The 62,458-nt window shown below is 40.5% G+C and overlaps 2 protein-coding genes and 1 long non-coding RNA gene across 8 annotated transcripts in view; 2 read left to right on the plus strand and 1 right to left on the minus strand.

Annotated features, from left to right (window-relative positions):
* LOC131728554 (uncharacterized) overlaps window positions 1-8,761 on the minus strand; it is a 9,087-nt gene extending 326 nt beyond the window's left edge. The window contains exons 1-3 of the mRNA XM_059019567.1: window positions 8,741-8,761; window positions 1,379-1,457; window positions 1-457 (exon numbers count right to left, since the gene is read on the minus strand). The exon at window positions 1-457 is cut by the window's left edge and continues 326 nt beyond it. Of these exons, the coding sequence (XP_058875550.1) occupies window positions 1-457; window positions 1,379-1,457; window positions 8,741-8,761 (557 nt within the window). The remainder of the gene's footprint in view (window positions 458-1,378; window positions 1,458-8,740) is intronic.
* Window positions 8,762-31,171: 22,410 nt separating this feature from the next.
* Window positions 31,172-40,041, plus strand: LOC131728553 (uncharacterized). The gene is made up of 2 exons (XR_009322722.1): window positions 31,172-31,563; window positions 39,654-40,041. It is a non-coding gene; the product is annotated as an uncharacterized LOC131728553 (long non-coding RNA).
* Window positions 40,042-40,926: 885 nt separating this feature from the next.
* LOC131728555 (hypoxia-inducible factor 1-alpha-like) lies at window positions 40,927-57,048 on the plus strand. Of its 6 annotated transcripts, none has more exons than XM_059019573.1 (4): window positions 40,927-41,073; window positions 54,120-54,310; window positions 55,056-55,239; window positions 56,514-57,048. In XM_059019573.1, exons 1-4 carry the CDS (start codon window positions 41,042-41,044, stop codon window positions 56,545-56,547), a joined length of 441 nt encoding a protein of 146 aa, XP_058875556.1. In that variant the 5' UTR covers window positions 40,927-41,041; the 3' UTR covers window positions 56,548-57,048. The 6 variants fall into 6 exon arrangements, 5 of the variants coding, with proteins under 5 accessions (XP_058875556.1, XP_058875555.1, XP_058875552.1 ...); XR_009322723.1 differs by lacking the exon at window positions 40,927-41,073 and adding an exon at window positions 55,756-55,864 and having other exon boundaries at window positions 53,257-54,310; XM_059019572.1 differs by lacking the exon at window positions 40,927-41,073 and having other exon boundaries at window positions 53,257-54,310; window positions 55,056-55,274.
* Window positions 57,049-62,458: the final 5,410 nt, after the last annotated feature.

Below are 62,458 nucleotides of genomic sequence, written 5' to 3' on the forward strand. Positions count from 1 at the left end.
ATAATGTGCCGTATTTCAGCGGCAGAGGGTTTGTATTGACGCACAAGACGGGTCATCTGCTCGCTGAACTGAACTGCATCCTTAGTTGGGTCGGGCAAGTCTTTAGCAATGTCTTTAATCTCATCTTGTCTCCAGGTGCGCTGAATCAGGACCTCTGGCAGCCAGTACGCTGTCAGGGGGGCCATGATAATGGCGTTGTTCAGATTGCCTTTTGGTCCCAACCGTGTAGTGAGCGTGCTGGAAGATCCTGATGTCTCAGGGGATTCTGGCGATGATAAGAAGCTCAGTCCAGGGGGCGACCAAGGGGACCAAGTCCACCGGGAACCGCCTTGGAAACCTGTCGGGTTGCTTGGGGTGGATATCAGAGGCGGAAGTGCGGGCAGCGGACTCTCTGCTGTGGGCGGAGGCTGTTGATGGACCTGGACGGGCCGGTCGGGCCGAGGAGCAGGAGCAGGGGCTGTGGAAACAGGAACACAATACGGGGGGGGGGGGGGGGCAGTCCCTTTCCTCATCGTAATCTCTGTTTCTCTGTCTTTTTTTTCTTTTTTTCACTTCCTCAGTACTATCTTTCTGACTTGCTTTTACCGTTATGCTTTTAGCCTGCAATGCTGTTTGTCTTTCTGCTTCTCGTTCCCATTTCCTATAACCATCCCAGTCTTTTTCTCTTTCTTTGTCTTCTCAAACTCGAACTTTTCTCTACATTCTTGTAACTTCCTTTCACTCTGGGTTGCTTTTAGTGGAAAATCAGCTATTTTATGCCACAGAACAACCTGGTCTACAACACCGCGACCCCATTTATCAGCCATCGTTCGTCCCGGTCCAACCAGTGTGTCCGGGAGACAGACCTCCTTTTTACTATTACTTGACCTCATTGTAATCAAACCCACACGCGCACACACACACAATTATCAGATAACACTCATTCACTCACTCATTCACATGGTTATCTGTCGTCCACACTATATCACTGCCTATTTTTATTTGCACCACCTGCACAGAAAAATAACTTTTCTTAATTGACCATCCAACAGTGCGCTTGGTATATTGATCAACTACACTAGTAGTATGACTTTTTTTTTTTTTAAACTGTGCATTTAATTTTTTCAATTATTATTTTTAGTTCAATATTTGGTATTTCATACGATATCTTTTTAACTAGTTTCATTTGTAATTACTTATTAGTATTATTCATAGATCAGTCGAATCACTTAATTTACCTGTTTCCGGATCAGGAACCACGTGGTCTCTTTTTTTTTGTCCTCTAGACAATAGAGTTCCCAGAACTCTTTCTGCGCAGCCCGTTCCCAGAACGGGTTTTATCAGGTTCCCAGAACCTTACCAATTGGTCTATTTTATGTATGAGGAAAACCAGTCTCACCCTTTGTCTTTGTTCGGTACGGCGTATCCGTCCACCGATGCTCCCAGCCGGGTTCAAGGCGGGTCCTTCTCCTCCGAAACTATTTCAGAGTGTGGTTCCCTGAGCCACTCCTAAGCAGCCCCCGTGCACGGTTAACCTCAAAGTCCCCGGGAACAATCGGAAAACGGAGCTAGCCGTCCCACCTGGGTCGCCAAGAATTGTCGTGGAAATTCTAATAAAGGAAGAGAGACTGCGAGTTCCAAACACACAGGCCTTTATTTATTAAGTTTACAAACTGAGAACACTCTCAGCACACAGGGTGCTAGATAATCATCGAGCAGTGTTCCAACATACAGAGTTAGATCTGTTTCTTATATACCTTAAAATTGTCAGCAAGGCAGAGGGTTAGCCAATGATGATTCAGGTATTAGCATATAAGAGAAAACTTATAACTATGCATACTTGGCATAAAACTAAGCAAGCAGATAAAAAGGATGGGTGGTTTGGGTATACGTGCAAAAAGACACGTCTGGCTCATCCTTTTTTCTCACAGCCGCAGCTGCAGTGTAGGCATCTTGCGGTTCCTTATCTTTAGCAAAGCATACAAGGTTATGTGAGCAAGGTTATGGGAGAACAAAATGCCAGTACATTATGTCGAGTCAGTCCTATTTTTCGAGTCAGTCCTATTTTCTGTAACATTTCTATAACACTAGTTGAGCATACCGCAGTTTCTTCCTGTCATACGCCTCATCTACAGCATCCTCCCATGGCACTGTTAACTCTACCAGATGAACAAGGCGTGCTGATCCAGACCACAAGACAATATCTGGTCAAAGGTTAGTGGTGGCAATCTCAGGTAGAAGAATAAGTCGTTGACCAACATCTGCCAGCATTTTCCAGTCTCTAGCAGCTTCCAGTTGTCCTGAGCGAGGATTGGTTTTAACACCTTTTCTTGGTGGTTGCTCTCCTGGGCGGAGGAATATTGTCTTTTGTGTGTAATGTTTTGATGGAACAGGTGGCAACTTATTGGTCATGTTACGCTTGTCTTCCAATGCTAAGGCCAAACATCGCAGCACCTGGTCATGGCGCCAAGTAAACCGTCCTTGGCTAAGAGCCACCTTACATCCTGTCAAAATGTGCCTTAATGTTGCAGGTGATGAACACAAAGGACATGAGGGATCCTCTCCTACCCAGAGGTTTAGGTTCTGTGGTGATGGGAGAACATCATATGTTGACCTGATGAGGAAACTGATCCTGCTCTGTTCCATTGACCATAGGTCTTGCCAGCCAATCTTGCGTTGTTCCACACTCTCCCATCTCATCCATTCTCCCTGCTTGGCCTGGGAAATGGCCTTTATACAACTCAACCTCTCCTCCTGCTTTTGCACCTTGTTGACTACCATCTTCCTCCATTGAGCTGGGGCTGCCTTGTGCCGTGTAGGAGGAGCTGAACTGAGACCAAGACCCCCTCTTCCATGCTGAACTTGCCCCATGATATCACCAATTCGAAGGGCAGCCTTTGCATCCTCCACAGCTTTCTTTGCCACCCACTTTCTTCCAGTTTTCAGCACATTATTCCTGCCATTATTCCAACTTCTAGGCATTGCCATGTAGTGCTGAATTCTGAAGTTGATAAACTAAATTGCAAATCTCCAAAGTAGGCTTTCACTAAATTTGTTATTGTCTTTGGTACACTGAAAAAATCAAATGCTGCCCAAAGAAGTTCATGTGGCACTGAACCATATGCATTAGCCAAAACCAGGAATGTCACATGGAGCTCCTTCCTCTCCTTTTTAGCTGATTGAATTTGTTGCCAGATCACATTGATGTGTTCTAAGCATCCTGTGAAACATGGAATGCCTGCTTTTTCTGCCAATGAAGCAGTTCTTTAATAGGTAAGTTGACAATCTCTGAGCAATAATGCTGAAGAAAATCTTGCCTTCTACGTTTAATAGGGAAATAGGGTGAAACTGGTGGTGATGAAGCCCTTGCTTTTTTCACAGCTTGCTCTACTTCTTTCCACTTAGGTGCACAGTCCTCCATTTGGTATTCTGGTGGAATGATAGGTGGGATGTCTGAAGGAATTGACATAGGCTCCTGCCTTTTTGAATCTGTATGGGTTTCCTCCAAATATCTCTCCAGCTCAACCTTAGATGCTTTTAGTGTGCCATTCTTCTCACTGGTGAATAACTTTACAAATTTGAATGGGTCTTTATAAAAGTTAGTTCTCATACGCTCCTTCTTTTTGTAGCGTTTCCGTAGGCGCTCAGCTCTGCGCAATGTTGCAAGCTTATCTTTTATGACCCTTTGTAAGAGATTGAGTCCCTCCTTCTGACTTTGTTCTGCTCTTCTCCATTGCTTCCTCAGCTGTCTCCTTTCTCTAAGTGTTCAATCTCCTGCTGCCGTCTAGACTTTCCAGGAATAGTTTGTAATTTTTCCTTCCTTTTTTCAACTCCAAACCTCTCGCTTCCATATGCGTAGATGATGTCCCCAAATTTATCCAGCTTCTTTTCAACTGTTCCACTTAACCTTTCCAATGCAAAGCAGAGATCTGTGTTTACTGTGTCTGTAGCAGGGTGATTGCCCTGCACGTGTGTTTAGTGTTGGTATAATTTCTATGGGGAAATGGGTTTATTGTGTGTTTTGGAGTTGATTTGTTTTATTACATTTATTGTTTACAGACGGGCGCTCGATTTAGACTTGCTGCCTGCTAGGCTTGGTTGAGGGGAAGTGCAGCAAGTGATTGGCTGTGCTGGACCTCAATCAGCAGGTGGGCAGGTCTTGACCGAGTGCCCGTCAGTGTAAAAACATCCGCGGGAGATGGTTCGAAGCGACTGTAACACCATGCCAGAGGGGAGCGGCGTATACTCGGGAGGAGAGGGTCCGCTCTGCAGGAACAACAGCTACGCAACCTTGAGACTGCAAGCGGTGCTTGTGAAGGCAATTCCCAGCCAAGGCCGTATGAAGCAGCAGGAGTCATTGTATGAATACCGGCTCATGAGTAGGTTAGTTAGGGGATTGTGATCAGGGTTTCCCCTGGGTTTCACTAGTGACTAATACTTTCTAAAAACATTAGTCACTCCAGATATTCAGTAGTCACTACTGGCGCACAGCTCAAGTCTTCAAGGGTGTTATGAATCCTGTTTTTATTTTATACCTTAAATCACTGTATTGACCAAAACAATTATTTAATTAAACCATTTTAATAATGCTCTACAGTTTAAATACATTGGTAATTTACAGTTGTAAAGTTTTAGAACATTAAAACTCAAGAACCAGATTTATTTGCCCTGAAAAGCTACATACAGACACAGAATGCATTATGAATTACTTATAACATGTATGTCTTTTTACAATAAAAAGAAAAAAAAAACATTGTTAGAATACTATATACAACCCATGGAAACAGAGTTTTGCAATAAGGCTGAAACTTTGCTGCTTGTTTTCTTTTTCTTTTATCTGACGCTTGTGAGCTTTGTTTGTTCTTTTTTTTCTGGTGTTCCAAATTCAAGTCTTCATTTTCTACAACTTGTTGTTCTGTTTGTTCTATTTCACTCTTGCTGAAAAAACGAGTGGATTTTCTTCTGCGACATTTTACAGTATTGGCTAACAGTTTTGTTTTTTAATTCGCGCGCACAAGTTTACTGCGATCATGTATTTATATTGATGATAAAGTTATAGAAAAGAAGGCAAAGAAAAGTTCACTATCCACGCATCTCTACAGCTCACCTCAATATGAAAACATATTACTGCACTGTAAACCCGAATAGTTAAACTCATTGAATAAATTAAGCATTGGAAACACAAAAGGTATAAAATAGTAGTACTGACACAAACGTTTTGGGTTCCCTTAACTTGCAACTCAGTTTTGATTTTGTAGCAATTATGTTTTTGATTCAAATTAACTATATGTGGGATTTTATGTAAAGAGAACTTCTGATATTAGATTTGCTGACACACAAATCTTTTCAGTTTGAGTTTATTAACGTGTGACGTCACAAACGTCATCGACGTTGGCACGGTCGAGAAAAATCATCTAAAACATGGCGGCTCTTCCTGGAGTGACTAATATTGTAGGTTAACTAAACATTTAATCTCTTCTGTCTGCGGCGGTGGAGAAATTGTATACGGTAAACTTTCGAATTACGATCAAGTCTGTATCGTTTGTTATAATTTTACGAATTTAACAGTTCATTTCTGCTCAGCTGTCAGCCCGCTAAATCAGCTTACTAGCCAGAAAGCTAGCTAGCTATCACAGTTGAGTTGAGAATGAATTGAATAAGTACCAGGATAGTTGTGTTGTGATGCAGATGCTAAAAATCTAAAATATTTCTGTTTTTATTTTAAACTAATCTATGTTTGAAATTTACGAAAGGCAATTTTCAAATGCAGGCTAGCCAATTGGGTGTATTTTTTGCATGACGTTGGACAAACGCGTCGGTGCGATTGGCTGGTTTGCCTGTTTGTCTCACTGCAATCCTGGACACTTGTTTTCCACACTTGACGAGCAGTGTACCCGCGGATAAGGTCTCGGGGAGTACGAATGTCGATTGCATTCGCTTCTCAACCGACTAATGATTCAATGATGTAAGCACTGTTTACATATATTTGCTATGTTTTAGACGCCTTCAGCTTTGTCAAGAGCTTTATTATTATTATTATTATTATTATTATTTGTTTATTTAGCAGACGCCTTTATCCAAAGCGACTTACAGAGACTAGGGTGTGTGAACTATGCATCAGCTGCAGAGTCACTTACAATTATGTCTCACCCAAAAGACGGAGCACAAGGAGGTTAAGTGACTTGCTCAGGGTCACACAATGAGTCAGTGGCTGAGGTGGGATTTGAACCGGGGACCTCCTGGTTATTATTATTATTATTATTATTATTATTATTATTTATTTCTTAGCAGACGCCCTTATCCAGGGCGACTTACAATCGCAAGCAAATACAAATACATTCAAGTGTTACAATACAAGTAATACAATAAGAGCAAGAAATACAATAACTTTTGTTCAAGTGTGACAAACCACAATTCAATAATACAGCAGATAATAGTGATAGTTACATCAGGATATGATTAAATAGTGATAGTTACATCAGGATATGATTAAATACAAAGTACTACAGGTTAAACACTTGGCAGATTACAATATTCTGAAGTACAGTATTAAATGCAGTAAAATAGGGGGCAGATAAGAGCAAAATAAAGCACATTTAAATGAAGGGTGATAGTGTCCCAGGATACAACAGAGGAGTTCTACAGGTGCTGTTTGAAGAGGTGAGTCTTAAGGAGGCGCCGGAATGTGGTCAGGGACTGGGCAGTCCTGACATCTGTAGGAAGGTCGTTCCACCACTGCGGAGCAAGGGTGGAGAAGGAGCGGGCTCGGGAGGCAGGGGAGCGTAGCGGAGGTAGAGCCAGTCTTCTAGTGCAGGCAGAGCGGAGAGGTCGAGTGGGGGTGTAGGGAGAGATGAGGGTCTGGAGGTAGCTGGGTGCAGTCTGATCAAGGCATCTGTAGGCTAGTACAAGAGTCTTGAACTGGATGCGAGCGGTGATCGGGAGCCAGTGGAGCGAGCAGAGTAGTGGAGTAGCGTGGGCGAAGCGAGGTAGAGAGAACACCAGGCGAGCAGCAGAGTTCTGGATGAGCTGGAGCGGACGGGTGGCGGATGCAGGGAGGCCAGCCAGGAGGGAGTTGCAGTAGTCTAGGCGGGAGAGTACCAGGGCCTGGACCAGGAGCTGGGTAGCATAGTTGGTGAGGAAGGGTCGGATTCTTCGGATGTTGCTCAGGAAGAATCTGCAAGTGCGTGCCAGAGTGGAGATGTGCTGGGAATAAGAGAGGCAGGGGTCCAGGGTGACTCCAAGGTTCTTAGCGGAGGAAGAGGGAGAGAGTGTGGTAGATTCCAGAGGAACAGAGATAGAGAGATCAGAGGAGGGGGAGGAGGAGGGAAAGAAAAGGAGGTCAGATTTAGAGAGGTTGAGTTTGAGGTGATGCGAGTGCATCCAGGAGGAAACAGCAGACAGACAGGTAGAGATACGGGAGGAGATGGTGGAGTCAGAGGTGGGGAAGGAGAGGAAAATCTGAGCATCATCAGCATAGAAATGGTATGAGAAACCATAGGATGCGATGAGGGGGCCCAGGGAGCGGGTGTAGAGAGAGAACAGGAGAGGACCCAAGACTGACCCTTGGGGGACTCCAGTTAAGAGAGGGTGAGGTGTGGAGGTTGCTCCACGCCAGGTTACCTGGTAAGTGCGGTTGGAGAGGTAGGAGGAGAACCAGGCCAGAGCAGTGCCAGAGATCCCCAGGTCAGCAAGAGATGATAGTAGAATAGAGTGATCAACAGTGTCAAAGGCAGCAGAGAGGTCGAGGAGAATTAGGACAGAGGAGAGAGAGGCAGCTCGGGCACACTTAAGTGAGTTGGTGACAGACAGGAGGGCGGTTTCAGTGGAGTGAGCAGAGCGGAAGCCAGATTGGAGAGGGTCAAGCAAAGAGTGGTTGGACAGGAAAGCAGAGAGCTGGCGGTGTACAGTCCGCTCGAGGGTTTTGGAGAGGAAGGGTAGGAGGGAGACAGGACGGTAGCTCTGGAGGGAGGTGGGGTCGAGGGTAGGTTTTTTGAGGAGGGGAGTGATAGAGGCTTTTTTGAAGGCAGAGGGAAAGATGCCAGAAAGTAGAGAGGTGTTGAGGATTGAGGAGATGAAGGGGAGTAGAGCAGGAGCAGCAGCTTGAAAGAGGTGAGTGGGGAGGGGGTCCAAGGCACACGTGGTGGGTTTGTGACCCTGGAGCAGGGAGGAGAGGTCAGAGTCTGAGAGGGGCAAGAATTCTGTGCAAACCTATGCTAACACGTTAAATGGCTAGCTATCTAACGCAACTAACTGGCAGCTTTCTAACATGTCTTCAGCTTTGGACTATGTAACGTTTACCAGGCCCACCGAGAGGACGGGAAAGATGGGGAAATTTCCCCGGGGCCCAACGCCCCGAAGGGGGGTCTGATGAAGGGAGAACTTATATATATATATATATATATATATATATATACACACACACACCACAGTATGAATTATTCTATTATTAAGATCTATAATTTCCTCAAAACAACGTGGTGCAGCAGTTTGTTAGAAAAATGGTGTCGTATAAAATAAATAAAGTACTTTCTTCAGCTGGTGGTAAACACAATTAGAGAATAATCGGTATCGCTTAAAATACAAATATATTCACCAATACAGGCTATTAGTTAAGAGCAGAGATGAGTGGTTTATTTTTGGCACAGGATAAATAAAAGTGTATAGCAACACCATTAATGTAGTTTATGCTAAAAACGTATGTTATTTGATGTTAAGTAAGCTTCAGATTAATGACTATTATACACGCGGTAGCGAGACATACCAGTCCTTCCCCGGGGCCCATGACGGCTCTCGGCGGCCCTGTCGTTTACTTATCAACCTGGGTAGCTAGCAAAATAATTCAAGCTTCCATTCGTTTCAAATAGGTTGCATGTAGCTATGGAAGCCATTCCTGCTAGCCTGTTAACTTTAGTAGCTAGCTAGCCTGCAAAAAGCCAGAAGAAACTTGTAATGTTGGATGGCCGTGCACGTTTTTGATGAAATCGCATGGTGGCGCCAGGTGCACAAAATGGTGGGTTAGAGTAGACCAGGTGGCTATGACAAGATAGGTCTAACGTTAGCAGCCTTTAACATGGTGTAGCTGAGTATTTTGCTCCATGATAGTTATCAAGTAAAGGTATTTTATTTTTTGTTTTGAAACTGTTAGGGAGGGACAGAGGTAAGCCCTCCCTGAGTCTGTTGATGACCTGAAAAGCATTTTGAAGGACAAGCTCAAGTTGGATGCAGACTTTAGCTTGCAGTACGAAGACCCTGATTTTGATGGAGAACTTATCTCCCTAGTGGACATTGACGAGTTGCCACAGAAAGCTACACTGAAACTTTTCATGGCAGAGGTGGAAACAGTTCTATTTCAACTACAGACACAGAGTTGCTGTCAGATGTGTCCTCTCCAGAGCGACTTAGTAGATGGCTGCCAGGTATTTTTCCCATGCCCACTTTTGCTTATGAGGTAGAATTGAAGCTCAGAGAAGGAAACACTGTCTTTGAAAGAAACGGAAAGTGTCTTCAGTTATCTAGAGATCAAAAGCATGACATCCTAGTGAAACTTGCAGCTACTATTTACAGTTTCAAAGCAGCTGAAGCACTTGTTTCCAAACACCCCTGCCTGAAAGAGCTTGGATCTGAGACTGGCTGGTATGGACGGAAGAACAGCATAAAATACAAATTGGGTAACTACAGAACCAAGTTGAGGAGACCAGGATGTCAAGAGGTCAGTATAAACGCAGGAAAATGAAGCAGAAGTAATCCAGAGATTGAACCATCGCACTCAAACATAAAGAGACCCAAGTGTCCTGAAGTGAACTTTTTGCCTGACTTCCCCAAAGGACAGGACATGGCAAGTCTTGAAAGACAGAGGCTGGAGATAATCCAAGAAGTTCAGAAGACTGAGAAAACCCTACCCCTCATCGATAGGATGATGCAGACGACATTTGTCCTGCGGCGGCAGGAGGTAGTCACCAACAGACCACCTGTGAGATATCCTTGAGCGATAGCCGGCTCTACATTTGGAGTCGCAGGTAAAATTGCACAGCTTTGTTTTTTCAGCAATATTTTGTTTTTCCATATAATTTTAATTAAATAACTTGTCTTGAATACTGTCACTTGTCTGTCGTTTCTGTGTGTAGGTGTATGCCGAGTTCCAACGGATCACAAACCAGAACTTGCCGAACATCTTTTATGAAGAGCTTGACCGCCACACTCTTCGCTTGATGACCTTATACCGACAGAGGGCAAAGACAGGAAAGACATCTGATGCTTTGGCTGACATTCTGAGGATTCATGATCTACAGGTAAGATGGTCAATGCATATGTCATTAGGTCACTGCATATCTAAAGATGGGAATCAGACCTGGTTCAAAGTAAATCAAGCATAATCTATTTGACTCGGGTCTGGTTGGAATACTTGTACATTGTTATCACTTTAGTGATCTGAGGGTTCATGTACTGGTGCTTGTGTGATGCATGATGTATCCATTCTAACTATTCACAAGATTTGTGTGCCAGGTAGACAAGTATGATCCAATATGAAGGTCAACCCTAAGCCCTCCTGCCCTGTGCACTTTGGAGATCTGAAAAGATATGACAGGTGTAGGCAATATGCTAGCAGCTCCACATAGACCTCTGATAGGCTAGTTGGAATGTATGGCATATTGCTGTCACCTGCCAAATCTTGTCAGATCTCCAGAGTGCATAGGGCGTGAAGGCTTGGGCTTGATGTTGAGATCAGATCTATGTCTCAAAATGGACTTGGGATTATTGTCTCTTCAGGACCAACATGATGTCCACACAAGGCGTACCACTGTGCTCCGTGCCCTTCCTGTGTTGCTGCGCAAGAAGGTCTCAGGATTTTAAGACATGCACGGTTAGTTTTTTGCCCCTCTGGTGTGTGTGTGTTGATTGTGCGCATTTCAAATTCAACATTATATCAATCTGTGGTTGTTATACAGTAAGTTTTTAAAGCTATTTCAGTCACTGAAGTCTTAACCTTGGTCTTCTAAATGCTACTTTTCCTGTCATTTGTGCATTTCAGGTGGAGGATTCTGATGAGCCAGATGTTGGTGATGCACCAGTCGCCATCCTTACAGTCGTCAGTGATGACGCTGAAAAGCCGATCCACTTCAACCAAATCAAGATTTCCATTGTCCTGGAGAGTGAAGTTATGGTGACCAACCTACCCAGACTGGCTGACGCTTTCCTGGTAATGTTCGGTCTGATCTATGCTCTACATCTGAGTTATCCAAAAGAACTGGCCAACACGTTTGAGTTCGTTCAGAAAATCCTGCTGGGCCTAGAAGATGGGAAACTTAAGCCAAGACTACAGGCTTTCAAGAATGACTTGCTGATACATGTGTAGTGATTGACCAAAGACACGATCTGCCTGGGTTCTGGTGGATGCATTATTTTTATACTGTGGAAGACATTTTGAGTTTGCAGCCAGTGTATGAGTTTCATTTCTCTTATTTTCTTGTGATCTTAGTTAGGGCACTGAAAGACCTGTTATGGTAGCTGGAATACAGAACAAATCCTGAGTTTTTGTTTTCTAACAGGGAAAGCAAACTTTACAGGCCACAGAAGTGTTTTACTTTAGTCATATGGCCTAAGGCAGGTGAGTGGAAGGTGAAGGTGACGTAACAGAATTGTTGTAATACAGTTGTGGGCAGCACCTATGAGCCCAGCTTTAGTTTGTTGATAATCATTTGATGCAGTTGATTCTACTTAACATTAATTTTTAGGTTGCTCACATACTCTGCCAACATGCTTCTGGTGAGCTTTCTCTAGAGAATTTCTATTGTTGAAAAGCACTAAGCTCATGGTAAATGTTTTTTTTATTTTTTCTCAGAGACTATCAACATCTGGAAGCAGAGGCTCCCTCAAAATGGTCATAGTCATTTTCTGAATCCCAAATAGACCCCTAGCTCCTATGAGTAACAACCCCACCCTGACTTCTGACAGGCTGGATGGATTTTTTTTTTTATTTTACCATGTTTACTCTTCTCCTAGCATCTCAATGGGAGTATCTAGTAGGGGCTTGGCGATGATTTGGGATTCAGAGAGACAGGATCATTTAACCTCTTTTCACACTACAAAGCAAAGTTGCACTGTGTAAAGTAACAGACCTCTCAAATACTTTATGTGGTAATGACACCATTATTGCACCTTTTGTTAAACACAATTTTCAAATTGTTATCGTTACGATAAAACATTCTTCATGTTTTAATTATGCATTTGAACATGTTTTTTTTATTTGGGTTAACTTTATATATTGCACGTATTATTTAGTTTGAGTTAGTGCTACTCAATTAACCTCAGGTAATCAGTTGCCTAAAAAAAATTGATTAACCGTACAATTGCCTTTTGAGTTCCACTAAGTTATATTTTTTAATTTACATTGAAGTTACCACAACTTAAAAATGTTAAGTAAAGAAAATAAGAATAAGTGTAAGAAAATAAATCAGTAAGCAGAACACAAACACATTAAGTTATGGCGACATAATATGTATACATTAAGTGCACTTCAAATGGGAAGTTGTTGTTAATTCAATGTATTGAGTTTTAATTAGCAAAATAACTGAGTTCATCATCATACTATTTTAAAGTATAGTTTAATTAAACTTGAAAATTATATTAACTAAGAATAGTAAGTACTGTATACATTTTCATTTTAAGTTTCATTACTCAAAAAATCAAAGGCAATCAGTTGCCTCAATTTTTTTGAGTTAGCAGAACTTATCGGGGTTTACAGTGTGGCATTTTTAAATTATTGGTGACTAAAACCTACAGCACTGATGCTAATTAAAAAATAATAAAACGCTTACCAAGTATCAGTGTGATGGATGTCCCTGCTTGTTACCACGCAAATCACTGATGATGGCAGGGAAATTGGAGAGAGCTTCAGTCACAAGACATTTTTGGCGTTTTTAATCTTTGATGGTATTTCGTCTTGATTGCCCTTTGCTAGTAATGTACTTGTAATGAGCAAACAACCCACATTTTTTCACTGAATTGAAAGCTAAAAACTCTTGCTACTCTCACACCAGAAGTAACGGCTTGGCAATACTAGACCGCATGGCAATACTGCGGTTTCTGACTGGCCATACATTCTGTATTTTGAAATGAACCAATAGTACTTAAGTTACAATAAACTTTAATCGGGTCATTGAAACAAATAAATATCGACTTGCAGGCATGAACGCACGCAGGAAATAAAACGAGTTAAAGACTAGGCTTTTAGTTTTTTAAAATGTCTTTTTTTGTATCCCAGACAGACTGCAGTAACCGCCCAACTGTTTATATTACATTTAAACAGGGCTTATTTAATGTACATATTTAATATGTAAATTAGTTGTGTGTGCGCTGAACGCTCTGTCACAGCACATCAGTCTGGTGTTAGCAATTAAATGTTGATTACATGACAAAAGTTTGCAATAGATAGGCAAGTGGTACTGAATAAAATGCGTTGTCTGCCAGTTCAGAATTTTTCACGAGTACCCCAGTTTGAAAACCGCTAGAAGAAACCACATTACCAACAGATACAGTTTAATAGTAGTATTTAAAAGCCGTTGTCCTGACTGGTAAATTCTTCTAGCTTCCCCTTTTATTTTGACAATTTCCATATAATAATGGCATTTTTATCTTGACATTTTTCATTCTTAGCCACCAAGTAAATATTTGGACAGTTTTCAAAACAATTGTTGCTTTATTTTTACAACACACGTTGGTGTTGTTGATAATATGATAAACGCGTATATCTGCTTCAGCTTAAACGATGGCCCGTGTTACACAGAACACTACAAATAAAATGTCAAATATACACTGTGTATTTCGTTGGTTTTGTGGATTTGCTATGTTTTTAACTTATTTTAATACTGCACATAATTATATAGTTTAGAAAATGCTACTTACCAAAACCATGCTGCACGTGAACTGTATTACATAATAATTTCCTTTATTCCGATTCCAGTGGTGTTTTCTCAATGCAAGATGTATTGTAGGCATATATACAGTGCTGTATAAAACCACATACACTGTCTGTATATAATTTTATCATGCTCGTTATAGGCCTACTGGCAAAATGGTCAAGAGTCAGTTGGTGCTTAACACATACTGAATCATTTTTGCTGTGAATTTTAGCATTTTTGGTCATAGAAAAGACACATTTCACATATTTTATAACGTTACCGTAGGCTACTTTTTTTTTTTTTTTTTTTTTTAGCTAATGATGCGTTTTCGTTTCACAAATCTTCTGCACACAGTATTTTTAGGCACACCTATAAAAACCTATATTTCAACAGTTACTGTCGAAGCTTATTACTTATTCTTCCAGAAGTAATGGTCGGGTGTAACAGGGATACGAGGTTATATTTGCGCTGGGCCATGTTGTTAACAAGCCTGATGTTGTCGTCCAGGCTTTACTGTGAAATTGACTGTAACCAGGGAGGGTGTGAGCGCATCTTAATGGACATGTCATTGTAATACAAAATGCATTAATATACTGCGTATTGGTATTGCGTCTGGTCTGGGAAGAGGGACACACGAGTGCGTTAAGAGAATTTCAGCAGGCCTTTTTTATTTCAGGGGGGCCTTGGCGCAATGGCGCGGCATAGCGCGAACACTGCAGATGAGGTATGACACAGGCCCGGTTTTTGGGATGGAACCGCATAACAGTCTCGCGTTTTGATTGGTCCATGTCAGTCACATGAATATGTCGTCACACGAGTGGAAAAGCTTGCAGGCATTTTTAACATTGTGATGAGAGAGAGAGTGATCTGCTTTCCACAACCTTACCATTAAAATATAACGTGGTATTACGCTGTACTGATATAACAAACTATGGGTAATTACTTTATATGAATTATCATGTTATGCACGTATGTAAGAATTGGCTTTCTGTGGTGGTGTACTTTTTTCTTTCAAGTAGCATATATCTATAATTGTTTTTGCGATATATTTTAATATAAAATGTATACACTATTGCAGTTTTGTTAGAGGATACATTAGTTTATCTCTAATGTAATCACAGTTGTACATATAGACTGCCCCTGTTTTCATTTACGTCGCAAATTCTGAGCCGCTTTGGTTTTTAGATAACGTGCCAAATTCTGGGCCGCTTTGGTTTTTAGATAACGTCCCAAATTCTGGGCCGCTTTGCATTTTCGAATTCAGCCCACTTTTGGGGACTCAGCTGACGAGTTTCTAAGTCATCCATGCACAGTTTACCATAAACTGGATTGTGAATTCATTAGAGAGTAACCCTTAGTACATGAATCAAAGTTAATGTATTTTTTACTCTCCCCAGAAATCTTTTTTTTATTTTTTATGAAAAACAGAAATAAAATGTAAATGTTAAAAAAACGTATTTCTTATTACGTGAAAAAACTACATTGCACTGAAATAGATACATGAAAATTAATTAAAGCAGTCGTTTGCCTTTATTAAAGGCTAATATTAAAAGACATTTTTGGGAAGGAACATGGTATTCCGAAAAAAGAACATCTCATTTTCTTATGTAAAGTCCATCAATATATTGTAGTGTTTCAGGTTCTTTTTGGACAGAAATGAGACTGCAACTGTGAGTAGATGAAGGACGTTTATTTTGACAATAATTAAATAATCACAAAATAAAATCATAAAGTGAGGGAAAGGAGACTGGGAGTCGAAAGTGAAAATAAATGATTGTAGTAATTTTTCTTTTACGCAAAACCTGCACTCCAATTCCCCTCCACACACGTGTACCACCATGCAACTCTGGCACGCACACACCACCATGCAATCCCTGCACGCATACTCCCACCATGCAACCCCTGCACGCACACACCACCATAAGACCCCTGCACACACACACCACCATGCAACCCCTACATGCACACACCAATATGCAACCCCTGCATGTACACACCAATATGCAACCCCTGCATGTACACACCAATATGCAACCCCTGCATGCACACCCCACCATGCAACCCCTGCACGCACACACCACCATGCAACCCCTACATGCACACACCACCATGCAACCCCCGCACGTACACACCACCATGCAACCCCTGCACGCACACACCACCATGCGACCCCTGCACGCATACACCCACCGTAGCAATTCTTTGCAAAATATATTTTTGGGTATTCAGCCCCATTCATGTCTATGGCAGTGTTAAAAAACACATTTTCAGTCATATCTCTCGAACCAGAGCATCTATAACCACCGTTCGAAGGGTTCTAGACCAGCCTGAATGTAATATGCTCAGTTTCGTAGCAATTCTTTGCAAAAAATATTTTCAGGGCGTTCAGGGTGTTCAGCCTCATTCATGTCTATAGCAGGGTTGAAAAACACATTTCAGGCATATCTCTCAAACCCGAGCACATAGAACCACCATTCAAAGTGATATAGACTCAGGGGAGCACCCCAAACCACAAAACGGTGTGATGGTTCACCCAAAAACTCATGTCATGATGAAAAAATTAACTTTGCCAAGCCGTCCTGGCATCTGAACCATGAAAATGGTGACTCATTGTGTGGGGCCCCATGGGGCCCCGCCGCAAAAAAAAAATCAAGTTCCTAACCCCCACAGAACCCGAGATACGCCCTGTCAAAAATGTCCAAAAACTACCCTTTTTGGGGTCATATCTCCATGACCCTGGGGACTAGAAACCGGGTTGAACTTCCTAGGGTCATGTATGGGGGCCCTCTTTCACAGGGAGCTACCCGTTTTCAAATGGTACATTTTCAGCATGATGGCATGTCAAGGTTGCATTTCCAATAGCTTTTGAGCTCCAGTTTGGCAAAAAAAGTCTAAACTGGTGTCCTTTCTAGCTGGGGACACTTCACTTGGAGGGATCGACAGGGGCCCCAAGGTGGACCTCCGTACCGATTTACAAGTCTCGTGGACCCCCGGAACCCGAGATATAGCACCCTGAAAAATGTCTATGGGAAATCCCATTATAAAACCCCTTTGGGGCAACGGCCACCATCTGGCGGTGGGGTGGCGTATGAACCCGTAGCCCGTGTCTTTCTTTAGCTAAGACTCTTCTGCACGCAAAGAGTGCCCTTCTGAGTTCGTTGGCCATGGGGTCGTGGAGATACTGGTACAATAAGAGACCACCCCCTTCCCTATGGCAAATCCCATTATAAAAACACCATCGGGGTAAGGCTCGGCCAATGGCGGTCGTGGGTCGTACGAACTCGAAGAAGCCAATTTTCTTTAGCTAAGACTGTTGTGCATCTAAAGAGAGTACTAGCGAGTTTGTTGGCCCAGGATTTGTGGACTCATGGGGTACGACAGGAGGACCCCCGCCCCCCCCCGACCGCGATTTCCTATAGCAAAATACATACAAAAAATGTCTATTATATATAAGACCTGAAATGTGCACATTTTGTAGTGTATTTATGCAACAGAAGCACCAATTTAAGTCCAAGTGTTTTGTGATCACAGTATCAGCTTGAGTGTTTTGGAGCATAGTTTTGCACCAAAAGCGAGCAGAGGCGAAAAAAAGCACTATATACCCTATTCTTTAAAATATCACTTTGCAGTGCAAATTTGAGGAACGCAACCACTTAGCAACTTGCAAATTGGTACTGCAATTTAAAGGCCTGTAGTGTCAGACTGGTAGTCCATAACTGATTCAAGTGTTTTTGGAATGATTCCTGCGAAGACTGATTTATAAGAAAAAAGAGAGATTGACAAACAGCATTTTGCTTTATATGCAGAAACGGGCAACTACAAGAGGGTGTCAAACAAGCTGTGAATGTGTCCCAGGAGGCTACAGAGTACCTCTGGGTATGAATCCAGATGCTCGCAGTACCTGTTCTTAGATGGCCGAAACCACTGTATCGCTGTATAACTGTATACCCTATAAATATCACTTTTTATTGTGTATTTGAGGAACACAACCAATTACAAACTTCATTTGAATTGCTGTGCTATCAGAATATCAGTGTATAACTTTGCTGGGTATTGCAGTGTATGCTGGGTATCAAAAGGCCTTCACTTTTACAAAAGGCTGTCAGAATTTAAAAAAGGCCGTCAAAGTTACAAACAAATAGCTGTGCTCCTAACCCAATACTTGTCTTTTTAATTCTGTGCATCCAAATACTTCTAGTTAAAAGTTTTAAGAATTAAGCCTACTGTTTGTTGTTCTGTCCTAAACCAGCAGTTTGTCACCCAAATTTATTAAATAAACAGGGGGGGGGGGGGTTCATCAGATTAGTCTCCATTTTATTGTAACTGAGGTACCATTCAGTTGAGCGAAAATTGTAAAGGGGTACTTGAGCTGAAACCTCCAGATAGAAGGGGTACAGTTTCAAAAAAAGGTTGAAAACCCCTGACCTACAGTATAAACTATCAGGAATAGATAAGGGAAATGTTGACTAATACAATACAATAGGATTTATTTGAAGTTGTTGAAGGGCACTGGTCTCTTAAACCCAGAAGTTCTGATAAACCCCTACGCCTCACTATATATTGATGGACATTACATAAGCAAATGAGATGTACTTTTTTTTTTTTTTGGTATACCATGTTCCTAAATGTTTTCTGGGAGATTAAAAAATACATTAACTTTGATTCATGTACTAAGGGTTACTCTTAAATGAATTAACGGTCCAGTTTATGGTAAACTGTGCATGCATGACTTAGAAACTGGGCTGTCAGCTGAGCAGAATATCTCAAAAACTGGCCTGAATTCGAAAATGCAGAAAAGTACACCACCACAGAAAGCCAATTCTTACATTCGTGCATAACATGATCATTCATATAAAGTAATTACCCATAGTTTGTTATATCAGTACAGCGTAATACCACATTATATTTTAATGGTAAGGTTGTGGAAAGCAGATGACACACTCTCTCTCTCTCTCTTCTTCTTCTGGTTAATATATAGGGCACATTCCATCTATTATTTTAGATGATTAGCGCCCTCTATCTGTAGTCCTTTGTCTGTCTGTTTTACTTTATCTTTCTGTCATCTTTATTTATTATAACTTCTCTTCTTTTCCTGTTTCCTTTATATATTTCGTCAGTATCCTTTCTCTATTCAGTCTCCCTTCCTCTTTCCCTTTTCCCAGCAAGTTCTTTATATTGACTTCATATACCTCCATTTCCCTTCTCTGCTCCTCATATTTCTCACACTTTAACAAATAATGTTCTACTGTTTCTACTACTTTACATTTTTCACACTTTCCATCTTCATGCTTCCCCAGTCTTAAAAGATGTTCATTTAAAGAACTATGCCCAATCCTTAACCTATCCAATGCTTTTTCCTCTTTCCTTCCCAACTGTATTTACCCAACTGTTGTTCACCTCTTTCTGGATATTATAATAAAACCTTCCTTTTATGCTTTCATCCCATCTCTCCTGCCATTCTTTTACTATCATTTTTTTTCACAAAATCTACCATTTCCTGTGATCCCAAAGGAATCACCACATCAATTTCCTCTCTTCTTAACCAATTTTTTGCTGCCAGATCTACCATCACGTTGCCCAGAATGCCAGAGTGACCAGGAATCCAAACTAAAATCACTTCGATCCCCATAATTGTGCATTCCTTATATTGTTGCATTATTTCAACCATGATATCTCTTCTATCACTAAACTCCCCTTTTAATACAATAAGACCACTTAATGAATCTGAAAATATGACCGCTTTTTTAGGCTTTATTTCAGCTATTTTAACTATTGCAAATAGTATAGCTACCATTTCTGCAACAAATACCGATAAATGGTCAGATATCATCGCTATTTTACAGACATCTAATTCTGGGATATAATATGCTATTGCCACTCTTCCTGTTTTTGGATCCTTGGATCCATCTGTATATACAGTGCCTTGCGAAAGTATTCGGCCCCCTTGAACTTTGCGACCTTTTGCCACATTTCAGGCTTCAAACATAAAGATATGAAACTGTAATTTTTTGTGAAGAATCAACAACAAGTGGGACACAATCATGAAGTGGAACGAAATTTATTGGATATTTCAAACTTTTTTAACAAATAAAAAACTGAAAAATTGGGCGTGCAAAATTATTCAGCCCCTTTACTTTCAGTGCAGCAAACTCTCTCCAGAAGTTCAGTGAGGATCTCTGAATGATCCAATGTTGACCTAAATGACTAATGATGATAAATAGAATCCACCTGTGTGTAATCAAGTCTCCGTATAAATGCACCTGCACTGTGATAGTCTCAGAGGTCCGTTTAAAGCGCAGAGAGCATCATGAAGAACAAGGAACACACCAGGCAGGGCCGAGATACTGTTGTGGAGAAGTTTAAAGCCGGATTTGGATACAAAAAGATTTCCCAAGCTTTAAACATCCCAAGGAGCACTGTGCAAGCGATAATATTGAAATGGAAGGAGTATCAGACCACTGCAAATCTACCAAGACCTGGCCGTCCCTCTAAACTTTCAGCTCATACAAGGAGAAGACTGATCAGAGATGCAGCCAAGAGGCCCATGATCACTCTGGATGAACTGCAGAGATCTACAGCTGAGGTGGGAGACTCTGTCCATAGGACAACAATCAGTCGTATACTGCACAAATCTGGCCTTTATGGAAGAGTGGCAAGAAGAAAGCCATTTCTTAAAGATATCCATAAAAAGTGTCGTTTACAGTTTGCCACAAGCCACCTGGGAGACACACCAAACATGTGGAAGAAGGTGCTCTGGTCAGATGAAACCAAAATCGAACTTTTTGGCAACAATGCAAAACATTATGTTTGGCGTAAAAGCAACACAGCTCATCACCCTGAACACACCATCCCCACTGTCAAACATGGTGGTGGCAGCATCATGGTTTGGGCCTGCTTTTCTTCAGCAGGGACAGGGAAGATGGTTAAAATTGATGGGAAGATGGATGGAGCCAAATACAGGACCATTCTGGAAGAAAACCTGATGGAGTCTGCAAAAGACCTGAGACTGGGACGGAGATTTGTCTTCCAACAAGACAATGATCCAAAACATAAAGCAAAATCTACAATGGAATGGTTCACAAATAAACATATCCAGGTGTTAGAATGGCCAAGTCAAAGTCCAGACCTGAATCCAATCGAGAATCTGTGGAAAGAACTGAAAACTGCTGTTCACAAATGCTCTCCATCCAACCTCACTGAGCTCGAGCTGTTTTGCAAGGAGGAATGGGCAAAAATTTCAGTCTCTCGATGTGCAAAACTGATAGAGACATACCCCAAGCGACTTACAGCTGTAATCGCAGCAAAAGGTGGCGCTACAAAGTATTAACTTAAGGGGGCTGAATAATTTTGCACGCCCAATTTTTCAGTTTTTTATTTGTTAAAAAAGTTTGAAATATCCAATAAATTTCGTTCCACTTCATGATTGTGTCCCACTTGTTGTTGATTCTTCACAAAAAATTACAGTTTCATATCTTTATGTTTGAAGCCTGAAATGTGGCAAAAGGTCGCAAAGTTCAAGGGGGCCGAATACTTTCGCAAGGCACTGTATACATAATGCCTCCACACTCTTCTCCTCTACAAAAGCTTGACTTTCTTTTCAGTTCCATTTTTTCTCCTCCTTTCTTCACTTGCTCACTCAATTTTATACAACAGTTTGGTTTTTCCATCATCCATTCCGGAAACACATTTATATTAACATTCTATCCATTTTTGCATCCAATACCCCAACGTGCCTCCATTTGTTTCCCACCTCTCCTTTTTATATCTTCCATGCTTTTTTGAGGAGGAAATTCTGGATGCATAGAGTTAGCCTTTATCCAATATTTTATACTTAACCATTTCCTCCTTAGTTCCAATGGCATCTCATTTACTAAAACCTGCATAGCATTTATTGGAGCAGATTTCACAGCTCCTATACATACCATTATTGCTTTAGCTTGCAAATTATCCAATTTTTCCATCTTACTTTTACAAGTTCCCACTAGAATCTGACTTCCATAATCTATTACACTCCTAATTAACCCTCTGTATATCATCATTATACAAGTTTTATTTGCTCCCCAACTCGTCCCTGAAATACTTCTTAGAATATTCATCCTTCCTTTACATTTATCTATTATAGAATTTATTTGTTTTCCCCAAGTTAATTTTTTTATCAAACCACACTCCCAAGTATTTAAATTCCTCCACCTCTTTAAGAATCTTATCTTGGTATAATAAATTTAACTTCCCCTGCTCTCTTCTTCGTGAAAATAATAGCACCTCTGTTTTTGTTACTGATATTTTAAAGCCCCATTTATTTGACCATTTTTCCAGATTATTCAATGCCTCCTGCAATTCCCTCCTAACTGTTTCAATATGTTTATTCCTTTTATAAATAACCCCATCATCAGCAAACAGACCTACAGCTACTTTTGATCCTACTAAAATATCATCAGCTAGATCATTTATCATTATATTAAATAGCAAAGGGCTAATAACACTTCCTTGAGGAGCTCCATTTTGCATCTCAAATCTTTCAGAGAACTTCCCCTTAATTTTAACTTTGAATCCTCTTTCCTTCAAAAACTCTCTGATCCACCATAAAGTCCTCCCTTTTATCCCCAATGATGCTATTTTGTATATTAAACCTTCTTTCCAGACCATATCATACGCTTTTTTTTTCTATGTCAATAAAAACTGCCCCAACCACCTCATTCTCACTTAATGCCTCCTTGACTTCAGTAGACAATCTAACCAACTGATCAGTCGTCAGCCTATTTTTATGAAAGCCACTTTGATAATCACTCAATAATTTTTTAGATTCCAGAAAATACCACATTCTCTCACACACCATCCTTTCCATAATTTTACATATAGTAGCCGTCAATGCTATTGGTCGATAAGATCCCACTTCACCCGGGTCCTTTCCTGTCTTACTTATAGGAATGATGACAGCATTCTTCCATTCTAAAGGGTAACACCCCCAACTCCCACACTTTATTATAAAGTTTTAATAATATTTCTAAACTTCTATCTGGTAACATTTTATACATAATATTAGAAATCTTATCTTCACCTGGTGAGGTATTCTTGCCTTTTTCAATCGCTGCTTTCACTTCACCTATTGAAAATGGAACATTTATTTTTGTTTTGACATCTTCCCTATCTTCCAATATTACTGAATTATTTATACAAAATGGTCCCCTCTTTTCTAAAAATTCTTTATTATAATTCTCATCTTGCCCCACCTTAGCAAATGCTAACCCCAGCATAGAGGCTTTCTTCTCATCATCCGTTATAATTATTCCATCCTGCTTTAACGGAAATAATTGCCATTGCCTTAATTTTATTCCACACATCTTTTATACTAGAATCATAACTTATTTTAGTGCAATAATCCTGCCAATATTCTTTTTTCCTATTCCTAATAACCCTTTGAGCCATTGCTTTTGATTTTTTAAACTTAATTAAGTCATCAGCTAACATAGTTTTTTTTTCTCAGACAAGCTTTCCTTTCTTTAATCAATCTGGAACACTCTTCATTCCACCAAGGTACCGCTGGTTTAGCCCCCTTCTTAGTTTTCCTCATTGGAATAGCTCCCTTTGCTGCTTGCATAATAGCCTTTACTATCCCCTCATTAAAAATATTTACATCATCATGTATTATATTTCCCTCTATATTATTATTACATATGTTTTGAAATTTTTCCCAGTTTGCTTTTTTATAGTCCCATCTCTCTTCTTGCACCTGCTCGTCAATCTTAGTCTTCCCATCTATCGTAAGAATTATAGGGAAATGATTAATTCCCATTTCTTCATCCACTAACATCTTCCAATCCACTCTTACTCCCAACTGCGCTGATACAATAGATAAATCTAGAGCTGAGCTTTTCCCAGTATTTACATCATACCTTGTTCCTTCCCCAGAATTTAAAACCACCAAATTTAAATCTTCTATTATTTCTTCAATCACCATTCCATTTCTATCATTTATCTTACTTCCCCATAATGTATTATGGCTATGAAAATCTCCACAAATAATCTTCCCACCCCTCATATGTTCAGTAATATTAACTATTTCTTCCTTATCTAATTCCTTACGAGGGTTATACATATTCATAACGCTTATCACACCATCCTCCACATTAATTTGTACCCCCACTATCTCCAACTCGGAAACAATAATAATTTCAGAAAACACAATATTCTCCTTTATTCCTATGCATACTCCTCCACCTCTACCTTCCTTTTGATCTTTCCTTATAATTATATATCCTGGTACTTTAAAATTTAGTTTTGGAATCAACCACGTCTCTTGAATACAGAAAATATCTGTTAGCTTAAAATCAACTATACATTTTTTAAATTCTTGCCCATTTGCTATTAAACTTCGCGCATTCCATTGAAAAATTCTTATCCCCATTATCTATTCACTTCCGACTGCCCCCCCTTTCCAGTAATTCATTTATCTGTTCAACAGACATTACCTCTATTCCCAAGTATCTTTCTCCAGCTTTACTCACAATTTGCATCTTCTCTGTCCTACTCTTAGTTTGCACAGTACAGTTGATCACCTCAATAATAAACAGCAAGAATTGTTTTTTATTCACCAATAACGTTTCTTCGGTTACCTTCTCATTCACATTAGTATTACTTTTGATTGCCTTTTCCTGCCTTGAATTCATCTGTATCTTTTCTCTTTGTATTTTTTTTTCCATTTGTTCTTTATATCTCTTTACTGCACTTACATAAGAAGTTTTTTCCTCAAATTTAATTCTTTGAATCTCCCTGGCTTTTATCTGTTCCACACATCCTTTAAATGCTGTACTATGCTCCCCACCACAGTTACACTTACCCTGTCCTTTTACATCACAATCCCTGAACTCATGATCCTTACCACATTTAGCATCTTCTTCTTTTACCCCTGCAGGAGCCTGCCATATGACCAAATAGTTGACACTTATAACATAGTATAGGCGATGGCCTATACTCATTCACTCTAAATCTTTGAAATCCTATAATAACTTGCTCTGGCATATTCTCTAGCTCAAACGTTAATACTACTGTTGTAGATTGAACCTCCCCCTTTTCATCCCTTTTCCCAATACGCCTTACCTCTACCACCTGATCCTTTTCCAGCTCCTCCTCTAACTCCTCTACAGTAATATCCATCATCACCCATATATCACTCCTTTACATATTTTCTTTTCCTGCCTCATGTAACTCTCAATCGGGATTTGGCCTAGCTCCTCTAACCCCAGCATTTTTTTCCTCTGAGTCTTACTCATACACTCAATTAATAAACCTCCACCATTTACTCTTTTCACAGCCTTTACTCTCCCTACAGCCACCTGAATCCATTCAGCTATTTTTAACGGGTTAACATTGCTAAAATTTTTCTCTTTTATTTTTGATTTTATAATCACCCCTAACTCTTCTTTGTTGTCTTCACCTTCCTTACTTTCCCTTTTGTTTATCTTTCCTGACTCATGCCAACCTTCTTCCCTTTCACCACCTAAAGCATTTTTTCTTTTACTTCCCATATTTATACTTTCCATTTCTTCCTCTCCTTTACTCCTTTTCTCCGTCATTTTTCTTAATCCAAAGTCAACCCCCTCCCCTCCTAACCTGTCCCTCCTCGATTTTCTTCCGCAAACACTCCTTTTCCTTTCTTAATCCATCCAAAGTCCTCTCAGTCCCATGCCGTCCATGTTTACTTTGCATCTGTATCGTTTCACCAAAACGCCACCACTCACAAACCTTGCAGCCGCCATCTCACGCAGACTTCCGTCATAGGTCAGAAAAGAACCCTCTCTCTCTCTCTCTCTGATCACAATGTTAAAAATGTCTGCAAGCTTTTCCACTCGTGTGACAACATATTCATGTGACAGACATGGACCAATCAAAACGCGAGACTGTTATGCGGTTCCATCCCAAAAACCGGGCCTGTGTCATACCTCCTGCGGATGCAAAGGTTTGAGCAGAGCTTTCTGTAGTCGTGAAAGCGCAGCAGCAGAAGCTGTCAGGTTGCAAAGAATGATGTGAGGCTGAACAATACAGCAGCACCGAGTACAGCCTCACAAAGCGGTCTGGGTTACCATTGTAACTGACACGCAACATGAAACTGAGGCGCTGAATGGCTGACTGCATTTACATCATCTACCACGGGATGAGAACGTTGCAGAGTAAATGGGTGCGTTCACGAGAGGCAGACTTTACTAAGTCTGCGCAGATTCTGCAAAGATTCTGAAAATTCATTGGCTACTTGCTCCGATTCTGTGCAGATTCTGCGCAGAATGACGAAAGTCTGTGTGTCATGAACGCACCCAATCAATCGATGAGGCTGAGGCGCTGCTCTGATCAGCAGCAGTGACTCTATGGTTTAGAGATCCCTTCTTTTGAAGAACGAGACGTTGTGTGTGACTTTAACAAAAGGGATTTTTCTTTTTGTACAAACACAAACGATCGTCACTAGTGACAATTCCACTTTTTTTTTGTCGTCACTTTAAAAAAACATTTCAAATTACGAGAGTGACGAGCGACAGCGAAACCCCTGATTGTGATCCCATGTGATGTATAGCGAGGGTTACATAGTGTAGCTGGTTCCTGGAGCGGGACGCCTCGTTTTAAGGATAGCGCTCGCCCTCTGGGGCACCTTTTATTTGTAGTTTTTGTACTGTGTTTAATTTTGCCTTTTGTACAGCTTGCTGTATATGTCCTTTGTGCGTTACCATCGCTGGTAACGTCACATGACCACCTTTACTTTCTTTTCTGTTTGTGTTAATAAATCCTGCGCGTCTGTGCCGGCACTTCAGGCGTCCCAGCATCACCCCCCTCCGTCCCCCACTCAACTCAGCCCAGCTTACTTACCTGTCCCCAGCCAGAATCTTTCCGTCTCAACCACAGCCAGTTGCTGCTCCTCTCTGCTGCTTCAGATAAGTTCTTCACTGTGCGACGCAACTCTTGGCCACTGAATCCGACGTCTCTGAGAAACCGGGTTGTAGAGTGTGCCACAAATCCTCGACAATCCACTTCCACTGGGTAAACCCGAACTCTCCATCCTCGCTGTTCTGCTTCAGTGGCTAGTTGAGCATACCGCAGTTTCTTCCTCTCATACGCCTCATCTACAGCATCCTCCCATGGCACTGTTAACTCTACCAGGTGAACAAGGCGTGCTGATCCAGACCACAAGACAATATCTGGTCGAAGGTTAGTGGTGGCAATCTCAGGTGGAAAAATAAGCCGTTGACCAACATCTGCCAGCATATTCCAGTCTCTAGGCAGCTTCCAGTTGTCCTGGGCGAGGATTGGTTTTAACACCTTTTCTTGGTGGTTGCTCTCCTGGGCGGAGGAATGTTGTCTTTTGTGTGTAATGTTTTGATGGAACAGGTGGCAACTTATTGGTCATGTTACGCTTGTCTTCCAATGCTAAGGCCAAACATCGCAGCACCTGGTCATGGCGCCAAGTAAACCGTCCTTGGCTAAGAGCCACCTTACATCCTGTCAAAATGTGCCTTAATGTTGCAGGTGATGAACACAAAGGACATGAGGGATCCTCTCCTACCCAGAGGTTTAGGTTCTGTGGTGATGGGAGAACATCATATGTTGACCTGATGAGGAAACTGATCCTGCTCTGTTCCATTGACCATAGGTCTTGCCAGCCAATCCTGCGTTGTTCCACACTCTCCCATCTCATCCATTCATTGAACTACTCTTTCGTGAAGTACTCTCCATACTTATATACTTATATATATATATATATATATATATATAGATAGATACATACAGTACTGTGAGAGTAAGAATGCTTTCAAAAATAGACATGTTAATAGATTATATTTATCAATTAACTAAATGCAAAGTGAGTGAACAGAAGAAAAATCTAAATCAAATCCATATTTGGAGTGACCACCCTTTGCCTTCAAAACAGCATCAATTCTTCTAGGTACACTTGCACAAAGTCAGGGATTTTGTAGGCATATAGTCAGGTGTATGATTAAACAATTATACCAAACAGGTGCTAATGATCATCAATTCAATATGTAGGTTGAAACACAATCATTAACTGAAACAGAAACAGCTGTGTAGGAGGAATAAAACTGGGTGAGGAACAGCCAAACTCAGCTAACAAGGTGAGGTTGCTGTAGACAGTTTACTGTCAAAAGTCATACACCATGGCAAGACTGAGCACAGCAACAAGACACAAGGTAGTTATACTGCATCAGCAAGGTCTCTCCTAGGCAGAAATTTCAAGGCAGACAGGGGTTTCCGGATGTGCTGTCCAAGCTCTTTTGAAGAAGCACAAAGAAACGGGCAACGTTGAGGACCGTAGACGCAGTGGTCGGCCAAGGAAACTTACTGCAGCAGATGAAAAACACATCATGCTTACTTCCCTTCGTAATCGGAAGATGTCCAGCAGTGCCATCAGCTCAGAATTGGCAGAAAACAGTGGGACCCTGGTATACCCATCTACTGTCCGGAGAAGTCTGGTCAGAAGTGGCCTTCATGGAAGACTTGCGGCCAAAAAGCCATACCTCCGATGTAGAAACAAGGCCAAGCGACTCAACTATGCACGAAAACACAGGAACTGGGGTGCAGAAAAATGGCAGCAGGTGCTCTGGACTGAGGAGTCAAAATTTGAAATATTTGGCTGTAGCAGAAGGCAGTTAGTTCACCGAAGGGCTGGAGAGCGGTACACGAATGAGTGTCTGCAGGCAACAGTGAAGCATGGTGGAGGTTCCTTGAAAGTTTGGGGCTGCATTTCTGCAAATGGAGTTGGGGATTTGGTCAGAATTAATGGTCTCCTCAATGCTGAGAAGTACAGGCAGATACTTATCCATCATGCAATACCATCAGGGAGGCATCTGATTGGCCCCAAATTTATTCTGCAGCATGACAACGACCCCAAACATACAGCGAAAGTCATTAAGAACTATCTTCAGTGTAAAGAAGAACAAGTAGTCCTGGAAGTGATGGTATGGCCCCCACAGAGCCCTGATCTCAACATCATCGAGTCTGTCTGGGATTACATGAAGAGAAAGAAGCAACTGGGGCTGCCTAAATCCACAGAAGAACTGTGGTTAGTGCTCCAAGATGTTTGGGCCAACCTACCTGCCGAGTTCCTTCAAAAACTGTGTGCAAGTGTACCTAGAAGAATTGATGCTGTTTTGAAGGCAAAGGGTGGTCACACAAAAAAAATTGATTTGATGTAGATTTTTCTTCTGTTCACTCACTTTGCATTTTGTTAACCCTCTATGGCCAAATGTTACCTCAAAGTAACATACCAGTTTTTGCTCCCTTACACACACAAAAACAACATCAACCATAATGCAATTCTCTCTTTTTAAGGGAGGAAGCTAAATAAACTAATATTAGACTTACATTTGGTCACATGACGAGTATTTCCTTTCTTCAACACCTTTTAAAATCAGGATATAGCACGTGTGCGACGGCCATTAGATTGCTCCTAAAAATTGCTCTAAAATAACAATTTTTACAGCTTTTTCTTCAATAAAAAATGGATTCACAATCTTGGGTAAGTTAAGAATTATTTTTCATCACTTTATCTAATTTTCACATAATATATATTATGATAAATTAATGAAATAGGTATGTTGCCTCAAAGCAACATTGAACCACAATGGAACCTCAATTTCCAACTTATTTTTGTTTACATGTGGTCATATTCTAACGTAACCAGCCTATTATTACCATCATGATTATGATTATCATCATTATTACTGTAATATAATGAATATTGTTCTACCATATATTTTATTATACTAATATTGAATATTATATCAAAGTTTTTCAGCATTACATTATCAATTGGTTCTGTAGCACTGACCTGCAAGTGGCTCTACAAAAAAAAAAAAAAGATCCACAGTGTGGGGACAGTTAGACAGAATCGTCTGGCTGGATGCACCTTCATGAATGACGAAGAAAAGAAGGGGAACCTTTGAAGAGAAAGAGGCAAAACACAATGGTGTGTACCTCAGGGCAGTCAAATGGTTTGAAAACCGTCCGGTGACTATCCTGAGCACCTATGCAGTGGCCAACCCAACTTCCACAGTGGAGAGATGGGACAAGAGGAGAAAGGAAGCTGTTCAAGTGGCACGCCCCAATATTGTCAAATTGTACAACCAGAGCATGGGTGGGGTGGACCTCCTGGATGCTCATCACAGTGTACCGAACCAAGATAAGATCCAAGAAGTGGTACCATCGCATTGGCTTCCACATGATGGATTTCACACTTGTGCAGGCTTGGCTCCTGTACCGGTGAGATTGCAGAGAGTGTGTCATCCAAAAGAAAGAGCAGCTCTGTTTACTGGAGTTTAAAACTGAGGTAGCAAGCTGTCTCTGCAAGCAGAACAAAATCAACCTGAAGCGGAAGGGAAGACCATCCCACTGTGTTGAGGCAAGTCTGGCTGAAAAAAGGAAGAGAGGGCGTGTGGGTCCAGTCTGCCAGGACAACACAGACCACTAGCCTGTTTGGGCAGAAACCAGAGGTAGGTGTAAATACCCAGGCTGCAAAGGGATCATCAAGGTGCAGTGTGTGAAGTGTGGGGTTTTCCTCTGTTTCACTGCTGAGAAGAACTGCTTTGTGGACTTTCACAAGCAGTGAGATGGACAGAACACATTTGCGCAGGATCACTGGACAAATGTAGTTTTTGTTTATTTTTAATTTATTTTTAACTCAAAATGTTGCATTACGATTCATTGTTTTCAAATCTGAGTCAAAATTATCATTTTGTTCCAAGAAGAAAATGTAATGTCATGCATGAAATTAAAATAAAAAGTTTGATTTTAAAAAAAACTGTGTTACTCTCATTTGTTCTATAGTGGTTCAATGTTGCCTCAAGGTAACGAACCCCAAAGTACCCTCCCAAATTTTGGGGGAGGAATTTAAGTTTTGGTAAGGCTAAGTTGGACCATTTTAAGTGCTAAAAACAAATGAAACATTTTTTTCAACAATGTTTTCACAATGTGGGCAATAGATTGATAAATATAAACTATTAACATATCTATTTTTGAAAGCATTCTTACTTTACAGCATTTTTTCACAACTGCCTAAAACTTTTGCACAGTACTGTGTATATATATATAAATTCATTCGATTTTTTTGGTGTTCAATAAATAGTTTTACCGTTTTTTTAATCACTCACGAATTAAAAAAGAAAATCTTTTAAAATCAAAATCGCAAAATTAACTGTTAATACCGTTCAATAAGGTTACTGTGGCAGGTTTGGGAAATAGCATAAGTGTCTAACTAGGCCTATATGGCGGGTAACCCTGATTTGTTAAGCGTTGTATTCGTGGTTCGTGCGTCTTGTTTTGTAAATATACCATCAAAACGTTTCGATAGTGCACCTACGACACCGTCAGCAAGACCTTACCCCGTGATCGTGACTGAATACCCTGAGCGTCTGCAGCTGCACAGGATCCGCAGAGCTGCTGGCGCTTGTGTCACGTGATGCTTGCTTCTACTAGTTCAAGGCGTGTGGAAGCGGGTGGGGTTTTGTACCTGTCTCTACCTTTACCTTAGTGCTCCTGTACGTAAATACATGTGTCGGGGATCGTGCTGAACACGGAACAGCAGTACAAAGAACTCTAGCGACCAAAATTCTTGCTGGTTACTCCTCACGTCGTGAAGGACAACAGAGGCTGCTCTACGAACGAAAGATCGTTTTTCTACAGAGATTAAGTAAGTGTTTCTGGATAATATTATAACCCCCCACCCCCCCGGGCTGGTGTAAGGCATGCTTTCCTTGTTTAGACTTTTGCTAAGGGTAATTTGAGTAGCGTAACATTTAAAAGAAAACATTGGCTCTTATTTGACGCAAAGTTTTTTGCATGTAATATTAATTATGTAACTTTTTTTTTTTGGTAATATTCTGTGTGTCATGTAAACTGTTCAGACCCTACTTGTATTTGTGGATACACCGACTGATTGCATATTTAATACATTGCTTGACGTTCAGGATCTCCGTGTGCAGGCAACAAACTCGAATTATTTATGTGAGTGGCTACAGGGTTTTTTTTTTTTTTTTAGTAGATAGTTCTGGGACCGTTTTTTCAAAACTTTAAATCCGGATCAATTTTGTCTGGATTTTGGAATCCTGCTTTTTGTAAGCCAGATTGTTTGTTTGTTTTTATCTGGATAATTTGTATTCCGTTTTTCAGAGAAAGATAGTGTTGGATTACATGTGTCCAGATCAGAAATAATCACGATTAGGAAATCCTGTTTTTTCAAGGCGTGGGCCCCAACTTCAATTAAAACTCTGAATACATCAAATATCTCCGCGGGGTTTGAGCAGCGCAACGTAGCCAAGTCTGAACATGTATGGTGCTGAGTGAAGCAAGGCGATAATGTTTTTGCAGTTTATAACAGTAGTTGCACGTTTACACTACAAATACAAAACACATAAGCATACATACAACCTACAGAAACAAACACACTGTGCACAATAACTGCAAAAACCACTTCATTTGACAAAGTGCTAACAGAAACTAAAAAAATCCCCAAACAGAAAAAGCTGTATTGCTTTTTTGTTCTTAGCTGTATTGTAATCTCTTAGCTATGTTGTAATAACGTGTTACCTCTGTAAGTGAACCTGCATAAGGGCGTCTGTCAAGCAGAAATTAAAAATCATGCTAAGCTACTGCTGCTGCCTTCAAACCAAAACTCAAATCTTAGCTGTACAGCTAAACAAAGATACTGCGTTGCCTGCAAAAAACGGAACAAGCAGACAAAAATAGATTTTTTTAAAAAAAAACAGCCTTGAGTGACAAATTCAGCAACATGTTCAAGTTTTGTAAACCTTTTAAAATGAATTTGACACGCTAATGAAAAGGAACGTGCAATTCCCATGTTTTGCTGCCTTTAAAATAAATATTATACACGGAAGAAAAGTTAACGACAAACCTTAAATGACAAAACCCACGTTTTTGCATTTATTTACGTTTCTGATACCAACCAAGTAGAAATAATGATTACGTTTTAAAACCACAGATACATTCAAATAATTAATAAATTGTAACATCATACATGCCACTGACTCGCTAGGTCATTGTATGTAGTATGACTCAAACACCAATCATGAAGTCGGTATTTTTTTGACACCGTTGCCATAGTAAACAAATGCACAGCGCTGATAAGTATGACTTCACAATGTGGAATACTGTCAGGAAAATAAAATGCCTGTTTTTCGCGGTAAATTATTTTTTGCTTACGAAATCAGCTGTCAATTCCCCAATGCCTGCCATTGTACACATTTCAAATACACACTAATTTTTCATTTCCCAAAATATTTTTAAGACGGAAAACTGTTTATAGACGGAACACTCCCAACTACTATGTAAACTATTTAAAATATTTGTAGACAAAAAATAAATGTACTTACATATATTCGCGGTGAATGCACTTTAGAGTCAAACAGGCAGCGTCACCAAACCAGCGAGAACACAGTGTTAGATTTTAAGCAATTATTAAATACAGTGAAAGTCAGTCAGTTACTTACAGTTGCCTAGTTAGTATCCTCTCGTCTCCGCTCCACCTTACACAGTTTAAAGCGTCAGGGCTTGCAGTTATATAGTCTTGACGCTCCAGACAATCGCACGTATCTCTTCAAACAACAGCAATTTTAAGATATCTGTCAGCATTCGGCCAGCTGTCATAACCCTGTTCACTCGAGCCCTTCTATTAAACTAAACTCTTAAAAGAGTGTGCAGATTTGTTTTGCCATGTTGACTGCCGCACTACGACTAACTTATTTTAAAAATGCACATTAAAACGTCTGGGACTTTTTCAACAGGTTGTGAAAAGATCCGCGCCAACTGCCTCACAAGCTGTCAATCAAACGTGGTTTGCACATGATTCGTTGTGTGAGAGGACGATCTCACCCAAAATTGCATCACAATGACTACTTTGCTTTGATTGGCTAAAGCCTGCGGCATATTAAAAAAATAGCTTATTTGACTTAAACTTAAACACCTGCCTTCGGGGCGCACAGTTGATGTTTTTTATTTTTTTTTATTCACATAGGCGCAGATTTGGGTAGGCATCTATGTGAACTGGGTGGGCCGTGGTTACACCACTGCCTAAGAGTGCGCACGTTTACTTGGTTATGAGACAAACAAATAAGTATGTCAAGAAAATACTCTATCAAGTTATTAAACTAAAAAAAGTATTTGTTTACATAATTAGCACGGAATGTAAACTGACTGCAAAGACTTTAAACAGATTTAAACATCCTCCGCCGCACAATAGAATGTATAAATGGGGTGCTTAAGAGACGATTCGCTTGTTTGGATTACCTGCGTGTGGATCCGCCCAGTGCATGCAACATCATTCTAGCATGCATCGTATTGCACAATATTGCTGTCATGCGCAAGGTGCCATTTACTGGGGAGGACTTGAATGACTTTGCGGAGCCTTAAGAACAACAGCGTGATACACCTTTAAAATCACAGCAGGATGGGTTCCCGAGTGGAGCATCCAGTAAAAGCACTTGCGTAGAGAGCCGGAGGCGCCGTATAGCCTGGACGTCGCCGGTTCGAGTCCAGGCTGTTCCACAGCCGACCGTGGATGGGAGCTCCCAGGGGGCGGCGCTCAATTGGCCGAGCGTCGCCCGGGGGGGTGGAGGGTTAGGTCTGCCGGGGGGTCCTCGGCTCACCGCAACCCCTGTAGTCTGGCCGGGCGCCTGCGGGCTTGCCTGTAAGCTGCCCGAGAGCTGCGTTGTCCTCCAACACTGTAGCGTTTGGGTGGCTGCATAGTGAGTCCACAGTGTGAAAAAAGCGGTCGGTCTGACGGCACACGCTTCGGAGGACAGCGTGTGTTCGTCTTTGCCCTCCCGAGTCAGTGCAGAGGTGGTAGCGGTGAGCTGAGCCTAGTGAAATAATTGGCCATTCCAAATTGGGAGAAAATAATAAAAATAATTGGCAACAATTAAATAATAAAAAAAAAAAACAGCAGGATCGACTTGCTGGATGTGCAATGAGAGATTCTTTTGTAAGAAACTACTTTTAAAAGGGTCATGGTTTAAACTTTAATTTAAACTTTGACGAAAAGGTATGTAGGCTGCAGTTTCCTTTTTTTTAATTTCTAAATAACACACACTCACATGCGGATGTACAGCATAGAGTGCCTTGCATAAGTATTCCCCCCCCCCCCCCCCCCCCCCTTGATCTATAGCATATACAGTGCCTTGCGAAAGTATTCGGCCCCCTTGAACTTTGCGACCTTTTGCCACATTTCAGGCTTCAAACATAAAGATATGAAACTGTAATTTTTTGTGAAGAATCAACAACAAGTGGGACACAATCATGAAGTGGAACGAAATTTATTGGATATTTCAAACTTTTTTAACAAATAAAAAACTGAAAAATTGGGCGTGCAAAATTATTCAGCCCCCTTAAGTTAATACTTTGTAGCGCCACCTTTTGCTGCGATTACAGCTGTAAGTCGCTTGGGGTATGTCTCTATCAGTTTTGCACATCGAGAGACTGAAATTTTGGATGGAGAGCATTTGTGAACAGCAGTTTTCAGTTCTTTCCACAGATTCTCGATTGGATTCAGGTCTGGACTTTGACTTGGCCATTCTAACACCTGGATATGTTTATTTGTGAACCATTCCATTGTAGATTTTGCTTTATGTTTTGGATCATTGTCTTGTTGGAAGACAAATCTCCGTCCCAGTCTCAGGTCTTTTGCAGACTCCATCAGGTTTTCTTCCAGAATGGTCCTGTATTTGGCTCCATCCATCTTCCCATCAATTTTAACCATCTTCCCTGTCCCTGCTGAAGAAAAGCAGGCCCAAACCATGATGCTGCCACCACCATGTTTGACAGTGGGGATGGCGTGTTCAGGGTGATGAGCTGTGTTGCTTTTACGCCAAACATAACGTTTTGCATTGTTGCCAAAAAGTTCGATTTTGGTTTCATCTGACCAGAGCACCTTCTTCCACATGTTTGGTGTGTCTCCCAGGTGGCTTGTGGCAAACTGTAAATGACACTTTTTATGGATATCTTTAAGAAATGGCTTTCTTCTTGCCACTCTTCCATAAAGGCCAGATTTGTGCAGTATACGACTGATTGTTGTCCTATGGACAGAGTCTCCCACCTCAGCTGTAGATCTCTGCAGTTCATCCAGAGTGATCATGGGCCTCTTGGCTGCATCTCTGATCAGTCTTCTCCTTGTATGAGCTGAAAGTTTAGAGGGACGGCCAGGTCTTGGTAGATTTGCAGTGGTCTGATACTCCTTCCATTTCAATATTATCGCTTGCACAGTACTCCTTGGGATGTTTAAAGCTTGGGAAATCTTTTTGTATCCAAATCCGGCTTTAAACTTCTCCACAACAGTATCTCGGACCTGCCTGGTGTGTTCCTTGTTCTTCATGATGCTCTCTGCGCTTTAAACGGACCTCTGAGACTATCACAGTGCAGGTGCATTTATACGGAGACTTGATTACACACAGGTGGATTCTATTTATCATCATTAGTCATTTAGGTCAACATTGGATCATTCAGAGATCCTCACTGAACTTCTGGAGAGAGTTTGCTGCACTGAAAGTAAAGGGGCTGAATAATTTTGCACGCCCAATTTTTCAGTTTTTTATTTGTTAAAAAAGTTTGAAATATCCAATAAATTTCGTTCCACTTCATGATTGTGTCCCACTTGTTGTTGATTCTTCACAAAAAATTACAGTTTCATATCTTTATGTTTGAAGCCTGAAATGTGGCAAAAGGTCGCAAAGTTCAAGGGGGCCGAATATTTTCGCAAGGCACTGTATGTGCTGGACAACTAACATTTCTTTTATAGGTTAAGTGCTCTCGAGTAAACGGCCGTTTTCTTTTTCTTTATGCGACAGATGCTGTTAATAAAATGTTTTATACAAACATGAATAATACAATAAAACCAACTGTGGGTAATGTGTTACATTATTTAAGACATATTATTATGTTTTCCATCTAAATGGAGACCAAATTTAATTGTTTCACAAAGTTGTATCATTTGAATCCACCTTCCGAGTGGGATCAGAACAATCCTGATATATGACATCAGAGTAATTGTGATCTCCTCTTTTAAATTCTGATAAACCCAATTGCAATATTTAGTTGTGATTAAAAGTGGGATTGGATTGGGATTGAAAAACCCAGTTTTACAATATAATCAAACACGGAAACCCAATTACCAAAGTTTTGAAAAACTGGCCTCTGTTATTTTTCAGGGAGCGGTATGAAAGTGCTTATGCGCTGTGGTAAAGCGGTTGTTATCCAGTAATTGGAAGCCCAGTTAATAAGAATAGGGGAGATCAGGGACAGTTGTAACAGTTTTTAATTTTGCATCATAACTCCAAGACCATTTGAGCTGGTTTTCCCATTTTGTGATACAAACAACTTACACCTGTCTTTTACCAATTCCCAGCGTTTTCATGTTTGTAGAGGTAATGTAAAGACCACAGTATTGCTTCAAATGTAAGGAGTCCGATGTTACAATGGACCCCATGGCCGGGGGCAGTTGTAACATTTTGTGTATTTTATTTAATAACAAATAAACACCAACATGTTGCATGTCATTTAAAAACAGGGATATCTTTAGTCAATAAGATATATATATATATATATATAATATATATATATATATATATATATATATATATATAATGTGAACTGGCCGGCACCGCTCACGGTTCGTTGCCCCTTTAAAAACTGACCCAACACACAGACTTGGATTTTTCAGCGCAGTTGCGCTATTTTTAATAAACACAAAACAAATACAAAACAAAAACCTAACTCCGTTTTGGAGCGCTAACTAAACAGGTTATTCCCTGACTAACTCGCAGGACAGCTACGCCGTTTACCTGCCCAACACACACAAAAACCACAGGCTTAACACAGCACTTACTTTTTAACTCTGGCTAATCGGAGACAGAGCACCTCTTCTGCCTCCTTCTACTCAGCAGCCCTGAGCATTCTGACTGCTCTTTATACCCTGCACCTGGTCCCAATTTCCAATTACCACCCAGGTGCAGGGGATAATTAAACAATTAAACAGTTCACAAACAATGATTAACAGAAAAGCAAAACAATTCAACAATAAACCAAAACAATTAACCTAAACAAACGTGCATATTCACATGTTTTCTCCTTCAGGGAGGCTTTAACCCCCTCCCTGCTATCTCACAATATATATATCCTCATCAGAAAGATCGAACTCTTCCTTTCTCTGGTGTTTTGTCTTTGCCTTTTTCTTTCCAGTTTTCTTTTTTATATTGGCCGAATCAATTTTCCTTTTTGCCTTCTGACCCACAGATTTCTTTTTTCAGCTTTCATGGCTAATTTTACCTGTGTGTCAGTGAGAACTGCTGTTACTTTCCTCTTTCTCCCTTCTGTTTTGATTTGCCTTGGGCCTGCTTTGGAACGGGCAGACGGCGACTGGAGAGAATGCTTCCTTTTGTGTCTCTCTCTTGGAGAGCTTGATTATAGCCTGATGTACTTGCCTCTGGAGAGGTGACTTGAGGTGTGGTTGGAGAGGTGACTTGAGGTGTGGTTGGAGAGGTGACCTGAGGTGTGGTTGGAGAGGTGACCTGAGGTGTGGTTGGAGAGGTGACCTCGGGTGTGGTTGGAGAGGTGACTTGAGATGTGGTTGGAGAGGTGACCTGAAGTGTGGTTGGAGAGGTGACTTGAGGTGTGGTTGGAGAGGTGAGCTGTGTTAGGAGAGGTGACCTGAGGTGTGGTTGGAGTGGTGACTTGAGGTGTGGTTGGAGAGGTGACCTGAGGTGTGGTTGGAGAGGTGACCTGAGGTGTGGTTGGAGAGGTGACTTGAGGTGTGGTTGGAGAGGTGACTTGAGGTGTGGTTGGAGAGGTGACTTGAGGTGTGGTTGGAGAGGTGACCTGAGGTGTGGTTGGAGAGGTGACCTGAGGTGTGGTTGGAGAGGTGACCTGAGGTGTGGTTGGAGAGGTGACCTGAGGTGTGGTTGGAGAGGTGACCTCGGGTGTGGTTGGAGAGGTGACTTGAGGTGTGGTTGGAGAGGTGACTTGAGGTGTGGTTGGAGATCTGACCTGTGTTAGGAGAGGTGACTCTGATGCATTTGTGTTTTCATTTGAAAGTGAAGCAGGTGAAAGTGGCCGATCAGTGACAAAAAACAGTGTGTATTTAGTGAACTTACTTATAAACTAGACACTTTGGAGCCGTTGGGAATGAACATTCTATTCTGAGGTCATCATCCTCATCAGCAGCATCAGCAACATTCTGGAATTTTATTTAAAAGACTACTTGTTTGTTTTTTTACCAACTTCTTAAAGCACTGTTTTTTTCGTATTCAGCCGATGAAGGACTTGTAGTCTGAAACGTCCTGATAATTGATTTGTAATCAATTATTCTACCTTTTTAAGTACCTGAAATATCCTTTTCTTTTTTCTTATTGATCATTTTGGTACACAGCAGTTTTCCTTTTTATCAAACTTTACATATATATATATATATATATATATATATATATATATATATATATATATATATATATATATATATATATATATATGGACTCAGTGACTTGTCATCCTGCTGCTCAAGTTATAAATAGCTTTACATTTCATAACAATCCCAGGATATTTGAGACATTTTAGTTATTTTGACAATAATCATGATTTATCGTGATCATTTACTGCCGATAATTAATAACTAAAACTTTCATTATCACCCAATTGTATCTGTGTCTGTCTCCCCACCTTAGATTTGAACCTACAATCAAGAAATGGTGTTTAATTAATGGTGTCTTTGTATGTCTGCAGAGATGACCGTGTCTAAAATCGTTCCCAAGAACAAGGCTCCTGGGGTGGATTTCTGTGGAGTGAAGCAGTACTATTACATCATCCGATCTGACCTCGGCTGCTACATGAGATCTAGCAACTTCCATGAAGGAAGAGACCTGTCTGTGTTCAGCCTGCATCAGTCCTGCCGTGGAGGAGACTTCTACCTGGCTCACCAGGATGATCTCTTCTACATCATCAAAGGGACATGAACGCACTGCTGTAAAGTTATTGTATAATGTCTCTGTTCCTAATTTGTTGTTTTCAAGGTGATTGGAATGTGAAACCAATGGAAACAAATGCTGAGATGTGTTAAAAAAAAATCTAACTCTTATTGTACTGAAATCAATAAAAAGATAAATAAGCTGCATACCTTGAGCCCAAATCATTATTTCTCTTCTCCATCACCCTCCAATATAGTTTCTGTAACTAGGAACCAGGCCTGGGAACATGATCTATTCTAATACCCTTGGCAGAAAGCAAATAGAATTTGGAGATCTTTAAATCTTTTTGTGGTAATTAAATATATGTGTAATATATGAAGTAATTTTAATTGTTAGAAGGACAGTAGAGGAGTAGCAACTATAACTACTACTGCAGATATACAGCTCCAGTTCTGAACAAGATCAGATATAACCGTGCTAGAAGTGCAGTAGAGGAGTGAATAGGCATACAAATAAATAAACGCATGCACTATATATATATAACATTCATTCATTCATGTTCATTAAAAAATTCTACCTGTTTAAAAATAAATAAATAAATAAAAAAAAGTCCTAAACTCAAAACCACAAATGATGACCAATTAACTGTTAATAACGTTCAATAAAGTTACTGTGGCAGGTTTGGCCAATAGCGTAAGTGTCTAACTAGGCCTATATGGCGGTTACCTCGGTTCGTTTGGTAAGTTCTATACTAATTTGTGCCTACAAATATTGTAATAGGTATATAAATAGATACTACTTTAAAATATTCAATTAATTTGGTTGTTTTTGTTAATGTTTATTTTAATGTTCAGTTTATTCATGTATCTATTTATCTATCTATATGGCGATGTACCGTTCTTGTCGACTACGTATTTGTTTTTCATTTGTGCACAAAATGATCCTTCCGACATTACAACAGACTTAAAATAAGGTGTTAGGTGTTGAAGGGCGGGCACTATGACCCAGCGGAGTCCTGTTCGGCTTTTGTCTACATGCGCGCGTGACAGGACAGGATCTCGCGGTCAGCCAAGCTTGCCGTGCTCGAGCCGCGCTCACCTGGGAGTCCTGAAGAAGGCGCGCTGCACGAGCTCAATAGCGCAGCTCGAAACTAATCGCCGTCTTGTACAAATTGTAATAAATAAATAATATTTATTTTCTTTTTTTATGGAAATGAGCGAAAGAAACCCCACGAAACGGTAAGTGGCGTTTATTATTATTAAAGTACAGAATGCTGTAAGAATTATTTGCAGATAAATATCATATTAAAAAATAAATACATCACAGTACACTTAAGATCAAGTACCTTATGCAGTAACCTAAACAACAAAGTCTGAAATTAACGAACAACAAACACAAAATACAATACGTAATTTCAATTCAGTGGAAAGTTCAAGAGCAGATACAGTAAATAAAATACGTTCCGGGATTCAAATGGGAAATAATTCAGTTCGGAGCATAGTCTTGGATATCTTTAATACTTTTAATAGCTTGGAATATATATTTTATTTTTGTTTTCATTAAAAAAAAAAGTTTATTCTGTCAAAGCATTCATTGTTAATTGTAGCTTTAAAAAAATACATTTCTACAACGTCTGTTACCCTATATTTTAAAAATTACATCGACATCAATTTAATTTAGAACATGTTGTGCTTTCATACACGTTTAAAATAAATATGATATCAAGATATTAAATAACCCGAGGTTGTCTTACACATTTATTTTGTGTGTAATATGTTTTATATTTCGTGAGAAATAGACGCTATCTATGAATACGATATTCCGAATCCATCAATAGGCCTGTCTTTCTTATTTAGAAATAATGAAAGAACTTTTATGAAATCAGCGGCAAACGATTAGATTTAAAGTCATTTTGACATAAAGAAAGAAAATAAATATGTTGGAGATTTTACTTCTGAAACCCCAGCAACGTGAACTAAAAAAAAAAAAAAAATCACAGGGAGAGACGGTAAAGCATAGAGAAGCATTGTGAATCACAGAGAGGAACAGTGCAGGTAAAGCACAGGGAAGCGTTGTGAAGAAGCACAGAGAGAGGGACAGTGCAGGTAAAGCACAGGGAAGCATTGTGAAGAAGCACAGAGAGAGGGACAGTGCAGGTAAAGCACAGGGAAGCATTGTGAAGAAGCACAGAGAGAGGGACAGTGCAGGTAAAGCACAGGGAAGCATTGTGAAGAAGCAAAGAGAGAGGGACAGTGCAGGTAAAGCACAGAGAAGCATTGTGAAGAAGCACAGAGAGGGGCAGTGCAGGTAAAGCACTGGGAAACATTGTGAAGCACAGAGAGAGGGACAGTGCAAGTAAAGCACAGAGAAGCATTGTGAAGAAGCACAGAGAGGGGCAGTGCAGGTAAAGCACAGGGAAGCATTGTGAAGCACAGAGAGAGGGACAGTGCAAGTAAAGCACAGAGAAGCATTGTGAAGAAGCACAGAGAGGGGCAGTGCAGGTAAAGCACAGGGAAGCATTGTGAAGCACAGAGAGAGGGACAGTGCAGGTAAAGCACAGAGAAGCATTGTGAAGAAGCACAGAGAGGGGCAGTGCAGGTAAAGCACTGGGAAACATTGTGAAGCACAGAGAGAGGGACAGTGCAAGTAAAGCACAGAGAAGCATTGTGAAGAAGCACAGAGAGGGGCAGTGCAGGTAAAGCACAGGGAAGCATTGTGAAGCACAGAGAGAGGGACAGTGCAAGTAAAGCACAGGGAAGCATTGTGAAGAAGCACAGAGAGAGGGACAGTGCAGGTAAAGCACAGGGAAGCATTGTGAAGCACGGAGAGAGGGACAGTGCAAGTAAAGCACAGGGAAGCATTGTGAAGAAGCACAGAGAGAGGTACAGTGCAGGTAAAGCACAGGGAAGCATTGTGAAGAAGCACAGAGAGAGGGACAGTGCAGGTAAAGCACAGGGAAGCATTGTGAAGCACAGAGAGAGGGACAGTGCAGGTAAAGCACAGAGAAGCGTTGTGAAGAAGCACAGAGAGGGACAGTGCAGGTAAAGCACAGGGAAGCATTGTGAAGAAGCACAGAGAGAGGGACAGTGCAGTTAAAGCACAGGGAAGCATTGTGAAGAAGCACAGAGAGGGACAGTGCAGTTAAAGCACAGGGAAGCATTGTGAAGAAGCACATAGAGGGACAGTGCAGGTAAAGCACAGGGAAGCATTGTGAAGCACAGGAGGGACAGTGCAGGTAAAGCATTGGTCTTCAGTCTTCCTCCTGGGGACTCCCTGTGTCTTCTGGTTTTTGTTCCAACCGTTACTCTCAATTACTTCATTAAACCCTCAATTGAACTAACGAGTCGCTTAATTAGACTTTTTTTAATTGTTTAACTTATAAACAGGGGCGCTAGGGCACCGCCCCACCATAGCAGAACACAAGAAAAAAAAAAAAAAAATCATAAAAACAACTGTGAACATTTAAGTGCTTAATTCTGACATTTACTCATGTTCTTAGTTGTTATTATCCACAGCAAATGTGCATTTTATGGGAAAAAAGTATTAATGCCAAATCGCTGGTTGTGCTGATCATATGCCTCTTCTCCTTGTTCCGGGGGGTCGTGCCCGGAGGATGACCATTCATGAGCATGCGCTCTTATGATTTTGGCCGAAATTGCAGCCTAGCTTTTCACTGCTCCTATTAATCCCATTTGGACGGTGAATTTAAGGCCCAATGGGGAGTCTATGCAGTTACCACCCAGACACACTAGATGGCTGTTTATAAAATATTGCTATATTTATCAAGACGATTAATGTTGTAGCCAAATAGCAGCCTTAGAATAAGAACATTAAACAAGGAGAAAGAGAAGAAGAAGTCTGTAGCTCGCAACAATTTTTGTTAGAAAGTGAACGTTGACAGAACAAGAAAGGCCAATGAACGTCGTGCTCTGTCTACAGCAACTCACAGATCAGTGAGTTGGGCCTGGATCAGCCAAATAGTACAGTAAATCAGCGACAGGGGGAAACTGTACAACCGGGCATTCTCCAGAACATGGTACGAGAAAAAGCCCTGGCTGTGTGGGTGTGCAACACGCAACACAGTGTTCTGCTTTCCATGTCTGCTGTTTCGGACAACTGACCGAGGGGTGAGCGACATGAAGCACATCTCGGAAAAGACGAAAAAGTACGAACACGGTAAAACCCATATGCAAAATGTGGTAAAGCTAGCGATGTTGGGCAAAGTTACAAAGCTACCCAACTGGATGAGGGCTACAGAAACAGAATTCAAAAACACAACGAAGAGGTAGACAGGAACTTGCATATTTGCCTTTGAGCTAGCTTTATGTGGCCATGATGAGAGTGAAGGCTCGCAAAACCAAGGCTTGCAATGCTCTCCAGAAAGAAGAAACTCACTGAGGACATCCCAGAGTTCAATAAAAAAAGGTCATTGAGAGGTCTGCCTCCCAGAAAGAGAGACGTGCAAAGTTTCTTTATAGGTAAATGCCTGACTGTTTCTGATCCTCACATGTGTGATTCTGTGTCAGCTGAGCAAAATAATGAATTTACACACACCATCACTCTCACTCACTCACTCTCACTCACTTTTTAATGTAATGTGAATGTTGATAAGTTAAATGGAAACAATGTAAATAGTTTTAATGTAATATATATATATATATAAAATTTGGGGGAGTTATCAGGTTTCTGCCCCACCTTACAAAAGACCCACCAGCCGCCACTGCTTATAAATCTCCAACTGTTTCAAATAATTAAAGCTTCAATTAGGCAAATTATTAGTTAAATTCAGGGTTCAATGAAGTAATTGAGAGCAGCTCGTTTCGAACAAAAACCAGCAGGGCAGGCAGGCGGGGGCTCCGGGACAGGACCTTTGAACCGCTGTCCTATAGAGCATCAGTTCTCTCTGCTTTTTGTTCTGAAAGAGCTGCTGTCAATAACTTAAACCTGTAATTGAAAAAATAATGAACCTTATCAAAGCTTTTAAATTATTTTTTAGCTTGTACAAAAAGCTGGAGATTTCAAGGCTATTATAAAACCTTTAAAACAAGGTAACTTGAAATCTCCAGCTCTTTTCTTTAAGAGCGCATAATAATTGTAAAAGTTCCAATTAAGCAAATTATTAGTTAATAATATTTATTTTCTGAAGTGCCTAAATGCACGCATCTCAAGGCGTTTTTAATCATTTGATGAAGTCATTGAGAGAAGCTCTTCTAAATGGCTCCCAGCTGGATCTGTATTTTCTGCAGCTTGTCTTTTGCACTTATCTGCTCTACACTTTGCTGCACTGTTCTGCTATTGCTCTCAATTCGATTTGGATTTACTAAATCTGTATATACTATTTGCAGCATTTTGTATAGTTGCTGTTCCTCTATTCACTCCTCTACTGCACTTCTAGCACGCCTATATCTGATCCTGCTCATACATAAATGGATCAAAATATCTGCTCTTACTTGAACTTGTCCATAAGTTGAATTCCATACTTTCTTTTATATTTACCGATCCCTTCCAGCTCTGTGGTCTTTTTCCATGACAAAAAGTTTTTAAAGCTGAAATAATTCAGTGTGTTAAAAGAGCACAGCTGTCTCTTGGCCGTTTCGGCAGTACAACGTCATAATGGAAATATTATTATACAGTATATGGGATTTTATACAGCACTGTGTATGCCTACATCTTGCATTGAGAAAGTAACGCGTTTGGAATCAGAATAAATTAACTTTTTATGTAATACAGTTCACATGCAGTCATCATTTTGGTACTGGAAGTAGCATTTTCATAATTGTATTTTGTTGGTACCTAATGATATACTAGGAGTATATTTGACATGGTTGGGTATGTGGGTTGGGTTTGTGTCTGTGGAACACAGACAATCGTTTAACCTGGAAAAAATACAGTACCAGGAGCAGATATACGTGTTTGTTATTATTATACTTACAGCTGTCACATTATTTTTACATGCAATTATCCATTTATACGGTTAGGTTTTTACTGGAGCAACCTAGGTAAAGTACAAGGGTACAGGAAGGTTAAGGGGAAACATGGTAGATTTGTTGGTGATTGTGTGGACTCACACACACACACACACACACACACACACACACACGTGCGCGCGCACGCACACCTTGCCAAGACTGTATTTTTGTAGGCTTCTATTGCATAAATAAGCAGGAACAACAAGCAAGCAAGTCTGAGAACACCGTGTTTCCCTCAGAGTGGGCATTGAGAGTCAGATCGGCGCGGCCCCTCCTTCTCACGTGGTGCGCAGGGGGTGAGGGGGGCAGTGCGTCACTCAGCTATAACAAGGAAACGAGCCACTTATCTTTACTTAATTGTCACATCTTAAGAGTACTATGCAGTGCTAAACACTGGGAACCTGACGCTTTCAAAGCTGAGAAAAGTTTACTTCCAGAGCAGAACCGAACACACTGAAAAAAAAATGTGTTGAAAACAACACAACTAGTGTTAGAAATAACACAAACCTGGTGTTCAAACAGGGACAACACAAGTTCGTGTTAAGATCAACACAATTATTGTGCGCTGATTGAATTACACAATTTTGTGTTGCACTTCACACAAATGTGGTGTTCAATATTTTCTGTGGGTATAACGCAATATTGTGTTATATAAAACACATATTAGTGTGCAGACTTAAATACAACACAAATTAGTATTTAAAAATCCCATACAACGTTGTGTTAATTTTGTTGTTTTGTGGGGCTGTCAAAAGAAAGGCAAATTGTTGCACTAAATTAAATACACACTATGATTGTTCAGGGATTAAACAATAATGGATGCGACACAAATTAAAAGAAAGTACATCTGATTTTATTAAGTTCATTTACATTAATACATTTTTTTTTACCAAAAAAGGATAAAAAAAAAAACTTATTTTTTTCATGCTAGTATTCTGAACGATAAGCTATAAATTATTTTATGTATGACTGGTCCAAAATACAAGGTAAATGGTCCAAATTACAAGACAATAGTCCATATTTAACAGATATTAATCATTACATTAATTCATAGCAGTATTTTTATAATCTGCTGAGCAACTTTTTCCTCAGCTGGGAAGTAAACAAAAGATGACAGCAGTTATGTGAGGTCAGGCTAAAAAAAAATGCTGCTGGTGTTAAAGGACGTTTTTTTTTTTTTTTTTGCACTGCCTCCAAGATTATTATTTATTTATTAGCAGACGCACGTGCCCAGCATGACAAGATAGCTCCAAGATGCCTTCTCATGCACCTGCTCAAAACTACATTTCCCATCACCCTCCCACTCAGTGGTAAATCCATTGTAGTCACATGTTAGCAGGAGGATGATGGGAAATGTCATTTTGAGCAGGTGCATGAGAAGGCATCTTGAGTGGAGGGCAATTTATCCGTTTAAAAAAGTGGTCAAAATGTCAAAATAAATAAATATATATAACAATACACACAACTTACTTAACCAGTTCATATAGCAATACACAGGAACATGTAACAATAAAAAGAATCAAACAAAACGCCTTCAGTTACCCTTTAACAGTTGCAGCAATGTTCTGCTTGTGTGGGACACATTTTCTGGAACATCTCTGTACCTTTAAGGGTGTTGCCCAATAAGGAATTGCTCGCAGCAGTTAATACAGTGTTTATGCCAAAGACAAACACTTCTAGAAAGCTGAAGAATTTACTGAGCTTGGGAGGATAGCGCACATTTGTCACGCAATAAAACTGGAACAACTGTACAATGGCAGAGCTTATCTTCTTGGGTTCAACAATTACTGCATGTCCATCTGATATAATATAAAAGGATTTCTCAGTAGCACAATCTCCAATACTCAGATGATAGGGTTGAGTTCTGGCAAGTTGATGGTTTTTCTGGTCACTCAGCTTCAAGAAGTCTTCAATAGAGGTTCCCAACTAAAACATAAAAATAATATATGTAAGTTTAAAGGGTAACTAAAGGTATTTTTGTATGCTACATGTTCTCATACGTTGCACAACCCTTTTTAAGTAAGGTGTGTGTATTGTTTTAATCACATGGCTTCTCATCTCCCTGCTCAGAACTACATTTGCGGTCATCCTCCTGCTCATAAGCTGGAAGATGATGGGAAATGTATTTCTGCGCAAGGAGATTCAAAGCCATCCTGGAGACAGAACAAAAGTGGAATGCAATTTAAAATAGCAAAAAAAAGTGGTCAAAAAAAAAATTAATCTTTGCACCTGGTAGCAACACAGAGGAACATGTAACACAATAAAAAACACATCTTTACTTACCCTTTAAAACATATGAGTCCATGTTTTACAAACCAAATGTAATGACTGTTACAGAAAAAAGGCAAACATTAACTGCAATACATTAGGCAATAGGTATTCTGAGTCTGCACTCAATGTAGGAGAGGGGCCATGAACATTTGACAACAGTACGTCACTCTTTCATGATTTATAAATTTAAAACAAAGACTGCAATGTAAACATGTTTAGATCCCACATACTTACTGGAGTCTCTTCCATGAGGTAGGATTTTGCTGCAAAAGCATTGGTTCTGTGTTTCCCCATCACTGGTAAGAGGGCCACCAAGCAGTCAACATCAGCTTCACATACTGCTTCCGAAAAAATGACAAGACTTTTTTTTTTTTTAGTTGGGTGGCATAATGGGAAGGGGGAAAAACAATAATACAATATTATTATAAAAGATAATAAAATACAGTATGTATATTTCACAAGTCCTCATACACAGCTTACATGGGGGAGTGTATTTACTGAGAAAAATAACATGTTAAAGCTATTTACAACATGTTTCAGAATTGTAATTAGCAATCTGAGGGGGAAGAAAATGTAGCTCACAAGGCCAGGCACATCCAGAAAGTGGGGATACTGTCTTAGAATTGCCTTGACCACAGGATGTTCTTCCTTAATCCTCTGCTGACGTGATTGAAATGTGTACTTCATTATGTCAAAAATGACATCTTTGTTAGAGGCCAGTGGCCCATATTTTGCAATCTTAGAATTGCGCCCCTTGTTTCATGATGGGTTTGCTCACCTGACATCCCAGGAGTGAAAGGTTTATTAGTACCACCTGAAAATAAAGTAATTAAAACAGTAATTAATACTTCATACATAAATCATACATAAATCATCTTTTTCCACCTCAACATAAATCATGTTGAGGTGGAAAAAGATGACCTTTTGTACAACGCTTCAAAGGCTGGGTGTCTATGTATGCTAACATATTAATTTTATTTCAGCATTTAAAAAAAATCTTCTTGTTCATTTTAAATTTACAGACGTGCTCAAATTTGTTGGTACCCTTATAGCTCATTGAAATAATGCTTCATTCCTCCTGAAAAGTGATGAAATTAAAAGCTATTTTATCATGTATACTTGCATGCCTTTGGTATGTCATAGAATAAAGCAAAGAAGCTGTGAAAAGAGATGAATTATTGCTTATTCTACAAAGATATTCTAAAATGGCCTGGACACATTTGTTGGTACCCCTTAGAAAAGGTAATAAATAATTGGATTATAGTGATATTTCAAACTAATTAGTTTCTTTAATTAGTATCACACATGTCTCCAATCTTGTAATCAGTCATTCAGCCTATTTAAATGGAGAAAAGTAGTCACTGTGCTGTTTGGTATCATTGTGTGCACCACACTGAACATGGACCAGAGAAAGCAAAGGAGAGAGTTGTCTGAGGAGATCAGAAAGAAAATAATAGACAAGCATGGTAAAGGTAAAGGCTACAAGACCATCTCCAAGCAGCTTGATGTTCCTGTGACAACAGTTGCAAATATTATTAAGAAGTTTAAGGTCCATGGAACTGTAGCCAACCTCCCTGGGCGCGGCCACAAGAGGAAAATCGACCCCAGATTGAACAGAAGGATAGTGCAAATGGTAGAAAAAGAACCAAGGATAACTGCCAAAGAGATACAAGCTGAACTCCAAGGTGAAGGTACGTCAGTTTCTGATCGCACCATCCGTCGCTTTTTGAGCAAAAGTGGGCTCCATGGAAGAAGACCCAGGAGGACTCCAATTTTGAAAGAAAAACATAAAAAAGCCAGACTGGAATTTGCTAAAATGCATATTGATAAGCCACAATCCTTCTGGGAGAATGTCCTTTGGACCGATGAGTCAAAACTGGAGCTTTTTGGCAAGTCACATCAGCTCTATGTTCACAGACGAAAAAATGAAGCTTTCAAAGAAAAGAACACCATACCTACAGTGAAACATGGAGGAGGCTCGGTTATGTTTTGGGGCTGCTTTGCTGCGCCTGGCACAGGGTGCCTTGAATCTGTGCAGGGCACAATGAAATCTCAAGACTATCAAGGCATTCTGGAGCGAAACGTACTGCCCAGTGTCAGAAAGCTCTGTCTCAGTCGCAGGTCATGGGTCCTCCAACAGGATAATGACCCAAAACACACAGCTAAAAGCACCCAAGAATGGATAAGAACAAAACATTGGACTATTCCGAAGTGGCCTTCTATGAGTCCTGATCTGAATCCTATCGAACATCTATGGAAAGAGCTGAAACTTGCAGTCTGGAGAAGGCACCCATCAAACCTGAGACAGCTGGAGCAGTTTGCTCAGGAAGAGTGGGCCAAACTACCTGTTAACAGGTGCAGAAGTCTCATTGAGAGCTACAGAAAATGTTTGATTGCAGTGATTGCCTCTAAGGGTTGTGCAACAAAATATTAGGTTAGTGGTCCCATCATTTTTGTCCATGCCATTTTCATTTGTTTTCTTATTTACAATATTATGTTGAATAAAAAATCAAAAGCAAAGTCTGATTTCTATTAAATATGGAATAAACAATGGTGGATGCCAATTACTTTTGTCAGTTTCAAGTTATTTCAGAGAAAATTGTGCATTCTTCGTTTTTTGAGGAGGGGTACCAACAAATTTGAGCACGTCTGTACTAAATACTCAACAATAAGAAGCAGGTTTCAGGACTAACGAAGAGGCCTCACCGTGAGGCAAGATCGAAACCAGTCACGTATTTTCAAAAACTAGTCAAAATATTTTGAATAATTTATGTGCCATAAAATACAATGATATGCGATGTATTATTGCTGCAATACATACAAGGCCTTACATTAAAAGGTGGTAATTGAAACTCGCTGTTCGAAGGAGACGCCTCGCGCGCACGCACACACAACAGGAGCTGCAGTTTTCACCGTTGCAAACGGAAATGGTTAGTTTCCCGCCTACAGACATATAAGCTCATATTTAAAAAGCAAAACACAGACACATATACATATATATATATATATATATATATATATATATATATATATATATATATGTGTGTGTGTGTATATATATATACACACACACACATTATTTAAAGAAGGTGACTCGTGTTCACGTTTATTTTTCATGTTAAAATTTGTTCTTAATGTTGTTGTGTTGCTCTAAAACTGTGGTGGTTTAAAAACACCAACACAAATAAAGTGGTTCATTTAACACATTTTGTGTTGAAGGGCAAAAACAACGATTGTGTTTAATTTCAACACAATTTTTTTCAGTGCAGAACAGAATAGAGCTGAGCAAAACTGAGCAAAGCTTTCACCCGCAGCTTCCTCCCCTCCTTGCGTCATTGTTCAGGATCAGAGAGCTTCCTTGCAGACAGACACTGTCCTGGAGTTCAGGAAGCAGCGCAGCCCGCATGGAAGTGCAACCTGGTTCTCAGTTTTTAAGAATGATGTTTTTTTTATTATTTTAAAAACAATACAAACAGTACATTGCATATACCTGGATACCATAAAACTTACATTTGAATCTGGAGCTTCCCTTGGGCGGCGCACTTTTGGCCAAGTTCCACCCAGGCAGGGAGGTCTCAAGTCGGTTGCGTAATCCCTCTCTCACCACTGCGCACCAGCGATTCCTGTGGAGGCCGGGCGCCTGCCTGCCTGCCTGTAAGCTGGCTGTGCTGTTGGCACTGGATCCCCGTTAGTCCTCCGACACGATAGGTCTGGTGACATAGCTGTGGACTTGCAGGGTGAAAAAAAGAGGTTGCTTTGATTGCGAGTGTTTCAGAGGATGCATGAGCACGCTTGTCTTCGCCTCTCCAGAGTCACTACGGGGGGTTGCAGCAGTGAGATACGGTCTTAAAAACAATTGGATATTCCAAATTAGGAGAAAAACGGGGCTAAAATGAATAGTGATTCCAAATATATTTAACCTCAAATAGTCTATTTTAAACATTAGAAATAATAATATAATGTACGGCGATGTTCCCACCAATTCAACTTCAAGGCAGTGCACTTAAATATATTTATCACGGGCTTTGCTGAGTATCCGTTCTGGTTTCAAATGCCACTACAACCCACACCGCATTTTACTAATCTCTGGAAATCCCGAAAGCTGGAAATGTGATCGTCGGTGAGATTTCTAAGGAAATGTATTCCCTTTATATTGACAATGGTGTTTAGTTTGCAAGCAAGCGGAACCTACCTTGAAAAAGTAATGAAATACAGCCGCATAAGAGGAGGTCAGCAAAATTCAGCTTCATATTTTATTTTATTTTATTTATTGTTTTTGGAAGGAGCTTTTTTTGTGATTTCATCTGAAGTATTTGAAGATGTTTGAGACGCGGTGTTTATCATCTAAGTTCACAAATAGACACCGGTCTCCCATATCTGCCATGCCAACTGGCAAATATTGTAAATAAACGGCAAGGCGTTTCATAGATGTTTTGCAGTATATTTACGGATTTAAGTTGTTGGTGTTTGTTTTTCGTCACCCCTTTAAACCTTAATTAATAGTTTAAATGTACTAGTTGTGACGGGGCATATGTCCTGCGCACTGACTTCGATGCGGGGGAGGGCACGCTCCATCTGGGATCGCCATCAGCTGAATGGAGTTAGCTGGTGGGCGGGTCTCAGCGGAGCGTGTCTGTTTAAAAAGAGCAGCTCGGCAGCGTGCGTGCAACCTGGAGTCGGCATCCGTTAGGGCCGTGCTCTGCTCATTCTGTTTTTGTTTTATTGTTTGTTTATTTATTTTTGTATTTTAACGTCCTTTACTCTGTGTCTTCCATCGTGGTTCTCTGCTGCCTCCCTGCTACTCTCCAGCGCGGTAGGAAAATTAATCCTTTACATAGTTTAATTATTTAAATCACAGGAGAAAACAAACGCACAATGCATTCGGCAATTAGACTGAAGCAGACGGAACGAAATGCAGGTTCAAATAGATTTTCAATTTTATATGTGTTGGAAAACATGGATCGAGAATTGATTAGCAGTTTGCTACGCATGTGAACTGGCAAAGCTATACTGGTGTTCTTTTCTGAAAAGAGACTAATATTGCAGATAGCAGACTTTGGTTCAAATTGCATATACTGCTAACAATTGATAAGAGACCTTGCATCTACAAGCTTCTTGTCCAACATTGACTGCAAGCTAGCAAGATAACAATGCTGTGGACCAGAAGGGGCCAGCCTCTAAGACTTTTGGGAATACAAAGCATAAAGGAGCTAAAAGGCTCCCAGGGACTGCCGTTGGACCCAAAGGTTCACAGGGAGAATAAGAGATAATGCCACTGGACTCAAAGGGTCTCAGGCAAAACGGAGAGATAGGAACAAGGAAGATGACAAAAACCAGATGTATGGACCTTTTTGGGGCACCAGGGGTCTGAAGAATGCACTGAGTTCAGAGGTCGTCACACTAGACTACACACACAGACACACACACACCACACACACACACTCACACTAAATGAAATATATGGTAACAGGATAATGTGTTGTACCTTTTCTATTGGTTAAGTGTTAGAGAAAGAGGAGGTGGACCATCTATACAGAAGGGTATTTAATGTCATGCAACAATTGTAAGAACGAGTATTCTGTTTGTCCTGTACCTGGGACCAGACTCCCTGCATATTTCATTAAACCTAACAACTGAGTGAAGAAAAGGACTCTGTGCATTTTCTTGAATTTACTTACTCACCATCTTTTTTTTTTAAGTTACATCAATATGTAACTTGAAATCTCCAACTTAATTAAGGGTTAGTTTAAGTAGTTGAGAGCTCTCTGCATATCTACCACACGCTCAAACTTGCAAACAGTATAAAAGTGTATTGTTAAGGAGTGACGACGTCATCACACAGGGTGACGCAGTTTAAAGGTGGAGAGACCAACACAAAGGGGCATCACAGTCAGTGCAAACTTGTCCAATGTAATTATGGTCCGCTTCACTAACTCTCCTCCCCACCGCTACCTGATCCTCCCTCCTTCTCCTCCTCTCTGCACCTCCTGGCTTCTCCCTGCACCTCCCCACCCATCCCTGCCTCTCCTGTCTGTCCCCTGCAGGGTGTGCTCTGAGAAGCACAGGGAGAAGTCTCGTGAAGCTGCCCGGAGTCAGGGAGAGAAGGAGAGCGAGGTCTTCACACAGCTGGCCCTGCAGCTCCCCCTACCCCTTGGCGCTGCCCAGCAGCTGGACAAGGCGTCCATCGTGAGGCTGACCCTGAGCAACCTGTGCCTCCGAGAACTGCTGCATACAGGTGAGCTGGACTGAAGGGCGCTCGATGCACGAGCCGCGTGCCATAGATCAAAAGCCACAAGGTACAAGCTGCAGACCACTCCATAGAGCAGTGCTTCCCAACTCCAGTTCTGGAGCCCCCCTGCCCTGCTGGGTTTTGTTTCAACCAAGTTCTCAATTACTTAATTGAACCCTGAATTGAACTGACGAGTTGCTTAATTCGACTTTTTCAATTGTTTAGCAGCTTATTCAAAAGTTGGAGATTTCAAGTTCCTTGTTCTACAATATTATACTTAACTTAACCTCCAAACTGTTTAAAATCATTAAAAAGCTCTGATTAGGCAAATTATTAGTTCAATTAAGGGTACAATTAAATAACTGAGGGCAGCTCGGTTGGAACAAAAACCAGAAGGGCTGACCGGGGGGAGCTACAGGACCGGAGTTTGGAACCACTACCATACAGTGTGTGCATGGAGCTTGTCTTGAGCCACAAGCGTTTCTCTGATGAATACATTCTGCACCACTGAACTTGTGCATGCACTTGTTGAACCTCAAGCATATACTGTGAATAAAGGGATTCCGTTACATGAATCAGACTTGCAAAATCATTTTTGTGACTGTGACTTTCTGGAAATAGGCTGATGTTGTCTTGAGACGAGACCAGAACTTGTGTAATAGTCCATTTAAAGCTGGGAAAACATGACAGAGCAGTACTTGGCTGACAGTAACCAGAATTGATCAGCAGTGACCGCTGGTGTGTGTTCCAGCAGAGGCAGGCTGCGGTGAAGTGGACAATGAGGTGGAGAGGACTGCACCTGTGGAGACGTCGATCGAGGGATTCCTGCTGCTGCTGTCCCAGGACGGGGTCATCATTTACACCTCAGAGGAAGTGACGAGACACACGAGCCTCAGCCAGGCAACATCTACCAGTGTACTGCAGTCACCAGCCAGGTAACATCTACCAGTGTACTGCAGTCACCAGCCAGGTAACATCTAACAGTGTACTGCAGTCACCAGCCAGGTAACATCTACCAGTGCCTCTAGTGCCTTCATCAGTGTTATTGAATCTAAACTGAGTGTGAGGCTCCAGTACTTTCATCAGTGTTATTATTGTGATTTATTTGGTCGACGCTTGTATCCAAAGCGATTTACAATCAGTTATTATAACATACAAATTCCGTCACGTATTTATACAGCTTGGTGTTTTTAGTGGAGCAATCTAGGTAAAGTACTTGCTTGCTCAAGGGTACAGCAGCAGTGTGTCCCCACCTGGGATTTGAACCCAGATCCCTAACCACTACTCCACACTGCTGCTGTTAATGAAACTAAACTGAATGAGGAAGACCAGCATTTGGCCTCTAGTGCCTCCTTCAGCACTATTGCAACTAAACTGTATTATTCACAGCCTCAGATAAAGACAAAGGTTGTGTTTTTGTAAGTTTCTGTACTCTGGTGTGTTTGTTTCAGATGGATCTCATTGGGCAGTGTATTTTGATTCATTCAAACCTGTGACAAGGAGGAGATGTGCAAGGCCAATCAGGGTCGCACAGTCAACCTCAAATCGGCTTCCTGGAAAGTGAGCAAATCAATTCTAATTCACATATCCTGCCTCCCGAGGTATAGGTATGCTTTACCTGTAACAAGCTCCTGCAATCTGGTTACAATTTCACTTCCTGCAATCTGGTTACAATTTCACTTCCTGTAGTCAGATTACATTTTTAGTCATACAATGCATTAGTAAGACCTCACCTAGAATTTTGTGTTCAGTTCTGGTCACGTCGTTACAAAAAGGATATTGCTGCTGTAGAAAGAGTGCAAAGAAGAGCAACCAGAATTATCCCGGGTTTAAAAGGCATGTCGTATGCAGACAGGCTAAAAGAATTTAACCTATTCAGTCTTGAACAAAGAAGACTATGCGGCGATCTGATTCAAACATTCAAAATCCTAAACGGTATAGACAATGTTGACCCAGGGGACTTCTTTGACCTGAAAAAAGAAACAAGGACCAGGGGTCACAAATGGAGATTGGATAAAGGGGCATTCAGAACAGAAAATAGGAGGCACGTTTTTACACAGAGAATTGTGAGGGTCTGGAACCAACTCCCCAGTAATGTTGTTGAAGCTGACACCCTGGGATCCTTCAAGAAACTAACAACCAAACGAGCAAGATGGGCTGAATGGCCTCCTCATTTGTAAACTTTCTTATGTTCTTATGTTTGTTTTAGTTTGTCAGGATCCAGCCAATCTGCAGGCTGTTAGTGTCGGTGTTCACCGGCAGAGGGCGACAAAGGAACCAAAAGAGCGCAAGGTGCTGTGGCAATGGCAAAGACTGTGAGGGGGCGCTAAAGGAGCATCCTCACATGTTGTTCCTGTGTGGACCACACAGGGTGTGGTCTTTTTGGTACCAAGGGACATACTACTTGGAAGACTTGCCTGTTCACCTGGAAAAGGATTACAAACTACATTTCCCGATAGCCCTTGTGGATTATAAAGAAAGTGAACAAGTGACACTTACCTGGCGAGACTTTCTGTTCCGAGAGCAGATTTACTGTTACCAGCAGCGACTGGATGGAACTTGGACTGGTCTCTGTTTGCTAAAGCAATACATTTTTCCTTGCAACGAGGACAGCTCGTGCAAACAATAGAGAGGGTTGAAGAAGTGAGATTAGTGGGCAGGTTTTCTTTTGTTTTGTTTATTTTCAAAAATGTTCTGTTGAGTCTTTGAACTTTGTTTAAGGAAATAATAAAAACTGCCTTAACTTCAACCTCACCAAATGCCTCGGTGTCACCTCTCATGCTGCCAGTTGGCTACCACATTAAAATACAGAACAAATATATATATATATATATATATATATATATATATATATATATATATATATATATATATATATATATATTCTATAACTGTTAATTTGCAGTCTGTGTGGAGTTTGCATGTAGTCCTCGCCTTGCGCCCTGTGTATGCCGGGTTAGGCTCCGGCTCACTGCGACCCTGTAAAGGAGTACGTGGTTAATGATAATGGCTGGATGGATGGTTGTTAGTTTGCAGCATGCACAAAGTGAATTAGATGTAGGGTATATTCACCTCTGGACATGTTCACATAGATATACCAGCATGTGGATTCGTGTTTAGGGCTCTGGACTCTTTACCGGAGGGTTGAGGGTTCAAACCCAGGTGAGGCACTGCTGCTGAGCAAGCAGGTACCTTGAGCAAGCAGGTACTTCACAGATTGCTCCAGTAAATACCCAGCTCTATAAATGAGCACACATACAAGTCACTTTAAATAAAAGCATCAGCTAAAAAAATCACATAGAGGTGGTGATTAAATGGGTCTCTTTTAGCAAGGTGCAGTTGTATTGAAGTGAAAGTGGTTGCCTATAGGTACAGTTGGTGGCGAAAAGTGGAATTAAAGACAAACCAACCCTAACCCCAAACCCTAAATAACAAGCTGTGATGCTAATAAAAATCCAACTACAGCCTCGTATTAAAGATTATAATCATTGAACACATCTGTGATGTTTGTTGGTATAGAAATGAATTAGTAGAAAGGGTGGATTTTATCTGTTCCTATCAAAATTGGAAGATTTATTTGATTACATACACATAGGGTAGCAGTGTAGAGTAGTGGTTAGGGCTCTGGACTCCTGACCGGAGGGTTGTGGGTTCAATCCTGGGTGGGGGACACTGCTGCTGTACCCTTGAGCAAGGTACTTTACCTAGATTGCTCCAGTAAAAACCCAACTGTATAAATGGGTAATTATTTTTTACATACAATGTGATATCTTGTAACAATTGTAAGTCGCCCTGGCTAAGGGTGTCTGCTAAGAAAGAAATAATAATAATAACGAGTTCTGTAACCACTGGAGGTTTTAATGAAGAACTTGATTACAATCTTTGCTCTTATGATTCATCATGTATATTAGGTTATAGTTTGTGGCATGTTGGTGTGGTGGTTAGCGCTGCTGCCTCACAGCTCCAGGGTCCCAGGTTTGATTCCCATTTCAGGGGAGTTTGCATGTTCTCCCCGTGTTCGTGTTGGTTTTCACCAGGCACACCAGTTTCCTCCCCTCATCCAAAAACATACTGGTCAGGTTGATTGGTCACTCTAAATTGCCCTCTGTGTGCATGTTTGTGTGAGTGTGAGAGTTGGCCAGTGATGGACTGGTGTCCCATCCTGGGTGTAGTCCTGCCTTGCACCGTGTCTGCCGGGTTAAGCTCCAGCTCACCATGACCCTGTATTGGATGAAGTGGTTATTGATGATGGATGGATGGTTAATATTTGTAATAATGCATTTATTGACATCCACATGTTCTCCGATTAATAAACATTTGGACTGAACGTGTTTAATTTTCCCACACATAAATTGTCAAAATCCCACATCAAGTAAATATATACATTTAGTGGTGCACAATTCTGCTCCTCTAGAGTCGCAGTCAGTCCAGCAGGTTTTTGTAGCTGTCTGTAAATCTCCAACTGCTTAAGAGCAAATAAAAGGGTAAACTTGTCCAATTAAGCAAATTAATTCAAATCAGGTAATGAAGGCCTCAGGGGGATCAAAAAATGAAAACCTTGCCCCAGAGTTCTGCACCCCTGACAAAGTAGTAGTAACACAGTCATTCATTCATGTTTTTTTTTAAAGCACTTATTTATCTGTTTTGATTGAAGTCCTGCTTTCCTGTCAAAAGTACTGTGAAAACAAACAAGGAGATCAAAATTGCAAACAAAGAACTTTATTACAAATATATAATGCAGTTTGGATATTAAAAATTAAAATGCAGTTGTTTTTGACAGATATGTTTTTATGATATAGCAAGAAATAATGAATGTAAACTTGCTTTTTGTTGATATTTTAAAACCAGCTTTGGGGGGATTAAATCAACATTTTGGACCCATCCACTAAAACCAAATTAGAAATATGTACTTAATAGCAGTTTGATTTATCATAAGTGGGCACTTTCTTCTACTAATAAATACAACCACCATTAAATTCTGACTTTGTGATTAGCTGGTGGGTCAAGTTTTAATTAAATTCCCCCATTTCATTTACACTGAATAAAGGGTATGAATAATTATGGAGCTACTGTATTTGAAAGTGAGTACCCTGAGCATTCTCTATAAACATTTAAATAAACATATGTAAACAATAAGTATTAATGACTTTATGCACAATATTTTACATGAAATGCATATCGTTCACTAAATATATTAAACAACCTTCAACAATGTTACATGTAAAAACTATTAAATAACAAACCATCACACTTCATTGCACCCTTTAGATGGACATCCAAGTGCTTTTTTAAATGGAGGCATTTATTGGGTTTATATTTGCTTGGCTGGCAAAATGGACAGTGATACAATCTGCAGCATTGGGTACACCGTTTCACCTCAGGCAACACTCCTCCTTTCACTGCTGTTATATGTAACTGAAATACAAAGAGCAAATTACAACATGATTAATAACCTACAATTAATATACATCAGTGTATCTACACTGAGATTGGATGAAAATAATGTATCTGCTAAGAAATAAATAATAATAATGATCTGTAGCTAATGTGAAATTTAGAAAACACTGATGTATATTGGTACAGTGAGGGATATTCAATGGCCTCTATACTCAAAGCATTTTTTGCACATTTCGTATTAACATCATTTTTTTTTTTTAGAGCTGTAAATGTTGACATAAAATGCAAGTGATGAAATACGATTTCCTCATACACAACATCTATACATATTAAGCATGTATGCTGTGACGTCTTAAAATGCTTTGAGTAGAGAGACCAATGTTTCTGTAATTGATGCATTGTTAGGGTGTTTTACATATATATATATATTAGTGTGTGTATATATATATATATATATATATATATATATATATATATATATATATATATATATATATATATATTGTAACAGACCGTCAGTGTTGAGCACACGAGGAAGGTATCAGGAACGTGGGGATGCTGATATCTTCCCCCAAAGCTCAAAACTAGAAAGACGGGCGTTACGTTGGCAGAACGGAATAATAAATAAAGAAACTTCAACTCCCATGATTCCAAAGATCAGTAGTCAGGTGACATGTCGGCGGGAATCCGGGGAGGTTTAAAAGGCAGGTCAGCAATTAGAAAGGGGGGAAGGTAATTGTGAAAGGTACTTTTTGTATAGCAGCAACTTTGAAAGACCGAGTGGTGTTGTCGGTCCTTTTCATTAGCTGGGTACAGAGTGTACAGCAACTGTTTAAGTGGTGTGGAACAGAGACAAGAGCAGCGTGCTTCGTTGTGCAGAAGTACGGGAACAGAGATTAAAAAAGGGCGACAGTGTTGGTGACCAGAAAGGATTACTTTATTCCAGAACCGAAGGTACCTGTGTGGAGTGACTGCAAAATAAAAAGCGAGTAGGGCTTATATTTTGGTCTGGCCGGAGGAAGCTGCAACGCGTCTGCAGCCTGGAATGAAGTGAAGCTGGTGCACTCGCCAAACAGATCTCTCCAGTGAGTAACCGAGACCGCAGACTTGCGGGATCCATTTGTGCTTGGTTTCTTTGAAAAGAAAGACAGCGTTCTGTGTGTACCTGTTTTAAAAGAAAGTCACCATATGAAATGGACTGTTACTCACCTGCTTATGTGCCTGCTGTATACAGCGTTCAACCCGTTTTCCACAGCTGTATTAATTGTTGCCAAACTGAATACGAAACAGGCAAAGTTTTATACCAGCGTGTATAGTGTGCACGCGCTGAATTTATAAAAGCCTGTGCTTTGTGGACTATTTTACGTGTTATTTTAAGCAACTGCATTCTTTTCAAGGACTGTGTTTTATTTGAGTGAGGCTGGTTGCTTAATTTCAAGTATAGAAACAAACCACACGGACGGTGGTAGTTGTGTTTTATTTGTTTGTTTAGTTCGTCAGGATCCAGCCAAACAGCAGGCTGTCAATGTCAGTGTTCACCAGCAGAGGGCGACCAAGGGTTCGATTACTTGGAAGACTTACCTGTTCCCCTGGAAAAGGATTACAAACTACATTTCCCAAGAGCCCTTGTGGATTATAAAGAAAGTGAACCATTGACACTTACCTGGCAAGACTTTTGTTCCGAGACCAGGTTTACTGTTACCAGCAGCGTCGAGATGGAACTTGGACTGGTCTCTATGCTAAAGCAACATGTTTTCCCTTGCAACGAGGACAGCTCGTGCAAGCAGTAGAGAGGGTTGAAGAAGTGAGATTAGTGGGCAGGGTTTCTTTTGTTTTGTTTATTTTCATAAATGTTCTGTTGAGACTTTGAACTTTTGGTTAAGAAAATAATAAAACTGCCTATTCTTCAACCTTACCAAGTGCCTCGGTGTCACCTCTCATGCTGCCAGTTGGCTACCACACTAAAATACAGAACAGATTGTTCACAATATATATATATATATATATATATATATATATATGTGTGTGTGTAGATATATATTGTGAGGATAGGGTGGAGGCCCTTTAAGAAATGGCTGTCTGGTTGAAAACCACATTCCCCAGAAGCCCTGGGGGTTAATGAATTGGGAGGAGTCTGCTGATATATAAGGAAGCCAGCAGATCACTTAGGGGGCTGTGGGGTATACACTGACGGAGTTCTACAGGATTCTAGTTGTTGGAAGGTACTGTTTTTGTGTGTGGAAGTTTTTCTTGCAAAGTTGTTTGGATTACAAAGTAGGTTGGCTGGTATTAGACACCAGTTTACTTTATTGCTGTTTTGGTGCCCAGCTGTATTATTGTTTAACTTTGGGACTTTTGGCTTAGAAGTAGCAGAGCAGAGAGTATAACCTCTGCACGTTAAAAGTGCACAGAGCTCGTCTCGGCTCCGGGCGGGGCCAGTGCCGGTGACATAGTTTAGAGACGGGACCATTTTTTATTTCTTTAATAGAATAATAAAAATAAAAAAATGTACTGTTTGGAGTTTAGCAAATTATACTCTCTGCAAAGTGAACAGAGATCATAACATTTAATTGGGATTGGGTACTGTGTGATTCTGGACAAAATAATTCACAGACATCGGGACAAAGTGTTCTGGACATTTGGTTTTATTATTTAATAACACTTCAGTGTATCCGCTGTTCCAGGATAGATGGAGCTTTCATTCTGTTTCAATGCGTTGCAGTGTGTTTCCTGGAAAATACAGTTCACCACGATAGC

This window comes from Acipenser ruthenus, unplaced genomic scaffold, assembly GCF_902713425.1.
Source record: "Acipenser ruthenus unplaced genomic scaffold, fAciRut3.2 maternal haplotype, whole genome shotgun sequence".
In the NCBI taxonomy this organism is placed as follows: domain Eukaryota; kingdom Metazoa; phylum Chordata; class Actinopteri; order Acipenseriformes; family Acipenseridae; genus Acipenser; species Acipenser ruthenus.

Excerpts from the sequence above, each read along its gene's own strand:
- LOC131728555 (XM_059019569.1), top strand. The coding sequence starts at position 53,992 with ATGGTCCGCTTCACTAACTCTCCTCCCCACCGCTACCTGATCCTCCCT. Across the intron at positions 54,311-55,055 it reads CCGAGAACTGCTGCATACAG|CAGAGGCAGGCTGCGGTGAA; the intron begins GTGAGCTGGACT and ends TGTGTGTTCCAG. Across the intron at positions 55,240-56,513 it reads GTACTGCAGTCACCAGCCAG|TTTGTCAGGATCCAGCCAAT; the intron begins GTAACATCTACC and ends TGTTTGTTTTAG.